The sequence below is a fragment of the Schistocerca serialis genome, chromosome 2 (assembly GCF_023864345.2).
Source record: "Schistocerca serialis cubense isolate TAMUIC-IGC-003099 chromosome 2, iqSchSeri2.2, whole genome shotgun sequence".
NCBI classification, from domain to species: Eukaryota; Metazoa; Arthropoda; class Insecta; order Orthoptera; family Acrididae; genus Schistocerca; species Schistocerca serialis.
This window is the reverse complement of record NC_064639.1, coordinates 655,191,453-655,263,541: the sequence shown is the minus strand read 5'-3', so window position 1 is coordinate 655,263,541 and position 72,089 is coordinate 655,191,453. Positions and strand designations below refer to the sequence as shown.

Below are 72,089 nucleotides of genomic sequence, written 5' to 3'. Positions count from 1 at the left end.
CACCCCGCTTCCCAAGAAATCCTTAATCCAGCCACAGGTTTTGTTTACCACCCCGTATCATCGTACTTTCATTAATAAACGTTGCTTTGCTATTGAGCTAAATACTCTGCGGAATCAATTAAAGTCGGTCGTGGTGGCTGAGCGGTTCTAGGCGCTTCAGTCTGGAACCGCACGACTGTTACGGTCGCAGGTTCGAATCCTGCCTCACGCATGGACGTGTGTGATGTCCTTAGGTTTGTTAGGTTTAGGTAGTTCTAAGTTCTAGAGGACTGATGACCTGAGATGTTGAGTCCCGTAGTGCTCAGATGCATTTGAACCATTTTTGAATCAATAAATACGTGACTAGCTCGTTTCATTGCTTTTAGGATGACATGTGGAAAAAGCGTGAGTTATGTTCCGAATGATGGATTGTTTCGGGACTCATGATGGACGTCACATAATTTTTGTTCGAGGGATCAGAGGTATCTGATGATTAAAAGAGAGCCGCAGATTATATAGTGGCTGCTTGTCTTGCTTTACCGTTCTGGAGATGAACTGATGTGTTTGCCGTGTCTCATTGACTCAGCTCCCAGTGCCCAGAAAAATAAAGTACACGAGATGGCTCGGCGTACCCGCAGCTCACACAAAGACGGAGTGACGCAGTGGGCAGCGCTGAAGGCCAGCCCCGGCTATAATGGGCGCGTGCGGCGGAATGCCCGCAGCTGGGGAAACGTGGTCTGCAGCCGGCCAGGGGCCACGGCCAGGCCTTGACACGCAGGCCTCGGCCGCGCTGCCGCCGCCGCCGCCCCCGCCGCTGCCCCGCCCTAGTGGTCCGCTGCGCCACAGCCGCAGGCGACGCTGGCGCCCAATCCGCTGTCAGACACAGCGGGACGGTCGGCGTCAGCTTAAAACACTGTTTAATTAAGTGCTGACCTAATACCGTTATGTTACGCTGAATGACCTCAAAGTTTATTCGAGAGTGATGGGATTGTGACGTAAAAAAACTAAATTAAATATACACATAGAGTGCAGGCTGTCACAGCAGGTGTTTGCGATACAGCCGATATTTGTACGGGGTGACTGTAATTAGAGTGCAGCTAATCACAGTGCTACAGTGTGGGTTGTAATTATGGTTGTGCGAAATTAACTAAATTAAATACACTAAATTAAATATACACATAGAGTGCAGGATGTCACAGCAGGTGTTTGCGATACAGACGATATTTGCACCGGGTGACTGTAATTAAAGTGCAGCTAATCACAGTGCTCAAAAAACAAAAAAGTGGTTCTGAGCACTATGGGACTCAACTTCTGAGGTCATTAGTCCCCTAGAACTTAGAACTAGTTAAACCTAACTAACCTAAGGACATCACACACATCCATCCCCGAGGCAGGATTCGAACCTGCGACCGTAGCGGTCTCGCGGTTCCAGACTGCAGCGCCTAGAGCCGCACGGCTACTGCGGCCGGCCACAGTGCTCCAGTGTGGGCTGTAATTATGGTTGTGCGGAACTAATTTTGATTTGGGGGTGACTACACACTTCAATAAGAACAACAAACAACAGTATTAGCGTTGCCACAACTTAACAAATAGCCTCTAGCCCCCTAATGTTACATCAATGCCCGTTCCCAACTGGCCATGGTCGATTGGCTAATGGATATGAGTGCCTTCAATAACTACTTACACAACATCAGACTAAGAGCAGCCGACCAGTTGCAAAGGATAAAGTAATCTTTACCTAGGTTTCAATAGATATAAATCTATCTTCTTCAGAAGACGGCAGTATTATAACAACATGAAGTGATATGTCCTTATCGTTTAGGCAAACATCTGCATAGTTACATTAATTATATAAAATATAGCCCTGATTTATATCTATTGAAACCTAGGTAAAGATTACTTTATCCTTTGCAACTGGTCGGCTGCTCTTAGTCTGATTTACGTGGAACCGTTGCTGTAGCGCAGCTATGTTTAAACTACTTACACAACATTACTGATTTACGTAATTTATTAATAATAGTTCACTAGGAAACAAGTCTTAAAACACTTCATAGAAAGGCAAGTTAAATAACTGTTAATCACGTAATAAATTCTCAACCAATAACAGTAGCAAACAACATCATTTCCAAATAAAAACTTACATACTCGTAGTGGTAGGAACGTACCTTACAAACTTCAAAATTTACTTTCATTTAACACAGTTATAAAAACATATGCAAAACTCACAGTTAGCATATCTGTCAAATTCCATTCAAATCTGTGCAATGAGTAACAGAAAATTATGTTCACAAATAAGAAATATAATAACTTTATGACAACGCCCATCCGGCATTGGCCACACTTTTACAAAATCGTAAATTTCGTTGAAAAGTGACAGTTACTGCTCAATCTCCACACAGTTAAGTAATCTAACATCCCAGAAGTCACTGAAGGTTAATACACGTACCGTATTCAAATGGTTCTGAGCACTATGGGACTTAACATCTGAGGTCATCAGTCCCCTAGAACTTAGAACTACTTAAACCTAACCAACCTAAGGACATCACACACATCCATGCCCGAGGCAGGGTTCTAACCTGCGACCGTAGCAGTCGTGCGATTCCACACCAAAGCACCTAGAACCGCTTGGCCACACCGGCCGGCACGTACCGTATTCCACTGCTTTCTTCTTCAATATCATGACATCCGTACTGTGGGCCAAAATGTTACAGCACAGCGTGTTCAGGATGGGCCCAAGCTGGCTTGTTTATCTGCCGTGGCAAAACACTCACAAACGACATCGGCCACAGCTCGCCGTAAATTCCGTCCATACAATTGCAGAGCCCACGGCTTATCGTTCCACAGCAGCGTTGAATTCCCAAGCGTCTCGGTTTCACCACCAGTTCATTTCGACAGAGTGCCAGAATTATTAATTCACACTTCGGACCATCCGGACCCCAACACTCTGCCGTTCTGTCCTCCTCGCTCGGTACGCTCCAACCCTCCTCTCCTTGTGGCCAGAAGGGCACTCGGCGCCAACTCGGCGCCCCAGTTTCTCTGGGGAGGCCAATATCAACCATAACACTCGCAGCCGGAACACAATCGTGCCGAAAATCGCCAAACTTCATAGATATTCTAATGCATTAAAATGAAAAAAAATTAGTTCCAGTTTTTGCCGCGAGGTGCAAATCTGGCGCTGTGACTGCAAGAAATACGCACAGAAATGTTTCGTATGCAATGGATGAGGAATGGTATATGGGCAGAATGGGTCAAACAAGTGAGAATGGCATAATGGTGATTTTATTATTAACTGCTGCTTAGACAATTTGTTCAAAATAAGCAGAGGATACATGGACAAGATGCTATACAGCTCCAGATTTATAACTGGAGACCACAATTGGACTTTTTTTTTATTTTTTTTTTACAAGCTTAAATTGGTTCGACATTAATGCATTAAAGTATTTACCAAGTTTCGCTGTCATACGATATTTATAGCCCACACTGGACCCCCGTGACTAGCTGCACTGTAGTTGTAACCATCCAGTGTTATACGCATTAGGCATAGTTCTCTGCCTAACGTTTCCTCTTCCAATGCTGCAGACATCATGAGAGGCTCTGACGACTCAGAAAGCTGTTAAAAATTCAAACGAGCTCAGCAAGCCGAACAGTTCACGTGTGTCCATGCAACAGGTTTCTGATGTCATCAGACTGAAAATCATAGAGACGTGCCAATGTACGCTATGGGGCTTGTTGTGGGAAAGACTTGGCACTGTTTGTTTTACTTGGCACTATGGCTCGCAACTTGTATAATTTCAGTCCTCTTCTTTTCCTGTTGAAATTGTTTTGGCATAACGGATAAATTAGCTGTAGCTGATCATGCACTAGGACCGGGAAACCACCAAATTCGTTTCTCTGACACCGTGTCTTTAGACTTATCTAATAATTACTACGCTATAGTCTATAGAGAGGCCATAGAAATATAAGAGGCGAGAAAAAGTTTCTGTTTGATGACGTTGCTACAGTGTATACACTGAAGTGACAAAAGTCATGGGATAGCGATATTCACGTATGCAGATGCCAGTAATATCGCTTACACAAGGTATAAGAGAGCGGTGCATTGAAGCAGCTATCATTTGTCCTCAGGTGATTCATGTGTAAAGGTTTCCAACGTGTTTATGGCCGCAAAACGAGAATTAACAGGCTTTGAATGCGGAGTGGTAGTTGGGGCTAGACACATGGGACATTCGTTCTCGGAAATAGTTAAACTAAAAAACTCCTCCCAAACAGGCCATAAAGGCCCAACGGTATCGACCGACCGCCGTGTCATCTTCAGCCCATAGGTGTCAATGGACGCGGATGTGGAGGGGCATGCGGTCAGCGCACCGCTCTCCCGGCCGTATGTCATTTTCCGAGACCGGAGCCGCTACTTCTCACTCAAGTAGCTCCTCAGTTTGCCTCACTAGGGCTGAGTGCACTATGCTTGCCAACAGCGCTCGGCAGACCAGATGATCACCCAGCCCGACAGCGCGTAAGCCCGGTGATCTCACGGGAACTGATGTTACCACTGCGGGAAGGCCGTTGGCTGAAAATAGTTAGGGAATTCGGTATTCCAAGATCCATATTGCCAAGAGTGTGCCGAGAATACCAAATTTCAAAAGTTACCTCTCACCGTGGAGAACGCAGTGGCAGACGACCTTCACTTAACGACCAAGAGTAGCAGCATTTGCGCATAGTTGTCAGTGCTAACAGAAGAGCACAACTGCGTGAAATGGCTGCGCAATACAACGTGGGACGTACGACGAACGTATGCGTTAGGACAGTGCGGAGAAATTTTGTGTTAATGAGATATGGCAGCAGACGACCGAAGCGAGGGCCTTGGCTAACACCACGACATCGCCTGCAACATGTCTCCGGGATCGTGACCATATCAGTTAGACCGTAGACGACTGGAAAATCGCGGCCCGGTCAGATGAGCACCAATTTCAGTTGGTAGGAGCTGATAGTAAGGTTCGAGTGTGGCGCTGACCTAACGAGGCTATGGACCCAAGTTGTCAATAAGGTACTGTCCAAGCTGGTCGTGGCTCCATCATGGTGTGAGCTGTGTTTACATGGAAAGAAACCGTTGATTAACTGTAAATGGCTATGTTTGGCTTCTTGGAGCCCATTTGCAATCATTCATGGACTTCATCTTGCCAAACAAAGTTGGAATTTTTATGGATGACAATGCGCCATGTCACCGGTCCACAAATGTTTTCGTGATTGGTCTGAAGAACATTCTGCGTAATTCATATCTACGATTTGGCTGCCTAGATCCCCCAACATCATGCCCATCGAACATCTGTGGGCCATAATCGTAACGTTCAGTTCGTGCACAAAATCCTGCGCTGGCAACACTTTTCGCAATTATAGATGTCTATACAGCAACATGGCTCAATTTTTTGTGCGGGGGACTTCCAACGATATGTTGATTCCATGCCACACTGAGTCGCTGCACTCTGCTGTCAAATGGAGGTCCGATACGTTATCAGGAGGTGTCCTGTGAATTTTGTCACCTCAGCACACCCGACATGAAGGCAAAGGATTAGTGTGGCAATCGTGTGTTTCGACGAGTGTCGGTAAATGCGGAAACGGGAACTATGGTGACATTGTTACCAAATGCGTCGAAACAGGACCAACGTGCTGTTATTCTCTCCTTGGCTGCCGAAGGACAAACACAGTTAGATATCCATTGGAGAATGAAGAATGTGTATTGGCAGCATGACTGTCTAAAACGACCATTGAGGAATGGTGTACAAAGTTCCAATATGGTTGCAATTCTACACACGACGTCCGTCAATCCAGGACGTAAAGCTGAAGTTACGCCATCTCAAGTGGGAGACACTTAAGCTACCGCCCTATAGTCTTGATCTCTCCCCATGAGATTATCACACCTTCAATCCCTTAAACACGGTCTTTCAAGGGCGATGATTCCTGTCGGTCGAGGATGTGCAGCAGGAAGTTATGGACTTCTTCAAGCAGCAGCTGTGTTACAAAAACAGGTGTCCGCCCCGATAGCTGAGCGTCCCGGGCGGGGCACACATTTTCATCTGTCCCCGCTGACGTATGTCAACGCCTGTAGGCGGGTATGGGTGTTCATTTCATTGTAATTTCAATCTAACGAGTTGCATGGTCGCCGATGGTATCTGTTCTTTCGGACATACAAATTCCATCTTAGTATATATAATGTTTTCTTGAGTTCCACGAGATATTTAATGCAGACGCAGTGCTCCTCCTGAAATTCGCAAACTCCACGACACGACAAAAAAAAAAAAAAGTGATCTGCGTGACGGATTGCCGCCCTACGGGCCCGAGTTCGATTCCCGGCTGGGTCGGAGATTTTCTCCGCTCAGTGACTGAGTGTTATGTTGTCTTCATTATCATTTCATCTTCATCCGGCATGCAGGTCGCCCAATGTGGCATCGAATCTAATAAGACCTGCACCAAGGCGGCCGGACCTGCCCCGCAAGGGGCCTCCTGGCCAATGACGCCAAACGCTCATTTCGTTTTACCAAACAGGTATCTTTAACCTGGTGCATCGGTGGTATGATTGACTCGTTGCTCTCAGCGATTTTCCCTGCTTGCGATACCGATTCTGGGCTGTACACCCTTCGAATAGAAACTTTCTCATCGCACTTTATACAAAAGCACAAAAAGAATCTCAAAAGAAATGAGGGAGCACTGAAATTAGACAAGTTGTAGGCTTTAGTTCTAAATAAAACAGCGCTAACTCTTCCCCACAACAAGTTCTGTGGTCTTATACAGCAGTCTGCTAATGTTACAAACCGACCGTTGCGTGGATATATGTGAACAAATCGGCTTCCTGAGCCTGTTTGTGTGTGTCTGTGTGTAACAGCTTTCTAGTCGTTAAAGCCGATGATGATGTCATCAGCGGTGGAAGACAAAGGTTAGGCAGCGAACTGTGGCTTGCACTATGGCCTTATGGCCATAATACAAATATCACCAACATGAAATTTACTGTCCAAATGGTTCAAATGGCTCTGAGCACTATGGAACCTAACTTCTGAAGTCATCAGTCCCCTAGAACTTAGAACTACTTAAACCTAACTAACCTAAGGACATCACACACACCCATGCCCGAGGCAGGATTCGAACCTGCGACGGTAGCGGTCGCGCGGTTCCAGGCTGTAGCGCCTAGAACCGCTCGGCCACCCCGGCCGGCATTTACTGTCCAACCCAGAACCAATAAAGCTGTATTTATATACTAGCCCTGTAGCTTTACTCAAGTAATGTGATGAATTATAGACTCATATCGCTGACACTAATTTGCGGTAAGATTTTGGAACATATGCTGTGTCCAAATAGTATGAAGTACCTCGAAGAGAATGATATGTTGACACATAGTCAGCACAGATTCAGGAAATATCATTCTTGTGAAACACAACTGGCCCTTTATTCACACGAAACAACGAGTGCTATCGACAGAGGATCTGAAGTAGATTCCATATTTCTAGATTTCCAGAGGGATTTTGGCACCAGTTCTCACAAGCTGTCTTAGTTGTGAGATTGGATTCATGGTCTCTTGGCAAAAAGAGCCGTACCTAGGGATTACAGTTATGAACAAACTAAATTGGAGAAACCATAAAGAAAATGTTTTGGTGAAGGCGGACCAAGACTGTGTTTTATTGGCAGAACATCGAAAAAGTTCAAAGAAGGTTATCTCCTTTCGTATTATGGCGAAACTGGGGAGAGGGTGTCACGGAGATACGTGAACCGGAATGAAGATCATTAAAACAAAGGCGTTTCTTGGCGCTATGAGAGCTTTTCACAAAATTTCAGTCACAAACGTTGCCCTCCAAATCGAAAATTTTTGTTCACTACCATCTATGTAGGGAGAATTGACCACTGTAACAAAAGAAAAGAAATGAGAGCTCGCACGGAAATATTTAGTTGTTCTTTTTTCCCCATTTACTATTCGAGAGTGGAAATGTAGAAAAATAGCCTCTAAGCCCTCTGCAAACCACTAAAGTGTGGACTGCAGAGTAATGATGTAGATTTATATACACTCAAGCAAAAAGAAAAGCAGTGTCCAAGAATTAAATAAACATCATTCTCTGACATTAAATATAGTTACAACCAACACCTAGAAATGCACTGGCTCAGTCAGCCCCTGCAACTCACACAATATTGTCAACAATGTAAACCAACCAACTCCAAACATGTGCACACCAGCTATCAGACGTGAATACTATGTCTGCTTGCTTTTGTATCAATCAGAACAAAGTAGTGACAGGTTCACGCAAATTCCACATAATGGTAGATTGCAAATCTGCCCATTTCAGAGTTTTATTTATCAGGTGAGAAATCAGAATCTGTGGAACATGGCAAAGGTGTTGATTAAATGGAAGCATATGTGACTACTATTTTACATACCAACAGAAATATCGTTAGGAGGGATACGGCGCAAGCCCTACATTTCTATCTCATTACCATGTGGCACTTCATGACCAAAATATCGATCTGAGACAATATTACAAGTTTCATATTTAATTTTAAAAAATAAAAAATAAAGATCTTTTCAACTGAAACACCTGACTTTATTCAGCCATTTGTTCCAAATATTTCCACTGTGGTTGCATCTAATTTCGTTGCAGGATTGCGAGACAGTGTGGCGATGATAACGCTCTGTTCTGGTATTTGACGATTTTGCAGTGCAAACAAAGACGCCAGATCTGTTATACATTTTCATGAATATCTGTTCCAAGGACTGATTCGGTTACCATATTGTTGCGACTATCATCAGCAGTAGAATCATACAGGGTTGCTAGACCACTTTGGCTGAAAATGCACAAGTAGCTAAAATAAGCAGAAATTTTCTCGAAAAAGATCTAAAATTCATCAAAAGAATAAGAGAACATGACTTTTATTAAAAAGTCAAATTTTATAAGAAAACAAAGTGAAAGACACACACATGGAGGAATGGACGTTTTTCAAAAATTTCGACCATTTTCTCGGTTTTTAACCTTTTCATCACTTTTTCAATCAACCCTTACTATTTTTTGACATTTCTCTGTTAATTTCAAATCTTCACATTGTCATTTTCCTACAAATGTATGTCATAGATTCCAAAATATGTCCCAAGATTTTCAAGATAAACAGTAAAAATTTAAATATAAAATCTACTTATAAAAGTTTTGAATCATCTCCTCATTTTGACCTCTTTTTTTTCCTGAATATGTGGATAAGAAAATACAAAACTCAGTCAAATAAATAATGATTTTATCATTTCGCTCACTCATTTATTCCCTTAAAACTGTACCATTTAATAATCCAGGATAAAAATTAAAGAATATAAACAAAAACTTCAAAGTCTTAAACTTAAAATGGGATATGATGAAATTCATTTTGTTTATCCTGTTTCTTTATGCCTTTATAACTTAGTTGAATATTCCTATTTTCAAAATAATTACATTTTGAACCACTAATTAGTTTATAAATTTTGTTTGGCAACATAATTTTAAACTCATTATTGAGTTCCATATAATTTTTTTCTACATATTTAGTTTTCAAATACTCACATCCAGTAATATCATATAAAACATTTACTTCTAGTTCACTGAGTTTTTAAACAAATTAGAACTGGTTGCCATTTGAGCATCATGGGTAGGGACACCATTTATACAGAAAAAAGTTTTATCAGGGTGAAAAATCAATTTATTCATTATGGTACTGAAGTAGACCAGAACACATCTGCTGAAAATATGTTTTGCAATTAAAATTTGTAATTATAAATGGAAAACTCAAAAATACAGCAACAAAAAAGTTGTAATGATTTATACTGTTCAGAGCTAGCAAGAAGATATGTGATAATTAGAAATTATGTTCTTTATTCTTTGAAGATGAAGAAGAAAAGATTCTAGAATATAGCGATTACGAAGAGGATGAAAAGTAATTGTTTAATTAGTGGTATCTGTAACAGATAATACTCCTGTAGTAATGTATCCATTTTGTTTCCCTAAACACGTCTTTCATCTTCATGAGGACTCTATGCTTTCTTATCTACTTCAGCTGAATAAATTTTATCTTTATGGCACTGTATCAGAAATATAGTTCTGTATGATTCAATATTATTAAACGAACAATATTTTGAATCTTGTAAACTTATCTAATTTTTTACAATATTTTTCTTAACTCTTGTAGATTTTTTTCTCTTCCTTGTTACCAAAAGTACAGGAATAGATTTTTGCTCTAATACAAAAACATCTTATTTTCTTACAATTCACTCATCTTCCACTTTAACTAATACTTTTTTATTCATTTGAGGCACATTGTAAATGATGGATGTTGGATAATCATCATTATCAAACTTATCCAGAATGTCTTTTATATCCCCATAAAAATCTTCTGTTTGTATATTCAGATGTAACTGCTGGTATCTAGTTTACAAAGTTCAATTTTTCCTCCATATCTTGGTTTCATAACTCTGTAATGGAACTTATAGATAAATTCCTTAGATAAATCAAGTATATTCATTCAAATGTAAATTGGTTTATTAAGCGTAATTTTTGTCTTATTCATATGAGAAGCAGAAAAATTTCCATTAAATATTGCCCTCCCCTTGAAGTTTGGCTTTGACAAAAGCATTTCACACTTTTCTTCATTTGAAACTAATTTTACAACCACTTTGTTTCTCAAGTTTTCCAAATACTGAATTATTCAACAATTTGTAGAAATTTTTTTCGAAACGAATATTTGTCTAGACATTTGTTTTTGTATTGAAATCTATATATTTTTCAACCAATCAGATTGATTAAATTCTAAAACTTGGTATATTCTTCCATCGTCATTCCTAGAGATAAATATTCTTTAAGATTTCTATAATGATAAAACTTTTTTTCATCCAGTATAGTGAATAGCTTGCTTTCTTTACTTCCTGGTACAATTTCATATTCAGAAGCAAATGGTTAATCTTTATACAAATCATGTTAATCCTCAGGATATTGTAGATCAACATCAAAGAGATATCCAACTTCAGAATTCTCTGATATCTCACTTTCTGTTAGAACCAGAACAATCTGGATCACACCATTAAAATGTTACATGTGGAAAACATTGATTCATAGTATGACAATATAAATTAATTTTACTAAGTATGCCAAATACTTCAGATACTTAGCTTTATCGAAATTTTTCATATATTTGTTACATCCGTTTATATATCTTTTACAACATTGTGATATTCCTCCCCTTATTTCTTGTCCATTGTAAGAATTATATTATAATCATGTAATACTTCAAGTGTTTGTCCAGTTCTTTTAGCATTGCATTACAAGATAAACCATGTGCCGTAAAATAGCAAGATGAATCTAAACTATAGGCTTTTATAGATGTTTCTCTAAAATTTTCAGAAATGTCAAACAACAACAAAACATCAGTTTTAAGACATAAATCATGATACTCTCCATAGTTTTGTGGTACATTTTTTGTGTCCTATGTTTTCTAAACTAGTTTAGCATGTTTATAATCTTCATCACTTACATCACTTTCATTCAATGTATTATTAAACTCTTCCTATGGAGGAAGTTGCTCTTCTTCAAATTTATTCCAATTATCCATATAATCATAAGAACAAAATCCTTTTCTAATTACTAAATTTACTCAATCTACTGGAAAAATTTTTCTAATTTTTGTCATTTGATCCTTTCTTAAATTTGATGAAAGTTTGTCATGACTTAATACTATAAATTTCAATTTGTCAATAAATATCATTTTTAAGTTTTCTCTTTTTATAACAAGTTCATTATTTAGTATTAAATCTATTTTTTTCATCATACTGAGTTCTTTTACAAACAAATTAGTAAAATATCCTGATAAATTATGTAAATACATTGGTACAAAATTTAGATGTTTTAGTTGTAATTACCGTTATTACATATTGGCTCTATATATATTCGACTTAATGGATCATGACACTGTACTTTTTTGGTCACCTTTGAATAATGGCTTCCAATTAAAAAACATATTTCAGAATTATTGTATCTAGACTGTTCTTCAGGTATTAGTGGCTTCATTTCTTCAATTGAAGAATAAATTGTTACAATTTCTTCTACATTCTTTCCATACATTCGGTATATTTGTATAGCAATTTGGTCGTCTATACAAGATCTTTATAATGACAATTAATATATTTAACGTAATAATAAAAACCACTTAGTCAATTTTTGACATTTCATGGTATAAAATACTTTATTCACATTTAATTCAATTACATATATCTATTCATCACTAAGTTTATATCTATCTTTTGACATTTTGTTTTCTAAATAACTGCTAATATTTTCATTTATTAATACTGGATATTGTTCAAATAATTTGAATATGTATATATATATATATATATATATATATATATATATATATATATAAAATTCATGCAGATTTAGAAAATTTGCTGTCATCTAATGGAGTGGAGGCCAGATGAACATGTGGTTCCTAAAGAGGGGAAGCAGCCTTTTCAGTAATTGCAGGGGCAACAGTCTGGATGCTTGACTCATACGGCCTTCTAACATAAACCAAATCGGCCTTCCTGTGCTGTTACTGTGAACAACTGAAAGCAGGGGGAATCTATGGCCATAATTTTTCCCGAGGGCATGCAACTTTACTGTTTGGATAAATGATGATGGCGTCCTCTTGGGTAAAATATCCCAGAGGTAAAATAGTCCCCCACTCGGATCTCCAGGTGGGGACTACTCAGGAGGATGTTGTTATCAGGAGAAAGAAAACTGGCATTCTACAGATCGGAGCGTGGAATGTCAGATCCCTTAATTGGGCAGGTAGATTAGGAAATTTAAAAAGGGAAATGGATAGGTTAAAGTTAGATATAGTGGGAATTAGCGAAGTTCGGTGGCAGGAGGAACAAGACTTTTGGCCAGATGAATACAGGGTTATAAATACAAAATCAAATAGGGGTAAAGCAGGAATTGGTTTAATAATGAATAAAAAAATAGGAGTTCGGGTAAGCTACTACAAACAACATAGTAAATGCATTTTTGTGACCAAGATAGACATGAAGCCCATGCCTACTACAGTAGTACAAGTCTATATGCCAACTAGCTCTACAGATCACGAAGAAATTGAAGAAACGTGTGATGAGATAAAAGAAATTATTCAGATAGTGAAGGGAGACGAAAATTTGATAGTCATGGGTGACTGGAATTCGATAGTGGGAAAGGAAGAGATGGAAATGTAATAGGTGAATATGGATTGGGGGTAAGAAATGAAAGAGGAAGCCGCCTGGTAGAATTTTGCACAGAGCACAACTTAATCATAGCTAACACTTCGTTCAAAAATCATAAAAGTAGGTTGTATACATGAAAGAAGCCTGGAGATACTGACAGGTTTAGATTATATAATGGTAACACAGAGATTTAGGAATGAGGTTTTAAATTGTAAGACATTTCCAGGGGCAGATGTGGACTCTGACCACGATCTATTGGTTATGAGCTGTAAATTTAAGAAGATGGGACCTGGATAAACTGACTAAAACACAGGTTGTACACAGTTTTAGGGAGTGCATAAGGGAACAATTGACAAGAATGGGAGAAATAAATACAGTAGAAGAAGAATGGGTAGCTTTGAGGGATGAAGTAGTGAAGGCAGCAGAGGATCAAGTGGGTAAAAAAACGAGGGCTAGTAGAAATCCTTGGGTGACAGAAGAAATATTGAATTTAATTGATGAAAGGAGAAAATATAAAAATGCAGTAAATGAAACTGGTAAAAAGGAATACAAACGTCGACAGGAAGAGCAAAATGGCTAAGCAGGCATGGCTAGAGGACAAATGTAAGGATGTAGAGGTTTATCTCACTAGGGGTAAGACAGATACTGCCTACAGGAAAATTAAAGGGACCTTTGGAGAAAAGAGAAACACTTGTATGAATATCAAGAACTCAGATGGAAACCCAGTTCTAAGCAAAGAAGGGAAAGCAGAAAAGTGGATGGAGTATATAGAGGGTTTATACAAGGGCGATGTACTTGAGGACAATAGTATGGAAATGGAAGAGGATGTAGATGAAGACGAAATGGGAGATAAGATACTGCGTGAAGAGTTTGACAGAACACTGAAAGACCTGAGTCGAAACAAGGCTCTGGGAGTAGACAACATTCCATTAGAACTACTGACAGCCTTGGGAGAGCCAGTCCTGACAAAACTCTACCATTTGGTGAGAAATTTGTATGAGACATACCATCAGACTTCGAGAAGAATATAATAATTCCAATCCCAAAGACAGCAGGTGTTCACAAATGTGCTAATTACCAAACTTTCAGTTTAATAAGTCATGGCTGCAAAAGGAAAGCATTTCTGAAGAAGAGAAATTTGTTAACATCGAGTACAGATTTAAGTGTCAGGAAGTCGTTTCTGATAGTATTTGTATGGAGTGTAGCCATGTATGGAAGTGAAACATGGACGATAAATAGTTTGGATAAGAAGGAGAACAGAAGCTTTCGAAATGTGGTGCTACAGAAGAACGCTGAAGATTAGATGGGTAGATCACATAACTAATGAGGAGGTATTGAATAGAATTGGGAAGAAGAGGAGTTTGTGGCACAACTTGACAGGAAGAAGGGATCGAAACTTCCTGGCAGATTAAAACTGTGTGCCCGACCGAGACTCGAACTCGGGACCTTTGCCTTTCGCGGGCAAGTGCTCTACCAACTGAGCTACCGAAGCACGACTCACGCCCGGTACCCTCAGCTTTACTTCTGCCAGTTCAAGAAGGGATCGGTTGGTAGGACATGTTCTGAGGCATTAGGGGATCACCAATTTAGTATTGGAGGTCAGCGTGGAGAGTAAAAATCGTAGAGGGAGACCAAGAGATGAATACACTAAGCAGATTCGAAAGGGTGTAGGCTGCAGTACGTACTGGGAGATGAAGCAGCTTGCACAGGATAGAGTAGTGTGGAGACCTACATCAAACCAGTCTCAGGACTGAAGACCACAACAAAAACAATGTATAGATGACAGTTTAAAAATTTGAAAGCAAACTTTCTAAATCTGCATAAATAACAAATGGAGTTACCTAATTATGTTGACATTTTCGAAATATACATATGAGTCGTTCTCTGGTAATGCCACTTTTAGTGATTTGTTAAATGAACAATTTGGCATGTGATTATTTAATTCTTCTTTATTATTAAAATGCAATACACAAATATCACAAATAAATTTCGATTCCTTATGTTTTATTATTTGGGATCAATCAAAGTCGAGATAAATCATTTTTACAAGAGTACTGTGATTTTCTCCTTCTGTAAAATATAATAAATTTTTTCGTAATTTTCCTTTTTACATCTTGTAACGTTTAGTGGATGTACTTGATATTTCTCATTAAATGAATAACCAGTAATAAATATGCTAATTTTGGATCCAATTTTTGGAATATTACTAATCACTACAGGAAATTCAAAATTTTTGTGTGTTTTCAGTATGAAGACCAACATTTCTATATTTTGTAACCATAATCACATTATCATTTGTAGCATATAATGTTGGTTTTATGGCCCCCAAGAAACATTTTTTTATATTATTGTTCACATTAATACAAGTGGTCTCATATTTTATATTTTCTGGCAATTTGGTAAAAGGTGAGCTTCTTGGAGCACAGCTACCAACTCCTAACTGCAAGCCAGTAATTCCGCTTATTGTCCAACAAGATATAAAGACTTCAAATTCAGACATTTGTTACATGATTCCCCTTCCTTCTTTAAAATTTTTTAATCAAATCTCTTTCATTCATTGTTTTATAATTTTTTGTCTGAAACTCAAATGCCATAATTTTCTGATCTCTTTACCTCTGGTACTCACAAAGCAGCCGCAAAATTAAATTTAAATCCACAGCGACTTTTTAGATAATTTTTTACCATTTTCATAAATTTTAGCTTCAACTTAGCCAAGAAAAGAAATTTGATTTATTGTCTGTAGTCCATCAACAAATGTTTTATTAACTAGATAATCTTTAACTGTATTTCTTTTTTGTTTCACAAATATATTTATTAAGAGATAAAGGACATAATGCATTCAATTGTTTATTTTCAAGATATTGCTAAATTCATCTTTGTTTACAGTTTTAGCCCAGGGTAATTGCTTCCAAATATTTGTCTTAATATTATGATGTTTTGTTAGAAAGCATATAAATCATGTTTTCTTGATTTATAATATCCCCTTAAAGCCTTTCCTTAATAATAATAACGAAGTTGAGCGATTATGAACTGACTCCATTTTGTAGCCATTTATAAGAAAAAGGTTGTTAACATAGAAAAACATGAAATTAATTGCGATTAGATTGATATTTAACATTTTATCATGTATTTTTTTATGCATTCTAGAATACATTTCTTACCTTAGTCACAATGCTGATAAGAATTCTTCGTTTTTAAAAAGAGATTAGAATTCAAAGACTGAAAAAATATTTTTTTCTTCAAAAGAAGTCTCATCTTTAAAAGGTCTTCACTCCTAGCGCCAAAAAAATCTTTTACAAGGAAATTTATGACACTTGGATAGAAAAGAATATAAACATTAGATCACAAATACTAAATAAATTGCCTTTTTTAACAAAAAAGACTATCGAATTTAGCCCAACAATTCAAAAATATTTGACTGAAAAAAGACTTCATTATTTCTCATAGAAATTATTTTAATTAAATTATTTCTAGCAATATGAAATCATTTTCTTCTTTTAATTATTTAAAAAATTAATTTTCATATGTGCAAAAATTATATACCAAAAATATCTAGTTAATCAAGACAGCATGTTTAAAAATTATTGGAAAAGGAGAAAACAAAGTTAAATTATAGACTGAAGAAGAAATAAGTACTAAAAATATTTCTATACATGAAGAAAATACATTGGATATCAATTGCTTACTCAAAATAAAAGTTATTACATTCATTTAGGCTCTTCATTTAGGGGTATTTGGAGGCTGTTTTGTGAGGAGAAAACTACATTGACTAAGAATGATATTTTATGTTTTATTAAATATGGTATTTCATAGGCCATGAAGGTTGACTTTGAAAACATTAAACAGAACAAGACGAATTAAAACACTTGTTCCTCAAAATTCATTTATGAAAGTAAGGATTTGTTATCTGTTTGAAATTTCAAATAACTTGTAATGGGAAATACTGCAGAAATTAGAGCTTATTATCCTATTATTGAAGAATTTCACTTAGATTATCTTAAATACATAAAAGATTTAAAAGTGGTGAAATACACAAATTAACAAACGACTTTCGAAATAAATTATACCTTCAAGAGGAACCAATAAATACAATTAACCATTAATAAACAACTAAACATTTATTCAGGCAATAAAATTAAAACAAGCTTATGAACTTTAGTACAATAGAATATAAAATAAAATTTATTAATAAATCATAAAATTAATTGCAGTCACCTAGATTTTGAACACAAGATTTCTTGTTTTTCCATATATTCTAGAATACATACTTCACATTTATTCATAAATATGTATTTACAATATGGATCCTTTTAAACCATTTTTTGAAAATAAATATATTTTTTGTGGTGTTGTCACCCTCAGCTTGTTCTTCTTTAGTTTTCATCAATAATAAAACTTTAGCCTGTTTTTCATTTAGAATTCGTTTTAAGTGTCCTTTGTAATAATATTTAGAAACATGTATTCCACTTGCATACAGACTTCAATTACTATTTCCAGTTTTTCATGGTATTCATTTGAACATTGTTACAAATTCTCCTTTAACCATCGTCATTTATCGAGTTCATATGGTTTATTCCTTTTGAATTTAATGCAGTGTGAACACTGATCTAGCACTTATCTAATCACCTCAATTTATTTAGAAAAAAATTAATAAAAAAATATTAATAAAGCATTTAAAAATTCTCAGTTTCCAAGGGGCGAATATCCAAGATGCACTAAAATTCTCAACCTCATTCAATATTTATCAACAAAGTAGACTTATCTAAAGAAAAAATTCTAATAAAAACTTTATTTTAAATGGAGTCATTCATAGAGATCAACAACTATACTGACATGTGATGATAAAAAAGGGTTTCTGATTATTGATGAAAAAATAACCCTTGGTTTTAAGCTAGAGATGTTGAAAAAAATTTTCTAATTTGTAAGTACTACAACAACACCTTAGAGAAAAAGTTATAAGGAATTCAAAAGTCATTATTCAGTACTCCTACATACTCACACAAATTTTATGAATGAACCAGGCTTACATTCATAAATTGAAAAAAAAAAGCAAACAGAAAAATTTCAGTATAGGATTTATGAAGAACATTTACCATCAGTTCATGATCATGGAAAAGATAAGTTCAGAAAAGATGTAATACAATTCTATGAAGATCAAACAGAAGATGTGAAAAATATAAATGAAATTCAAGTAAATCATTTAACTGTTGTGAATGAAACTAAGGATAAATATATATAAAAATCAGATAAATATTTTGACAGAGCAATAGAAAGTTCAAGTCATAAAAATAATATAACAAATGTTGTAGTTCAAAGAACTAAACAAAATTTAAGGTCAGCCTTTATTCTTCTATGCTTGTTGATGATAGATATGAATGCAATTATTACATCATTAGAGCACAAGAAAGAAATTAACACAGAACGGAAGACAGCAACCCATGTTGTGAATAAATATAAAGTCTCAGCTGTAATTCCAACTCAACAAATTTATACAAAAGAATGAAAGATAATTTGAATATCGCTTCTTATCACAACTACTTCAGTAGTTTCGATGGTTAGATACAAGAACAATTATTAATGACACAGTAAATCCTCATCATATTGACTTTTTAAAAGGATGTAGTCTGAAGACTGCATCAGCTGTTGTAAATAACCTTACTTTATTTATTCAACTATAATGTGAATTACCAAATCTTAACCATTTAACATAAACTTCATCACCTTTTTTTCTCACCAAAATATGTGTCCAGATATTTTCTTTTTTGTAGTTGTTCGTCATAAAATTTCCTTTGACTTCTATCACTTTGTGTTTAGTTGGATCAGAAAAAATAATATCTTCAATTTCTAAATTATCTGTTAATCAGCCTCCAGTATATCCTTTTTACAAATTTCCTTTTAATTTTCTGAATCTGCTTTAACAACTAAGTTATATTTGGGCTTGGCATCATCAAAATTTTTTGCATATATAGTTTGAACAGGTCCTCCACACTTTCTTTTGATATCACCTCCATTTTTACTGTCGAATTTTTGTTTTAGTACATTCAACGACCAACTTTTGAAAGTAGTTCAGCCCACTTGTAATTTCCTCGAAGAGCAAACCTCTTACACATTTTTTTAAATTTTTCTCTTAGGTCTTTCTACAACAGATGCCTTTAACTTTGTAAAAGTTTAGTAATGGTTAATATCATATTTTTTCATACCTTAATGAAAACCTTTGTTTTAAAAAATCCCTTACCATTATCTGTTTCTACATTTCTTGGGGTTCTCATTTAAAAATTTTTTTTCAAAATCTTCTAAACTTCTACTGTCTCTTTTATTTTTGACTGAAATACCCCAAGAAAATATCTAAACATCGTTAATTACAATTAAAAATTTCCTTTAAAAATTTAACTTCGTTTGGTTGCAACTTTGATGTTTCTAAAAAATGTGCAAACTTGTTAAATCCTTAACTTTACAATTAACTTCTATAACTAAACAAAGTGGTTCATGTGTGTTAATCACTCTCCTAATAATTCTGTTCATGAAATGGTCCTTGTGCATTCTTAGTTTTCGTAAGAAACTGATCCTGAAATGAAAATTTCTTACCTCAGAATGTAATTGCTGCTATCTGTGTATCAGTTCCAAATTTCTAACTACAGTTGCTGGGACCCTGCTCCAGGCAACAAATAAATAACTTTTTAACCATCATTGAGTTAGACACACTTTAAATAAAACTGACTTGGATCCGTTAAGTGGACAATTCTCTTAGGTTAAATATTTCTTTAACAAACTGTATTTAAACTATCTGATATATTAGTAATTGTATCAAATAGATGTTACACTGATAATTAATACTGACAAAAGGCAACATTGAGATCGAACCCTTACCCTCAAAAATGGAAGACAAATCATCAATAAACATGAAAAATACCTTACAGTGAATATTACTCAATTCTTTAATGAAAAAGCTAAAGTTCCCTGGTAGGAATGGCTCATTCAACAATCAACTAGAAACTACACATGACCGCAGTGCCACTAAATAAAATAATTACATATATTCATCTTCATACCCTTTTTTAGAATCCATACATCTCATTTCATCCTAAGTCACTAATCAAATCTTTCAACTCTGTTTCACAAGATTCAGCCACAAATCATTTTACTACAGATACAATTTTATGTCTACACTGTCACGAGTCCTCTGCGTGGTATCTTTTTTACTACAGCTCTAACTATAGAGCACCTGCACACTTAGCTGCCAAGCAGCGATGACAAAACAAATGCGTCTTCCAGCACTGCAATTACTTTGACCAAAGGATGTGCACTAACAATAATTAATTCAAAATTGTCGCCTATTGTTTGACAGCTGCGTGTACACACAAATTGCAAAAATGCAAATAAAAAATTCCCAAAGGCCTTATCAGCTTCACAGATGATAAGTATTTATGTCCAGTATTTATTTTTGAAATTCGTTTTAAGTTGGCAGAATCCATCTCTACTAAATCTGCTTGGCCAAAAACGTCTATATTAAGAGAAACAGCATATCTTCTTTTGAAAATTATTTGAAGTATTACTTTATGTAATTCATTAATAATGTATTTACAAATACAATTTTTACGAATTTACTCTTTTTAGTTTCACTTACTGCTCTAAGTCCTTCAATCCTCTACCTTCCATTTTTTGTTATCGTTCTTTGAGGATACGAGTTTTTTATTTTTTTCATTTAAAGCTCCTGGTATTATTGTACATTTGCATAGATAATATTTCACCACATAAAATTATTTTTAAGTCTATTGCTACAGATTTCATTGCATCTTTTAATCTCAAAGCCAGAAAATTGGATTTACTAACTATTTTTATGTTTGGATGGCAGGACTTATCAGAAAAAATTAACAGACACATAACGAATATAAAAATCATTGAATGAAAGGTTTTATCTACATTTCTGCCAACAACAATGGCTTCATTAAGGATAAAAACATAATCAAATTAATCTATTTTTGGTTCATGTCCAGTGTAAATGTAAATTCAAGTACTTGTTTATCACGAAACCTATCCATCTAATTTGTGAATCTGATTAATATATGGAGCTAAAGCTGCCTTTGTGTGATAATCCAAACATTTTCTCTATCTCCATAACCCTGCTTCTCCACTACCATATTGTATCTTTTTTCTTCTTCCAATTCTTTGTCACCTATTCTCTTGTTTATTACTGGATTAGCTACAGCTGCTGCTCTTCCAGCCATAGACCCTGCAGCAGCCATAAATGGTAATGCAGCAATTAATAATGGAAGAAACTCTCCTCATATTTTGTTAGTCCATTACTTTCCTTTGTTTTCATGAGATATTCAGTAATTTTCTCACAACAGGTTTACTTAATGTTATGAGTCAGCTTCTGCCAGTTTTCTTGTCTGTCTTTCTTTCTTGAACATTAGTTGAAAAATTATCAACATTATTTAGTTGTTCATCAGTGAGTTTAATTTCAGTTGATTTAGTCTCAGTCTTGCCACTAGTTAGGAAAGTGTAATCAATGCTGAAACTAAACATTTATACAGATGAAAATTTAATAAAGAATTATATAATCCCCAACCATTATCATCATGATGAGGAAGAAGCCTCCTTTTGCAAGTGCAAGTAATAATTTCATTATTAATTTGTAGTTGCAGCCCATTTGTCTCCCAATGAAGCATCATAACTGTGCATTCTTTCCTTTGTTGCTAGATTAAGTTGGTTATCTACTTCTTGTTCTTTCTCTAAATATTTATGATCTCCATAGGCAATACCATGTTGTTTACATGCTTCATATAATGGCATTATTTCTTGATCTCCCCTAGCTGATCTTTCATCTAGTTTGGTTAACAGTTTACAATATCTATAGACTGGTACATCCAGCTCTGCCATTAGTAAAATACTTAAGGAGCAATTTCCTAAGCCTTTACAATATTTTTTAAAATATTTTTCACTCATCCAAAATGTGTGAGGATGAGTGTTGAGAAATCTAACCAAGTACGAAATTCCTTTACAGTTGTTGATAATGAAATCACTAAATTTATTGGTTAACATTTGCGTTTTTATACTTTTTATTACTTTTCATTTTCAGCCAATTATTCACTATGAGTGACTGCTGACCAGTTATTAAGGCTTAAACATCATTCATCCAAACATATTTAATGGTTTGTTCTGTACATTTTTTACTAATCCATCAATTATTTCCTCATTATTTGAAAAATCTGCTGATCTGCTGCTAATTTTGGAAAATAAACTTCAACAATGTCTTTTATCAAATTATAATATTTAATTCCTCTACTTGATTTTATTTTATTATATTATTTTCAATATATGATGCACCTGATTCAATTGATATATTAACATAGTTTGATAAATCGATATAGTCATATTTTGAATTTATATTATCTATAATAACAATTTTTATTGTTAAAAGATTCATCAACTAATCTGTAGCTTTATGTTCTCTTATACCAATAATTAATTTATCTCCATTAAATTTTACTGTCAAATTATCAATATATTTAAACAGACCAACAGGTGTTAATCTAACAACTTAATAGTCACTATTTGTAATATATTTTGACAGTCTTTATCCATATTTATTTCTTAAATGTTTTTATGTTTATCGTTTAATTTTTGACAATATCATTGGTATATCTCCAAATTCCTCCAAATGGGGAATGGTATGATGATTAGTATTAAGATAAATGTCTTAGTAGACATCTTTGTTTCCTTAACATCCTCACCTAAACTTTCAATTAGATTTGTTACTTGTTTAATACACTGATAACATGCTGATCTAATTTATTACTTTTTTCTTACTCTATTCTTGGTTGTTTCTATCATGTTTTAAATGCTTCTTTTAGTTCTTCCTTTTAGTAAATCATCTAGCTCTTTTTAACAACTTCTATATCTTATTTTGCAAACATTTAATAAAGCTAAAACATTAATAAGTTGTTTTTAAAAAGTTTGTGGTTTTGTTTAACATGTGTAATATTTATGTCTATTATGTTGTTAAAACCTTCCTTCAGAATGTTTCCTAAACATATCCCTTGTGAAAAATCTGAAAATATCCCTATTCTAACATATAGCACACATTTCTTTAAAATCTTCAAACTTTAAATTTTAAATTATATAATGTTGTTGAAAATATTTAAAAAAATTAGGCTATCTCTGACTAATTGTTTAGGTATTTTTGATTATGTCTGTGCTAAAAAAAACATATTCCATTATGTCTACCTCCAGTGAAATATTCTTTATCTATGTCATGATTTTCAAAAGTGAAATCATCAAATAAAACAACTGAATTATCTTCACATTCATCTAGCATTATGATACCTTCATTATTTTCAATAACAGTAGCAATACTCTCACTGTTTTTATCTTCCATTTTTTTACACATTTTTATAAATTACTGATATTTTTGTTGCTTCAAATTATTTTAAATACTGATATAAAAGATTAACTTTATCCCATTTAGCCTCCTGGAAATAACATATAATTACTATCAGTAGTGCTGTTTTTCCACATCCATTCGGTCCTACTATTGCACATCAGATAGAATTTGGTAAAACTTCACCTGTTTATTTTCTGATTTCCTGTCAGGAATTCTTACTTTTAGTTCCCAATCTGTTTTCATGTAATAAACAAAATTTTAATTAGTAGTAGTAAATTTATTGATAAGTCACCTGCCCACAAAAAAGATTAACTGTGCCTATAAGAGATAGTTAAAAAAGGTTGCAAGAGTTGATTTTTATACAACAGTTTTAAGTCCCAATATTACATCAAAAAATAATAAAGTATATTGTGATGGGGAAAGTATAGACATTCCTGTTGGCTTGGATAAATTTATTCATATAAAAAACTTAATACATCCATCAAAGTGAATGAATATGTAAATCAAGTTATTATTCTGAGCAATGTTAAATTAGAGTAGAACATAAAAGATAGTATTGTAAGTATGTTAGGATTTAATAATCAAACTATTCCTGCTAATTAAAAAAACTGTAGTTAACGATATTCCTAAAATTATTCCATTCAAGTCAGTTAATATTAATTTTAATTTAGCTGATGGAATGCTTTTAAAAATGGTGATTATTTTCATAGAGAGAGAAATATTAGTGATTCATTTAAGCCTAAAGTTGAATTTGGTGCCTCAGTAATTTATGAACCAAATTGTCCATTATTTACATCAGTTCATAGTAAAATTCAGGATTTAGATATAAATATCCGATGAAAATGATAATTTGTTTAGCTTCAGTGGTACAACGGTAACAATTGTTTTATAAATTCAATACTTTAATAAAATGTTATTCTTAACAAATGAACAAGATTGAGTGATATCAATTTTACTCATTCTATGAGAATGAGATATCTACAGGTAACCTAAACATTCTGAAGAAGGGTACTGAAATTAATTTAAATATTAGTGATGGCTGGCTGCATCCAAATCATTCTCAGTTGTACATGAATGTTAGAATATAATGGAAAACTTAATGAAACATTAATTTATAACAATGCAGCAAACCATTTGATTTTGTTACCATAAACAAAAGAAATAGTATTTTATCTAGAATTGAACATACATTTATTTCTTCATCAGATTTATTAAATATAACTTCATATTTTCCTCAAAAAATTTGAATGGAAGGATTGCCCTTAATAATGGTAAAATAATTTTGATGGTAAAATAATTAGCAAGAAAAATTAAGTATTACATTGAGATGAGCTTTTTGAACCTTTCTTTAAAGATTATGAAGAAGTGATGTTGGAAGGTGATGCAACTGTAATTTTCACTTGAGGTTCAATAGTAAGTTTTTCTATATTTAGATGGGCCAATTATGTTGCTTTGGGGTCGAAATGAAACATAATTTACCAAAGGAAGGTGAAATCGTAGTTGAGAATATGGAAATTTGGATGTCATTTCTTAAATATAAGCCTGAATGTGAACCTGTATTGGAGCAGGGTAAGACCTAAAAACCCTAAAATACCAATATCTTTCTGTGAATTGGAAACTATAGAAATAGCAGAGTTGTTTGGTAAAAAAATTGTGCTAGAGCAACAACTCAGTTGAATATATTATGCGTTATTTTTTTTTCCTTTTTACACTAATCAAGAAAATTGTCAGTTGATTGATTCTTCATTCTATCATACAACTAGTTGAACTTTAGAATATTTATTTTAAAAATGGAAGAAACGAATTATTTCCATAAGAAATGGTAATTTATATCCATCAAGTAACCTTTTTAAAGCTGATGATACTTTTTGTGATTTTAAACAAGTTTCACAACTGAAAGGAGGTGTTCATGTTAATCCATATAATTTAATAACCAACTATCTTATATACATGATTTACATGACAAGCAGGAAAAATGTTATTGCCACTCAAGAAAAACGTTTGTTGCACAAAATTCCAGATTACATACTTGCTTGCATAATTGTGAAAAACCTCATGTACCACTATCAGCACAGATTATTAACTGAAACATTTTAGTATTAATTTCTGTATATACCTTTCCTTGTAGAATATGCTAGCTTTATGAATTTTTAAAATGTATCCATTTTTGTCTGATCTACTTCAGTTATAAGCTGCAGAACACAGCACCTACATAACTCCTGCCTTGGTGAGCCTTGGCAGCAGACTGAGATAAACAGGAAAGACTGTCAAAATATATGTGGCTGCAGTGTGCTCTCTACATAACAAGCTACGAAATGTGGTTCACTTTGCTTCTTTATATCCATCACTTTTCCACAGTTGAACACAAGGAGGAAGTAGTTGAGCACTTCATTCACAGATGGCATTGTGGGAAGCTGCATTTGAATTAATGTAGGAATGTACTTCATTGTATATGCAAAATAATAGTTTAAATGTTATTTTGGCTGTTCACTTTCACATCTGCATCCTGTTTATGATCTGTATCTCTTAAAAAGAACGTAATAATGTGAAGAAAATTAAGTATTTACATCCAAGATAAACTGATGAAGATGCAGCAATTTTAATAAGCATTCCTGGTTGTAATGTAGTATACATACAATATTTGAGGCTGTTTTCTTCATCAGCCTTATACAAATATGCTGACTGAATGATTTTGGCCAATATCTCATGGATTCATATATTGCATCATAGGTGTGGGGAGAGCTAGTCATTTGGCAAAGTATTTTCTATTCTTGGTTCTACATCACTCACCACTGTTACCTGTGTGGGTCTGAAATCTGTCCTAAAGGAGGGGTAGTATGTTTCAGCTGGAATAAATGGAGCACTTCTGTTAATTCAGAAGTTAGTCTCTGCAATGCATTGATGTGCAGAAGGTCAGAGGTTGGAAGCTTGGTCTATAGGTGATCATTGAGTGGAAGGTATTCCATAGGAAACCTTTTACATTTTTGAATAATTTCTTTTGACCTTACTAAAATTTTTTTCAGTATAAATGGAAACTCTAGTTAAAAACATCAACAATTGTAATTCATTTAAAATCATTAGTGAACTAGAAATAAATGTTTTACACAAAATTAGTGGTTGTCATTATTTGAAAACATTTGTAAGGGTCTTACTAACGATTTGAAAATTATTTTGCCAGATAGATATTATAAATTAATTAGTGGCTACAATTTTAATTATTTTGAAAATCAGGCTATTAAACCATATTATAAAGGAATAAATAAATGGGATTAATATAATGAATTTCATGACATCGAGTTTTTAGCTTAAATCTTCCAGATTTTTGTTTGAATTTTTTAATATTTTTTTCGTGCATTACTAAATGGTAAAACTTTTGAGGGGTGACGTGACTAGAGGTGGATTAAATTACTTGTTTTACTGAGTTTTTCCATTATCTTATTCACACATAGAAGAAAAAAGTGAAAATAAAGAGTTGAAACTTTTATAAGGAGACTTTCGGGTTGAAATGAGTGAAAGAAATGAATAAAATTACTTGTTTTACTGAGTTTTTCCATTTTGTTTTTCACATATATAGAAGGAAAAAGAATAATACAAATAGGTGATACTGGTAGTTCATGAAAACTAGACACCTTTGAAAGGTGAAGAGTTCTGGTGGACCTAATGTGTCTGATGCAAAGTATCGAAATAGTCCACAAAGCATTTCACCATGTCCTCGCAAGACACTTAGTAAAATAAGCAGGGAATGCTTCATGCCAAAGATTATGATGTGGAAGATGTTGTATAAGTGACTATGTTTTAAATCATATAAACTGGTATTAGTACAGGCCCTTACATCAGCAGACAAAATGAAAAGTTGTCATTTTTGTGAAGAAGTGCACTTAAAAATGGAGGACACGGTTTTATACACTTTGGTTAAGCCACTTTTCATGTAACTATCAAGTTGAACACACGCAGTGACCATATCTGGGGAAGCAAGAAACCAGATACACTGATCAAGCATCAGTGTGACTCTCCAAACATGAACGTTTTCTGTGTGTTGTCACATGAGAATGAGACAAAAAAAACAAAAAAAACGTTCAAATGGCTCTGAGCACTATGGGACTTAACATCTGAGGTCATCAGTCCCCCAAAACTTAGAACTACTTAAACCTAACTAACCTAAGGACATCGCACACATCCCTGCCTGAGGCAGGATTCGAACCTGCGACCGTAGCGGTCGCGCAGTTCCAGACTGTAGCACCTAGAATGCGACAGCCTGTTTTTATTCAAATAACAAATGATGCTGGTAACTAATTTAAAGACATGTTGGAAACCTGATTGTTACCCCAGCTGAACACTACTTTTTCTAGTGGACAGCACTTTGTCTCATCTTCACAGGAATGTATGAGAGCTTTTTAATTGTGTTTTCACTAACACTGGATTGGATGTGCTGCAACAGCAGACAACAACCTTCTTCCTGAACAACTCGATTCGCTAGATTTAACACCCTGAGACTTCTTTCTTTGCGATTTGTGGAAGACGGAGTTCATGTACTGCTATGGCCTGTGCCCCTTGAGGAAGTGTGTGTCCAGATGAAGCATGCACTACAGACCATCACAGAGAACATGTTACACCAAATATGGGAAGAATTTGATTACAGTGTAGATGTATATCATGTGACCAAGGATGCACATGTTTAAGGATTGTGATTAACGCATCAAAAATTTTGACTGATGTCGCTGCTTAAACTGTAAGGTTGGCTCATATAAAGTAATAGATCGACTTTTTATAAATTTTTAAAGCTGTACCATTTATTTATGAACACAATGTACATGTAAAAGGGCCCTAAATTTGCCGTATGTTAAATAAACAACCTCTAAAATAGTGAATTAGCAATCCAATGACTATTAAATGAAAAAACAATCACAATTACTTCAGTTTATTCCATCAAAGTTATTACTAAAACAATTAACAAACAATGGTAATGTCATTACAACAAAACCTTGGCACATTAGACAAAAAGGTCAGGGGAGAAGAGTCTATTAATCGTCAGAGTTGAAGACTGTTCGCTGAATCAAAATGGTATTCTTCAAGGTGAAGCATGAAGTAAACAAAATACTATAAAATGACTTTAATATACCTACACACACCGCTCGCAGCTGCAGCTGAACCTCATCATAGTAATTGTAAGTGGAGGTTGGAATGGCTGCAGAATTAGTCATCGAGGGCACCAGTGACCCTCTCCCACGGCAAGGTGCAAATCAGCCCGAAATTTCTCTGACTCCCTCGACACACCAGCTCTCATGGTGTAGCGTGCCAGTGGAGAGAATGTCTGGCCATGGAGGCCTCCGAAAGTCAAGCCTCTAGAAGAAGTGAAATAATTTCTGATTTCTGATCGAATGTGTACCAGAAGGAAACCTCAAATTGCTACATTTTGCGTCTCTTATTCTATTCAGATTGTCTGGGCTACGGATTTTCCGAGCACTGCCGGTAAAGCTGCTTCTTAGAACACACTAGGTCCCTTCCTTGGGCTATTCTACCAGTTAACACACACAAAAATTTATCTCACTCTCTTTCCTTCTCTCTCTGTGATCAATAGGCGGGTTCTCATTGACACAGTTGAGCTTCTCTGTCTAACCTCTAGTTTATGTTAGCCAGTACCTGCGAGTCTTCTTTGTGTAAACATTTGATTTTTGCAAATTCAAATGTCTCACGCTTACAAAGGCAGAAAACTGTGAATTCCCATTGGATTTTCGAGATGTTTATATGCGGCATCTGATAGTTTTCAGAGAAAAATTCAGCTTTATACTTTTGTGTACAATGACTGTTCAGAGATGTTACTAAACCTGCCCAAAGATGTAAACAACCATGCATGAGCAGCGCCTGTTAGACGGAGGGGGTCCCACAGCCGATCAGTTCCAGTCATTTCACCAGGAGGGAAGTACACGATCCATGTTGTCTGTAGTTCAACCATGCCTAGACGGTCAATACCGCGGTTCGATCGCGTCCGCATTGTTACTTTGTGACAGGAAGGACTCTCAACAAGGAAAGTGTCCAGGCATCACGGAGTGAACCAAAGCGATGTTGTTCGGACAAGGAGGAGATACAGAGAGACAGTGACTGTCGATGACACGCCTCGCTCAGGCCGCCCAAGGGCTACTGCTGCAGTGGATGATCGCTTCTTACGGATTATGGCTAGGAGGAACCATGACAACAACGCCACCATGTTGAATAATGCTTTTCGTGCAGCCACAGGACGTCGTGTTACGACTCAAACTGTGAGCAATAGGCTGCATGATGCGCAACTTCAGTCCCGACGTCCATGGCGAGGTCCATCTTTGCAACCACGACACCATGCAGCGCGGTACTGATGGGCCCGACAACATGCCGAATGGACCGCTCATGATTGGCATCACGTTCTCTTTACCGATGAGTGTAGTATATGCCTTCAACCAGACAATGGTCGGAGACGTGTTTGGAGGCAATCCCGTCAGGCTGAACGTCTTAGACACATTGTCCAGCGAGTGTAGCAAGGTGGAGGTTCCCTGCTGTTCTGGGGTGGCATTATGTGGGGCCGACATACGCCGCTGGTGGTCATGGAAGGCGCCGTAAGGCTGTACAATACGTGAATAACATCCTCCGACCGATAGTGCAGTCATATCGGCAGCATATTGACGAGGCATTCGTCTTCATGGACGACAATTTTCATGAGTAATAAAAAGGGCGTAAATGATGTTTATGTCAAGGTCTATTCCAATTATCTGTACAGGTTCCAGAACTCTCGGAACTGAGGTGATGCAAAACTTTTTTTGATGTGTGTATATCGTTATCTGCAGCGTCGATCAAATATTCCAATAAAGTGGATCTTTGATTATGACCTTAAATATGTTACGAGACTGTTTCGAAAAAAAAAAATCAATCAGGTAACACTTGTTGTACGGAAACTGCAGTTCTAAAGTGTGTACAGTTCGAACACACAGCACGGAGACATATACGACAGAGTATATTAGTATGTACTGTGTCTTTCTATGTGGCACTCGTGGAACAGTTTCATTTCAGTGGTTGATACACACAGTTTAAGGCTTATTCACGTGAAATTACAGTCATTGTACCCCGTCAAATCTGACATCATGCACGTACCATGCTGCATCAGAGGCTCGCCCGTAATCTGTTGAGATATGGGACACAGCAAGGGATAGGATTCGACTGGTTAAAAGAATGGATATAAGCAATATATAGGTCTCTAATGCCTTGATAACTGAATGGGAACCATTTTCCAAAGCAAAATGACACTCAACAATGTGGTTCACGTTGCACACAACTCGTGCAATTTTTGGACTTAAAATTAAAAGGCAACTTACAGTATGTGGCGTATTTAGGGATGAAGACAAGAAAGTAACCTGTCATCCAAAATACAGAATTACATATGCGAATTTTTCAAGATTCCAATATATAAAGCTTACGACAATATTTTGGTGTAAAACATTACGTTAAACAAAAGGTGTACAATATGAATCCTACAAAAGTGTCACCTAAGACATAACTCAGTGTACAGTTTCTAACAGATTTTTACACCGAAGGCTAAAATATGAATATGTTGTAGAGTATAAAATTATTTTAAAATAAATTTGTTTGTTGTTATATTCTGTTATGTGACGTTATTATGTGAAAATGTTAATGGTAAACATTTTGGAAAAAAATAAGTGTCCCTTGCACGTGCGAAAATTGTCATACTTCATCAAGGAATGTGAAATGAAATGTCGTGTGACGAGGGCCTCCCGTCGGGTAGACCGTTCGTTTTTCGATTTGACGCCACTTCGGCGACTTGCGCGTCGATGGAGATGAAATGATGATGAGTAGGACAACACAACACCCAGTCCCTGAGCGAAGAAAATCTCCGACCCAGCCAGGAATCGAACCCGGGCCCTTTGGATTGACAGTCTGTCGCGCTGACCACTCAGCTACCGGCGGCGGACATCAAGGAATGAAAGAACCGTTCACAGTTTACTCAACAGTATCACTGTCTGTGCAGTTCAGACTGATATGGGTGAGATACCAATTTAAGTGTTTTTTCCGTCTCCTCACACAAAAAAGCCAATCCACCAGTAATGCTTTCATGTCAACAAGCATCTTCTCTTTCTTCACGGGTCCTACTTCTCGTTTATTCGCTTTAATAGTGGAAACAGGCTCTCTTGTAGTAAAGATATACAAAGATACATTGAAACATTTACGTCCAGGTTAACGTATTCTTAATATCTGAATGTGATGAGAATTATTACTAAATAAAATTAAGAAAACAGAATAACAAACAGAGAAAATATATTTACAGGATGGCAATTGAACTATATGAAAAAAAACTTAAGTTAATTACAAGCAATGGCACGCACACGCTTTATTCAACACGTAAACGTCACTATAGAGATCCGGATTTAGGTTATAACATGTTAGATATGACTGCCATCACTGGCGATGATGCGGCGCAGACGAATAGCGAAATTCTGCATGTCCCGCTGAAGTGTCGGAACATCGATGCTGTCTATGACCTCCTGCATGGCTGTTTTCAGCTCAGCAATGGTTTCGTGGTTACTGCTGTAAACCTTGTCTTTAATATAGCCCCGCAAAAAAGAGTCGCTTGTGTTCAGAGCAGGAGAATATTGCGGTCAATCGAAGCCCATCCCAGTGGTCTCTGGGTACCCCGAGCCAGAATGCGGTTGCAAAGTGCTGCTCCAGGACATCAAACACTCTCCTGCTTCAGTGGGGTCGAGCTCCATCTTGCATGAACCACATCTTGTCGAAGTCAAGGTCACTTTGGATAACAGGGATGAAACCATCTTACTAAACTTTCACGTACCGTTCGGTAGTCACCGTGCCACCAAGGAATATCGCACCGATTATTCCGTGACTGGACATCTGCCTACCACACAGTCACCCGTCGAGGGTGAAGGGACTTCTCGATCGCGAAATGCGGATTCAAACACCCCCAAATGCACCACTTTTGATAATTGACGAACCCATCCAAATAAAACTGGGCTTCGTCGCTTAACCAAACTATATTCACATACTGATTACCATCGTTCTCCTCTACCAAATGTGCAGTTTGACGTCCTAACGCAAACCGTTCAGAAGTTACCGATTTTATTTCATATAGTTTAACAGTTGTTACTTTGCATGTAGGGTCCTTCGAAAAATACGCTGCCTAGAGCTACACCCTGTATTATTGGTAATAATCATAAAGTAGTATTTGTGAGTTAGCACGCAGCTGCATATACCGGAATTTTTGTCGGTAATATACGTACGTACATCAGCTCTAAAGGCTGCGTGACTTTCGTGCGGCGTCAGGTGGATCCGTCAACGATATACAAATTTTATATATTTTAACTTCGTTGGTTTAGACAGATCTCGTTCAAAAGAACGTGTATTTTGCACCTTAATAAATAAGTAAATGTCGTGTGGCACAACGCACAACAGCCGGGTGCAAATCTTTCAATCAGTCGTCCTGTCGGCGACTTGCTTGTCCAGGACACCAGCGGCATCCTGATTTCACCCAACGGTCACCCATTCAAGTACTAGCAAGGCCCAATGCTGCTTAACTTGAATGATCGAGCGGGAACCGGTGTTATCAACATCGCAAGGCCATTAGCATCTTAATACCGTACGTGCAACATCTGGAATAAGCTTCTATTACAGCTTTGAATAAGTGAAGGCAACGGTATTTCGTTTATTTGCGACAAGTGTTATAGCCCATTTCGCGCGAATTGTTTTGTTGTAGAAAAAGAAGGAATAGTCAGGGTTATTTTTTAGCTTATGCTATGCCACTTGATAGTATTCCAGAGTCACTCTTTCGATAAATTTTGCTGCGGCGTTGCCAGATGCTTTCCTACTGCGCCATCGTAGAAGTGTGACAAAAAAATCACCGAATTGTAAGCTATTAAACATAGCAAATAGTGATGTAACATACACTGAAATATTTTTACAGATGAAATTTGTGTTTTACTTTTTGAATGGGCATACACAGATGGCGGCAGCATCGCGTACATAAGGTTTAAAAGGGCAGTGCAATGGCGGACATGTCATTTTTACTCAGGTGATACATGTGGAAAGGTTTCCGACGCGATTATGGTTCAAATGGCTCTGAGCACTATGGGACTCAACTGCTGAGGTCATTAGTCCCCTAGAACTTAGAACTAGTTAAACCTAACTAACCTAAGGACATCAAAAACATCCATGCCCGAAGCAGGATTCGAACCTGCAGTTCCAGACTGCAGCGCCTTTAACCGCACGGCCACTTCGGCCGCCCGCGATTATGGCCGCACGACGGGAATGACGTAACAGACTTTGAATGCGGAGTGGTAGTTGGAGCTAGATGCATGGGATATTCCATTTCGGAAATCATTAGGAAATTCAACACCCCGAGAGCGACAGAGTCAAGACTGTACCGATAACAACAAGTTTCAAGCATTAACTCTCACTACGGGCAACGCAGTGGCCGACGGCCTTCACTTAACGACCGAGAGCAACGGCATTTGCGTAGAGCCCACAGATAAGCAACACTGTGTGAAATAACGGCATAAATCAGCATTGAATATACGGTGAATGTATCCATGTAGGAAAGTGTGGCGAAATTCGGCGTTAATGAGCTATGGCAGCAGAAGATCGAAGTGAGTGTCTTTGCTAATTACACAACATCGCCTGCAGTGCTTCTCCTGGGCTCGTGACCTTGTCGATTGGATCCTAGAGGAAACCGTAGCCTGGTCAGATGAATCCCGATTCCGGTTGGTAAGAGCTAATGGCAGGGTTCGAGTGTGGCGCAGACCCCACGAAGCATGGACCCAGGTTGTCAATAAGGCACTGTGCAAGCTGGTGGTGGCTCCATAATGGTGATGGTGTAGCCTGTGTTTACATGGAATGGACTGGGTCCCCTGCGCAAACTGAACCGATCATTGACTGAAAAATGGTTATGTTCGGCTACTTGGAGACCATTTGCAAACATTCGTGGGCTTCATGTTCCCAAACAAGGAAGGAATATTTGTGGATCACAATGCGCCATGCCAACGAGCCACAGTTGTTCGCGACTGGTTTGAAGAACCTTCTGGACACTCTGAGGCAATGATTCGTCCACGCAGATAGCCAGACATGAATCCCCCGGAACATTTATGGGCTGTAATTGCGGGGTCAGTTCGTGCACAAAATCGCAATCGCAATTTGCTTTAGAGGCATTGCGGCTCAGTATTTCTGAAGGGCACTTCCAACGACTTGTTGAGTCCATGCCACGTCGAGTTGCTACACTACGCCGGGCAAAAGGAGGTCCGACACGATACTAGGAGGTATTCCATGAGTAGTGTCACGATGGTGTAAGGAAAATTGTTTGAAGATCTATATGCTGCAGAAGTAATCACTCAGGTTGTCGTACATTCCCACACTGACGAATGTATCAAGAATTTCTCTTATAAATATATGTCCATGCTCTTACTTATCCTTACTATATTAACTCTTTATTATACGTAACTCAGTCTTAACAAACACATATAGCGCATCTTTCTAGTATAATAACTGGAATTAGACATATTTAGTATTAAAATACGAAAAGCAACTTTTCTTTCTTTGACGGATTTCGATTTGTATCCCTCCATTGCTGTTATGATAAATAAATTTATAAAAGCAGTGCAAGTATAATATTAGAGTTTCAGTCTTAACACGTAAACAAACAGCAGTATGTACATGTGATGTTTAAAGCTTTCCCGGCGTACTGATTGTTCCATAAAAACACGGCAGAACTGCCGGATATCAGTAACGTCCTGCCACGATATTTCGGTTCAAATGGTTCAAATGGCTCTGAGCACTATGGGACTTAACTTCTGAGGTCATCAGTCCACTAGAAATTAGATCTAAGTAAACCTAACTACCTAAGGACATCACACACATCGATGCCCGAGGCAGGATTCGAACCTGCGACCGTAGCGGTCGCGCGGTTCCACACTATGGCGCCTAGAACCGCTCGGCCACTCCGGCCGGCCGATATTTCGGCGCAGAGTCTTCTGGCCATCTTCAGGTGAGTACCACTGTAGTAGTACTACTGCAGTGGTACTCACTTGAAGATAGCCAGAAGACTGTGCCGAAATAACGTGACAGGACGTTACTGATATCCGGCAGTTCTCCCGTGTTTTTATGGAACAAGCAGTACATACACTTGTTAAATCCATGTGATTATTTCCCTTTGATGTTGGCCACGTGTGCAATGCGCTAAGCTTACTAGGTAGATATTCCGGCCCACGTAAATAATGACATTACTAGTTGGTGTAGATGTGGATACCTGCACTAATACTGACTTTGCAGATAGAGGCCTGAGTCACCGATCCATTTGCGGATATTTCCAGTAATAATTAGTCCGTGGTTAAATGTTGAAGTACAGAGTTACTATCAAGGTTTCAGTATAGCCTTTGCATCACAAGCAATCGATAATAATGTTTATTATTTTATAAGTCATTGTTATTATTATCCGTTCGGGACGGAGTGTAGCTACACTGGCTTGAATGAAAAATTTCTTGGACACGCTACAAGGTGCGTCTGAGAAGTCTCGTAAATGGTCTCAGAAAATTAAGGGAAACAAGAGTTACAAACAAAATATCCTTACTGGCCTTCTGACTAATTGCCATTAGCTACAACACACTTGTGGCCGGCCGCGGTGGTCTCGCGGTTCTAGGCGCGCAGTCCGGAACCGCGCGACTGCTACGGTCGCAGGTTCGAATCCTGCCTCGGGCATGGATGTGTGTGATGTCCTTAGGTTAGTTCGGTTTAAGTAGTTCTAAGTTCTAGGGGACTGATGACCACAGCTGTTAAGTCCCATAGTGCTCAGAGCCATACAACACACTTGTGACATTGGTTGTGAAACTCTTAGGAACTGCAAGCAAACGTTTCCCCGTGGAGAATCGCTCGAAGCATGGCCGTCACGCGTTGTTTGATATCAGCGTCGTTACAGGACAGAAATTCATTACGGCTGAAGCTCTTCCTGTCGAAAAAGGCGACGAGCATCGTCTTACTCTTAGATTCTTCAGATGACTTTTTTTGCGAGGCAGGGAAGACGATGAACACCATGCCATAGACTGTCATTTTGTCTATGGATCGTTTCGGTAGCACCACATCTAGTCTCCTGTAATGATGCGCATATCCAACAAATCATGTTCACAGCGCTTCAAGCGATTCCACAAGAAGCGCTTGTTGACAATTACCAACCGCCTCACAACCGATATCAAAATCGTGTTGTAGCTAATGATGATCCCTTTCAAAGCCAGTAAAGGTGTTTTCTCAGTAACTCTGGCTTGTTTTATTTTCTCAGAACATTCACCGAACATTCAGACGTAACTTGTAGAAGCATTCGCAAGCTCTAAAAATGGCGGCATCGAAGTTTTCTGATTTTTCTGTACAATTACACGCACGGAACGTATTCGCCGTATCAGTAACTGCCTCATGTCTCAACCACTATCGCTTCCTTTACATGAACAGTGGTCAGCTATGCAGTTACCGAAGGCTACCACAGACTTGAATGCTCCCCTGGGGCAATCCATCTGATGGAATCCTCGCTTCACGCTTGTGTTTCACAAATGACGTAAGTAATGTTTGGTACAGTTTCACTGGTGCTATCAATGTTCGCTTGAAAATATTTAAGGTACGCAATGCAATGCTTATATCATTATAGAACGTTAACGCGGTTAAATGTTGTGGTCAATTAACGTCCATTCGATAAACGAACTAAACACTTAAAACTACCCAAGATGTAGCTATAACTTGTGACACAACTTCATTTGACTCCACAAAGTCCGATTCCAGCACGCTAAAATTCACATTTCTACAAATGGTCACTTTTACGACATATAGCGCATTCCAAGAACTGGCAAGCTTCAGTGGAGTGCTAAGTGTGTTGCTCGTTGTACAAGGTACTTTTTATCTAGATTTGGTTTTAGTTTTAACAAAGCCTATGTGTTCACCATAACGACGACGTGGCATAACGGAACACGACTTATAACCAACAAGTTTTTGAATATTGAAGACAACAGTTTCAACTGTTGAAACCGGTCGTCAGTAATAAATATTAATTAATGCGATCTTGGATATATATAAAAAGTTTTTCGAGTTAAATACACAAGGTTCTCAGTTTCAAACCGCTATAGGAAGAGAACCACTTCTCAGAACAAGAACAAATTTGATCAGCAAATTATTGATGCAGGGGGAATGGAACAAAAAAAGTTTAACGAAAATTTTACCAACAGATGGCGCTGTATGCGTCTTAACGCAAATGGGGTCTGTTACAAGTGATATATGAATCGCATTGCGACGGCTATGGTTTCAGTAACACATAATGTCATCGTGCTGCTCAGTGTGCATGACTGCACGAGTTCGGGTCAACAGCTGTGGCACTGTTAGCTATGTAATCCCATCCACCAAGACAAGGTCGTACCACATCGGATGGGAAAAATTGATCTTTTAATTGTCCTGAGACAAAAAAAAAAAAAACGCAATACCTCCGCTCCTCCCCTTGCTCCTAGCACCCAGTGCATGGGCCACAGAGTGCTATCGGAACTTTAGGCTGCGTTCACACTGCCGGCCGGGCCGAGCCGGGCTGACGCGTACTGGCTCGGCTCGTGCCTAGCCAGCTTAGGCCGACGAGTACTGCATTCACATTAAGCGCCGCGCCGAGCCGGGACGGCGAAATGGGGGAAAATCCACTTCTCCGATTTTCATGTTTTAAAAATTCTTAGCGGTATATAAGACTTCGCCACATCATTTTATGAACTTATTTTTTCCTTAAAAGCGTTACTTACGTTGTGAAAAAAGAAAAAGTCTACTTTTCGTTTCGCGTGATTTCTTAGTTTCGTAACGCTTCCCAACCGATTTTGAAGAAAGTATGTGGCTAAAGAATCTGATTTTTGAACACGTGGTAGTGCAACATCTTAGCTTCGTATTGAATCATTTATCTTTCCATATTTCTTAACAGTCATTGTGAAGTGATGCTATTTGTCAACGTTGTGCACTTGATTTACAAATCTTGTAGTGAAAAAGTTATGTAGCGGGTAGCTTACTGTTAGATCCGTTTTAGACCATGCATTGTTGGGAATGAAATGTAGCTAAAAGTACCAAAAAGTTTTTGAAATGATAATGATACTGATATCTGTCTCTGGTCTCAAGTAATGCGAGCTATTCAGTGGCGTCAGTGCCGCGTCCGCAAGCCACGGAGTTCGCGCGGTTACAGCTTGGTTTAGTGTAGTCATATAATGCAGCACAGAAAAAATCTAATTACTAGTGATCAGCGCAGACCTAGTGCCGGTCCCTCTTATTATTTTAATGGTCTCATTCTCTAGATAAATCCAAATGTATAAGAATTTTTCCCTCGGCTACTGGACAATTCATCTGCTACGCTTTTATAATTGGCCACACGTTGCATCACAAAAGACAAACAATTATTTGTCATCAACATCCGACAATTAGTATGATGTACATTTCGTATTTCGAACTAAAAGATAACTGAAGCGCAATTCTGTAGTCTCGTTGTCTACTTTGACAGAAAAAATAATGGAGAGTTAATGAAACTACTGTAGATCGGCACAGATGTGCGTTTCATTGTTCTTCATTGTTTTTTTTTCTTCTTTCGTGGGCTGCGCTGCACTGTCAAGGTAATCCCCACTCTTTGGCTAAATGGCTGGCGGGAGGCCAAATAAATAAATTTAAAAAGATCTCCACCCTTCGACAGCTGACAAGCAAGTCAGTAGAAAACGCAGCTGCAGTCAACAGTTGCTCGCCTTTAGCTAGTCTGTGCTGTCGTGTAGAACAATGTCTTCACTCTTTTATTGGTATTGTTTTGACTCTGCAGTAACTCGTCGAGTTTTGAAGTACAGAAGAACTAGGAGGTTATGGATTCATCCTATGAATAGCGACAGACATTTAGGAGAGTTTTTTTCTTTATATGAAGAACTTAAAAACTATCCTGAAAAATTTTATTCAAATTACAGAATGAATCATAATACATTTCAGTATGTGCTGCAGAACATTCAAGACAAAATTTCTAAACAGAACACAAATTTTCGCAGAAGTATAACAGCAGAAGAAAAATTGTGTATAACGATAAGGTAAGACTCGTTAGTAGACACTTTTTGGTTTGCAGTAGAACTTTGTACAGCATTCGCTACCTCCAGTTAATTGTAGTCATGCTTTTGTATTTTAAATTTCACAAACGCTAACCTCTGAGGGGAAGAGATGGCTCTGAGCACTATGGGACTCAACTGCTGAGGTCATTAGTCCCCTAGAACTTAGAACTAGTTAAACCTAACTAACCTAAGGACATCACAAACATCCATGCCCGAGGCAGGATTCGAACCTGCGACCGTAGCGGTCTTGCGGTTCCAGACTGCAGCGCCTTTAACCGCACGGCCACTTCGGCTGGCAGGGGAAGAGAGTTTATGGGACTCCTGAGAATCATTAGGAAGTAATTAGCTTCGTCATTTTGGGTAATGTCTTGCTGTGCCTTCAACGAAGAATCGCAGAAATACTCCTTCAGAATTTTCCAACTTTTTTCTTCTTTTTTCTTCATGATGCAGCGCTTGGCAGTGGTGATGGTTCATCATGTGGTGCCACTGATGACCTCACAGAATTCTTTTCATTACCTTGTAAGATAGACAGATTGATAGGCGAAAAGTTTTGAAATAATGCCCTTTGACTCAGTGGTTTTATCTCCACTGATAAGGAACTGCCACAGCATGACTTTACAATGCATTATCATCTGGTAGGGACACATTTCCGTCCCTCAGTGACACTCATATCTGTCTCCGTTTACAAGTAAATGCGAACTATTCAGTGGCGGCAATGCCGCGATTGCTGGCAAGCTATTGTTGTAAATGCATGTAAATACGGTAGATTAAATAAATGAAATAAAAGTAATTTCGCATGTATCATCATAATAAACGTAATTTTTCCTCACTGATTGTGAAATGTGAGGTAACATCTTAAAATAAAAGACGTGTGCAGTCACACTTGTGAAGAAAGCAGAAGGGAGACGTGTGATGTGTGTACTGCAGAAGCTGTAGTGCTGCTCCACAGGCTGGCGCCTACGGCCGGCTCGCGCCGGCAATATTAAACACTCGGAATGTCGTCGGCTCGGCTCCGGGAGGCTCACGCCGTGTCGGCGCGGCCCGGCCGCCAGTGTGAACACCGCAATTCGGAACCATGTGTTTGATATCGAAGCGGGCGGCGGCCCGGCCAGGCTCGGCTCGGCCCGGCCGGCAGTGTGAACGCAGCCTTAACACTCCCATCACTACACAGGACATCATCCTCACACTCCGCACTAAACGCAACACTGCAACCTACTGCCACCTCAGACACTGTCCTCCCTCCTTCCTTGCAGTCCTTGCCGCCCTCTACAACGTAATCCTTGCCACCAGCTTCTACCCCGTCCTGTGGAAAACCTCCCGTATCCTGAAGTTCCAAATCTAACAAGCCCCCGACTGTTGCCTTTTCCTATCGCCCTATTATGTCTTACCTCGGTGAACCCATCCTTACCTGGCGCATCGATCACCTCCACCAACACCCAATGTGGCTTTCGACCTTCCTTCTCTGCCGATGACCAACTCCTACGCCTCACCTATCTCCTCTCCCTCCAGTTTAACTCCCGTCGCTCCGCCATTTTTGTATCCCTAGACCTCGAAAAGGCCTATGACCGCGTATGGCTTCCCCGTCTCCTGTTTAAACTCCTGTGCCTCGGGGCCACATTCGGAATGCACTGCGCAGCGCGTGTCTTCAATTCAGCTACGTTCGTAATTAGAGCACTGAACTCAATACCTTTCAGATAACACCACAGCCAGTCACACGGATTAAGATCAGGTGATGTGGACGGCAAGGCTGTAGGGAAATGACGGCTGGTAATTCGAGCATTTCCGAAATGCCTCTGCAGCAGTCACTTCATTAGCTGTGCAATCTGCAGAGGAGCGCCATCTCGCATAAAAATTAGCCTACTCACACATTCACGCTGTTGAAGGATTGGAATGACGTTGGTGCGCAAAATACTCTCGTAGCTTTTACCGTGGACGACACAGGTAACAAGACCTACATTAAACGATGCTGTCAAGTCACACCACATAGACATCTTTGCAGACTGAAGTGGTACCGGTTGACATTCATGCAGATTTTCCGTTGCCCATATGCTGCAATTCTGGTTATTTACATGTCGCTGGAGAAGGGCAAGAAATTCCAGAGCGAACCTTAAACTCACTGGTAGGCTAGCAGGAAGCAAACTCCAGAACATGGGTGATTTTGCGTGGACAGAAATGCAGGATGTTTCGTAGGATTTTATAAATCGTGCTCGCAGACATGTATAACTTTCGGGTAATTCCATGTGCACTACAAGTTTGGACACCACCGTTCGACCTCTCCTGCACAGGTGTGGCCACGTCTTCCACCCAACGCTGGATCAACTGCTTCCCCCCCTCCCCCCTTTTCTACATCGTACTTCGAAAGGCCCTATCTTTTCCAATTTTGTAATCATTTTCTCCAGAGAGCAGAAGGGCACTATTTATACACAGTATTATAGTACTGTATACTTGTTGCATTATGCAGTTTGGTGCCATTATGGTAACGTTTTTTATAGTCTGTACCGTCATTTTATTTTAAGACACAGAATTAAAACCAAAGCTTTCAGTAGGTCTTCCCCCTCATGCCTTTTCACATACACCCTTCGTTGTCCGGAACTTCCGCAGGGCTGCTGACGCTAGATTACCGTTCTTGTAAAATTGCTTTACTAGCAGTATGTGATCCCTCACTGGGGCAGTCGTGTTGGACGTCTTGGATACTAACTGAGAAACAGTCGTGTGCCGTGCGTCGTCTGTTGGTATGCGCATTCTGACGCTTACAACGCTATCTATCGGTCGAAGTTTATTTATGGACATCCTGTGGATCACTGCTCCCATAATGAGTGGGAACCGGTAGTCGAGCGTAACAAAGAGAAACTCTTTCCATTAACTACTAACAATTTTAGCGACTACTCGCATGAGGGGGTGGAAGGGGGGGGGGGACGACAGCTAAATAGCTAGACTGAAACTCTGTTAGTGTGTTCAGTCGTTACAGGTGCAACTCACGTTAAATCCCTCCGCAAGATTCCCAATAAATGCTATGAAGTGCAAATGCAGAATAAGGTTTTCTCTCGTGACTCGCTAAAACACTGAAGTTGTAAATTTGAAATTTTCACTTCCTCTTGGTCATTTCGGGACAGGGGTTGCCTGTTTCAAGCTAATGTATTTACACTTCTCCTCTGGAGCAAAATAAAATTACGTCTGAATAATTTCATCCTTCGCTTTCGTACTAATTACTTCACAAGCACATGATGCAAGAAAAGAGTGTCTAAATTTATGTAAAATTTACTTTTATTCTCTTTCTTGTTAGCTCCTAATATTTGCAATAATTATTATATTCATGGATAACGAACTCTGAAGGGTACTATTTACGCACAATAGTACTGTACACTTGCATTAGGCAGTTTACTACCATTCTCGTATAGTTTATATAGTCAGTATCGTCACTCTATTTTGCGCCATTTTATTTTAAGATATCGAATTAAAGATTTAGTAGATCTGGAATGCGCCGGCGTCTAGCAGTAACATTTTAACTCAGAAAGATATTACGCAGATTACCTGCGATACCACGTAGTCGATTATGGCGCCTGTTTGGTGTCAGTCAACTGCAAAACAGGTTTTTAAAAGCCGCCAAAAATTTATGTCGAAAAATGTATCAGTCAATCGCAAAGCACCTAACTGGCGAGTATTAAAAACCGCCAAAACTTTATACCGAAAAATAACTATAATTGTAATTGCTGATATCCCAAAACTAACGTTTAGCCACTTTCTACGTCTGCCAATTGCACGTTGAATAAACTGTTGGTCGCGATATATCGATACAGTTCTTACTCGCTAGTCGAAGCTCATGTGGATATACTTTGATTGTGTAGACGATTGCTTGTTGTGGATCTGAAATATCGACAGTGAATTACAAACACGCCGTCTGGTACTAGTTTGCTATGGAACTGTGGATTATTTTTCGGATTTTGTTTTAATTTCAGTACATTGTTACCTACAATGCGCGCAGTTTCAGCAGTTATAAAACCTTGTGTTAAGTGTTCGTATGCGTTGCTGTCATACTTGTGTTGTATCCTCAGCGCAAATAGCAGGAAAGTACAGAGGCACCACAGAAAAACCTATAGAGCCACATTTCAATCTGAAACCGTAAGTGCTTTAGGCATGATAATGTATTTTCGTAATTCAGCTTAGTCCTGAGGTACATGTGCTTAAGTTGTTTTATTTTGCAGTATTAACGATTCATTTACTCTTAACCCTCGTAGTACCAAGGGGGAAGGGGAGGGGGGGATACTTTATGCTCAACTTTTGAAACTATTGTAATTAGTAAGTTTCCTCGTATTTCAAAATTTAGAGAAATGTTGTTTAATGAATTCTTCTACCTGATTCCATGTATGTTTTAAATTTTTCAGTGAAAAGTAACTCAAATTTAAGTCTCGCTAGTAAATGTAATTTTCCCAGATGTAGGATAGGGCCTTAGTTACTAATCAGTATCCCTAAAAAGTATGTTGAAAGTAAAAGTCAACAACACTGAACGAAATTTGTATTTTTTGGTGGCGGTCATAAAATCGATAGTGCACGTTATTGAAAGTGCGTTTTTATTGCTAAGAGTGTGCTAAACAGGTATCATCAGGTTCTGGACCCTGATTACTCATCATTGCCTCTTTAATAAGTTTGCTGTTAATATATTTCAAATTTGTAATGCGCGTTATGGAAAATGACTTTGTGATATTGCTAGGGTTAATATTTGCTGAGGCTGCATTTTTTGCAATTTAGTTTTGTGAACGACGAAGTATTTCATTGTTCAGTGGTGTGCACTAAAATAATTATTTAACAATATTCGTTTAACTTTTCCGTGCTTGCAGTGAAAGTTGAGTATTTACACGTATTAACGCAAAAGCAATGAGAATAGTGTTCAGCGGATCTTAAAACAACGAACAGTAAACGATCTTCGGAAAGGTGGCATGAGAGTAAAATGCACTGTAATTAAATAGAAACATAGTTATTTTAAATTTGAACACACAAAGAAAAATATTTCACAGAGTTTGAAAGAAACTGATACAGATTGTGAAAATGATTTTCACCACGTGTCCGGTGTCGACCCAATGGTTGCTGCCCGTTTCCCCACAGATGTATTGGAAAAATGTGTGCAACAGTTGTCTAGCGAACTGCGTAAACAAAGAACGGTTCAACAAAATACATTTCTTGTTTTGGTGATTTGGAAATTTCTTGCGAGCAAGATCACTTAGTATTTTTTTTTTTTTTTTTCATAAAGACATATTTCCACAGAATATTGCTATGATTCTCTCTCTGTCTCACACACACACACACACACACACACACACACCATATATAAAATATCCATTGCACGCACTGTGTCCCTGGCAGCGGAACGTAAACAAATAAGAAGTGCAGTTGTAGTCCACATCACACGAAGACAGATCGCTCCCTGCAAACGTGTGCAACTTAATCCCCCATATAACTGTTTTGCTCATTACCGAAATATATTTTGTAGGCACGTCGCGATGTAATGAATTAGATCTTAATGGAAACTGCAATTTCGTACATAAAGGCATCAAAATACATATGCAAGAGCAGAGATATTGCTCGCCTCTGTGCTGCTATAAGGTGGCGTCACATAAAAAAATTATGCGCTACCGTATATTTAGTCTGGCCTTGTAGACGTCAACCGCCAGTAGTCGGCAGACTTCACGGCAGTCTGCTGGCTACGCGGAAGTTCATGACTGCCAACCGTTGCGACCAAACAACTGCCGTTGTCGAACATCTACAGTTGCATGTATTTTTCGTGAACCGAACTTAAACATTAATAATTACTATCACCTTATTGATCTCTCAATGTATAAAGAAATCCCAAGTTCAATTATATAGAACATTGAAGTGTTCTTCCGCCTCGTAAACTTGTGGCCGAGCGAGGTTGGCGCAGTGGTTAGCACACTGGACTCTCATTCGGGAGGATGACGGTTCAAATCCGCGTCCGGCCATCTACATTTATGTTTTCCATGATTTCCCTAAATCGCATCAGGCAAATGCGGGGATGTTCCTTTGAAAGGTGGGTCCGATGACCTCGGTGTTTGGTCCATTACCGCAAATCAACCAACCAATGTCTGGTTGGTATAGCTGCAAGTGTGAGTAAGATTTTGAGCTGAAGCTTCTGTGCCAGACACGTTGTGACGCAGCAAGACTGCACGACACAGTATTATGAGTGTACATTTCCTAGCCAGTGTCGCACAAAATATCGTTCTTAAGCTGTACTGATGCGTCTTAATTCAGAGTCGGGCGTTGATGATGCCGAACTTTTTATATGACAATACAAAACGGAAGAAATAAAAGCGGATGCGCGGCGAATTCGCTTCGACGTCTGAGTTTTATGATAAACGGTTCGCTCTTCTTAGAAATGTTCAATACTGCATGAGATCCATTTTAGAACCATAAAGTTCTGTTCTTGTTCAAGAATGTGGCTTACACACTAGAGAACTGTTCGTTCTCGGGTTTCGTGTCTACTTTAGTGGATACGTAAACGGAAATTTACCGTATTATCGTCCATTCTTATAAATATTCGCAGGCTGATTCTTGTTGGCGGATGTGCCATACAGGCGAAGGCAAGCTTAAACAGCTAGCTACAACGTGATATCGGTAATTTGTTAAATGTTTGTGATGCTGAAAGGTATTAGTACACTGTCAGCGAACTATAGTGCTCTCTTTGCTTGTAGTTGTTTACGTTTACCACTGGTGCGATGTGCATTCCTCGTTGCTCTGACTGTTACGAACAGGTCCACTGTATAGTCTGGATAGATGTGGAGAGTTGGTGAAAGAAAAATGCTTGCAGTTTTAACTTCATATCAAGGACGTTGTTACATGGAACGCTGATGATGGAACTCTCCCGGTATTCGATTGAAATGAGTGAGGAAAATCATGGGAAATGTATGACAGGATTGCAAGGGGGGGGGGGGAGAGAGAGAGAGAGAGAGAGAGAGAGAGAGAGAGAGAGAGAGAGAGAGAGAGAGAGAGAGAGATTGTTTACGAATACTAATTCAGTTTCGCGGCCGAACGAACTCCATCACGAACGCTAAATAATGTAAAAGCACATTATACGTAGTCATCGTATACTGTTGAGGGTTATTATGGATTGTAAAGGTTGGAATTTGCAAATGACTATCAGTGAAGCGATATTACAATAAACGGTAGTGTTATATTAAGGACTTTACGAACTTGGAATGATGTAGAAACTTGTTAACATAACTCACAGAATCAGTAGATGTCATTTTGGTGCAAACAACTTCGAGTTTCACGTAATTGTCAAGTATCACTTTGGTTCGATGTGATTAATGTTTGAGATGCGAGAAACATCCCACCACTAATCAATGTTTGCCCTTACTCGTTGTAGCACATCGGTCGTAGGTTGTGCAGCGGCAGCGTAGATTCGATTTTTCAGGTCGGCTAAATTGTTTGGTAGGCGAGGAACACACAAGCGGTATTCCGTGAAACTCCAGTAGTATCAAGTGGTGTCATCAGCTCGCGGACGACCTTGTCGCAGTGAACAGCCCGTCTTTAATAAAGTTCTTGTGCCAAGAGTGAATTGTAGGCCTGCTTGGAGGTTCTATAGAAACACACAGCGAGCTCGCTCAGCATCACTGAAAGCATAGAGGTAAAGAAAGAAGAGAGACTTTACCATGGAGGTAAGAAAATAAAGATGTGGCACTACAGACTTATGCTGTACGTTGTTTTGAAGCCAGAGTGGGAGGATCCTGGCGCCATTTTAAGTAGCCCAAAACATTAGCAGACTAGTGTTTAAGATTGCTTCTTGTTCATTATTTATGTCGTGTGCGCGCAACAACTGCTGTAAATACTAAAAGTTACAGTACGTACACGAATGACGTAATGTGAGGAAGGCAATTTTGAACGTTTTTCTGTTCCTGAATGCGTATTTGCTCTAGTAATACGACACATGTGATCCCGTTAATGTAACTTGTTTTTTGTTTGTATATTTCGAAAACCCAAGGAAAGAAGTAGGTGACGTGAAAACCATGCTTTCGGAATCCCATTGATTCCACCCTTGCTGTGTTTCCATCAATAGCAAACAACTATTTTAATGTTCACATTTGCAGAAAAAAAAAAAACGCTTCCCGACTTGTTCTTTGCTAGTCCATAGACGTGTACGATGGGAAAGGAAGCAAGACATGCTATCGTATCTTGTATACGCCAACAAAGTGAACGATTATTGAAATGTCAAGGAAACAGAACTGCATAGAGGTGTAACTGCATGCCGAATAGAGTTGTTGTCTTATTAGATTGTCAGTGCATTAGTGTAGTTTACACATCTCACTTTGCAATCTTACCTATGATGCCTCAGTCAGTGTGACCAGTAATAGCAATTTACAGTATTAGAAGACGATATAATTTTTAAACGTGTTCCAGCAACGAGCAGTACTACAAACATTAAGGGAATGGTCTCAAATTTTAGACCACATAAAATTGATATTTTGCTTTAACATGTTTGTAAGTCATTATTTTAGTAATGATAGCCTAACGGGTGTAACATAGAGGCCTACCTTTCCTACAGTAACCTATTTTCTCCCTGTTCCGGAATATTTCCCACCAGTAACTGTCATTATCAGGAATAACCAGATTTATCACAGTTGGAACATATGTCCACTTTCATCTGCTTCAGCTTACATTTGAATTTAACTTAGAGGTTTTCAAAGTAAGCAAGACTAGACCATGCTTTGTCACATGCGTACAGTTATTTAGTTAGTTTCGTGCTCCATATATTATTTTCACGATAACTCGTAATGATGTGGAGCAAGACATTTTATATTATCCTTTTTTTAAATATGCCCCCAAGCTGATCATTTAATACCTCTTTATTTTTTTTAATTAAAGGCAGACAGTTGTTAGTAATTCCTACCCATCTCCATTTACACATTAGAGCCGGCCGCTGTGAGCGAGCGATTCTAGGCGCTTCAGTCTGGAACCGCGCTGCTGCTACGGTCGCAGGTTCGACTCCTGCCTTGGGCTTGGATGTGTGTGATGTCCTTAGGGTAGTTATATTTAAGTAGTTCTAAGTGTATGGGACTGATGACCTCAGATGTTAAGTCCCATAAGCTTAGAGCCATTTTTTTTCACATTAGAATAAGTCTCCTTCGGAACAGGAGGAGTTGTCATAGAGAAACGTTTTCAATTTAGCTTCAAATTTTACTTCAAATTTTACTTCGTTGCCTTTCAGACATTTTACATCAGTGGGTAAGTGACAAAACTTTTGGTTGCAGCATTGTGAACCTCTGTTTGTGCTTCTGACAATCGTAATGTGGCGTAATGAATGTCTTTTTCTTCTGGTGTTGTAATTCTCGATGTTATTGTCCCTGGTGAAATGTAGTGGATTTACTACAAAATTCATGAGGGGAAAACTATACTGTGAAGCCGATAGATTGCTACTCACACACCGAGCAGCAGGCTGGCACGATGAAAACATCATTCCCATGTTTTCGGCCAGTCTCCTTCAGAAAGGAAGCAAAGTATACGCTCCCATTGATACCGTCATACTAAACTCACACATATGGCAGCTGTATCCAGCTGTTCTAGCCAGAATCATTTTTAAAGTGAGAGGAAATGTGAACAGTGAATAATTATCGGCGGGAGGAATTCAAGGCATGACATGTGCACGAACAATTAGCGCGGTGCGATTACGTAGTCGTGTGTTGTGCGGCGGCGAGACCGTTGATACAGTGAGGCTCGGATGTCGGAGCGTTTGCGGTTTGGAAGGCGATGAAAAATACAGGAAAGAAGAAAAGTAAATTGCGCAACAATAATTCATGTATACAAAAGGAGACTTAGCTTGAACCACTCCACTTATGAATGAAACGGGATTCTTTTAAACTTTAGATCACGATCGGATCGATTAGTACACCCCAACTAACCCAAGATGGAATTTTTGTTAAAACAACGACGTCTTCACACAATAAAAGCACCAGGTGCTATTTAGGATACGACCACAAAAGCCGCTACATATCCCCAACGGTCGAAACTGGGCACAGAGTGACGTCACAAGAAGTATCGTCGCTGTGAATCATGTGAGTACAAGTGCGGTGAACGTAATATTTTAGGCTACATAATATGGCGGATGTCGGCTTCAAGTTTGTGATGTAATGAAGAGTTCTTATTTTTTCACCTCCGTGATGGCGAAATGGGTATTGATGCACTACGTGAATCAAATTTGAAGTTGTTTTCCACAGAATGACACTTCGGTTTGATAGGGTGATCCTAGTGTGCAGTTGCAGTATCTAATAAAAAGTTTAAGAAAAAGAAAGTATCGTGTATTCTGCAGTACAATTATATATTCTGTGTAATGAGATACTAAAGCAACTACATTTGTCGAGGGAGTGGAACGATTACTAACCACACAGTGGGTCTTGGAAAGACGTCTTCACCGCTTGTTTTTGTTCAGGATGAAACTTTTCACAGAACTGTCGTAGAAATATCTAAATTTTAGAGCCAAAACGGTCTGCGAAGCGCATTTCCGCTTATTTTGCTTGGTAAACATTACGTATTGCGGAATGCAACTCCCGTTAGCATGTTGAACGTTTTTGTTCTCCAAACATTAAGCTGCTAACTTTAACAGGTTTTATGTCCCTATACTCTTTTGGCCAACTCTCGAATACCGTTACTGAAGTTCATCGATCCATAGAAAAGGTACAAATTGTTGTTCCAGTAAAAAATTAGACAATCTTTACGTAGTATAGCAGCAAATCGAAAATTGTTTTAACGTCTTTAACCATTTATGAAATTATTACTGGTGTTGACGGTACATGAAACAACCAGTGCTGAGTTCCATTAATGATCTGTGCCAGCATTCGCAAGTACTTCAGATGTGGGTGGCCGGAGTTGTTTGAACGCCGCTGAACCCGAATCTCAGTTCGAACGATACTGGTGTCAGACATAAGAGCTTACCACCGACTAACCAGAACTGTGTGTTTAATTATTCACACACAATGCACTACTTCCTAGCACATAAATGACGCAGCCAGCAGTCTTGAGGTGTGCTGTTTCGCGACGCCACGTCTTGCGATCGTTGACCCAACTGCAGGTGGACATACTTTGCCATCTGCCTGTACGCACCACCTGCTGCTCTCAGTCCACGCAGCCTGTCTGGCAAGCAGAAGAGCATCGCCACCTGCTTCCTGCTGTTAAAAGGCGACTTTCCCACAGATGGACTGCTGATCCGAGTCATCTTTTGACAGTTATAGCTATAGATGGGGTCCCAAGTATCATGCGCTCTCTTTGTCCGTCTGAACACAAATTTCTAAAATTTGTTGACTGATTTACTTCAAATTTTTTACACGATACTCTACTGAGCCTTCGGGCGTATGTAGAACACATATTCTTGATATGGATTATGATTATCACCAAAATACTCTTCCCCGTTTCCCAACAGTACAAAACAAGCAGCCCTCCTCTGAATCGTTCCGATGTCGGATCCCAAACACTCAAGCAGTACTCAAGACCTTCAAAATAGCCATTGCATGTCACTTTAGTGCCAAATCCATCAGGGAGGTTTCAACCCTTGGAAAGCTGCCTAGGTCGACTGTTGGTGATATGTTTGTGATGTGGAAACGAGAAGGAAAAACCACTGCTAAACCAAGTCCAGGCAGATCTTATGTACTAATTGACAGGAACCGTCCGAGCATTGTGGAAGGTGATTGCATCGCATATCAACGTAAGGAATCACTCGTTATTTCCAAAGTACTACCACCAGTCCAGCTAGTACATTAGCTGTGCTTAGGGAGTTAAAAGTAATAGTATACAACGGTTGAGCAGCTCCTTGGAAGACACACATATGTAGCCAGTGCTAGTCGACGCTTGAAATGGTGTAAAGTGCGACGACTCTGCACAATGGATGGTTGGAAACGACTGATACGGAGTGAAGAATCACGCTTTACGCTGTAACAATTCGATGGAGGAATTTGGGTTTGATAGATGCCTGGGGATGGCATCTGCCAACAGTCAAAGGCGGAGGAGGTGATGTTTCGGCAATGGCATGTTTTTTTGTAGCTACTGTGTGATCCTCTTAGTGCGCTTAAGAAAACGCTAAATACGAAAGCGTATGAACACTGCCAGCATTGTGACTGCTTGCAGTCGTGGAACAGTTTGGAGACGATGATTGATTGTATCAGCATGACAGTGCACCCTGCCATAAAACAGCATCGGTGAGGCAATATTTCGTGGACGGTAACGTTCCTGAAACGGACTGGCCTGCCCATAGCCCCGACGAACACCTTTGGGATGAGTTAGAACAAAGACTTCGCTCCAGATTCCAGCGTCCATCATCACTAGCTTCTATGGTTACGGCTGTTGAGGAAGAATGGGCTGCCATTTCTCTAGAGGCATTCTGACATCTCATGAAAGTATCTCCAACAGAGTTCAAGCCGTCCTAAAGGTGAAAGGTGGGCAAACCCCGTATTAATGTTCACTAATAAGTGTCCGAATACTTGTGATCAGATAGTGTATATCAGCTGTAGTCTACATTTTGTACACACGAAAAAAATGTAATGACTTCATTGCTCTTATTAAGGGGCTGGCGGAACCTGTTAACAGTGGCTTTAAATCTGGCGACGTGTATTTTAATTTCTGAAGTTTTAATTCGAGACTCAGCGTTATATAAATAAAATCAGCAGTAGGTAGACACTTCACATGATCCAGAGCTCCATGTTGGTAGTGCAAGAATTAGTAATTCTCGGACATTCTAGAAATCATCCAGACCACAAAAAAAAGAAAATTAGAGTTTAATGCCCCATCGACGACGGGATCATGAGGAAAGGACAGGATGTGGAGGTAAATCGGGCGTGCCCTTATCAAAGGAACCAACCCGGCATTTGCGTTAATCGATTTAAGGATATCAGGGAAAACCTCGATGTAGGCGGCCAGACGGGGATCTGGACTGTCGTTCTCCCGAATGCGGGTCGCAGTGTGCTAACTACTGCGCCACTTCGCTCGGTAAAACATCATCGTCAACAACAACAACATCGTCATTATCACCACCTTCAAGGGATTAGGTGTCACAGTCAAGTGTTCCAGTTACTGTCACCCATCCACCTCTTACGAGGTGTACCTAAATCTCTCTTTCCAGTCGGTCGATATTTATTTATTTATTTGTGCAATCTGTTTTCTGTCATTCTATCTGCATGATCCCTTCATGTCATTCTGTTCTCTTCTATCCTGTCATTGACTGGAAAGATTTTTAAATCTGAAATTATTGTTTTATTCCTTATTTTAGCTACATTGTTACAGCCCCTTACATCCTCATCAAAGAAGACCAAGTAAATGTTCCAGAATTCGAACCAAGAACAGCTGCCAACATGAATAACTTAGAAGTAGATATACTCGGTGTAACAAAGGTGCTTAAATCGCTGAACAAAGGCAAGGCCTCCAGTCTTGATTGTACACCGGTCAGCTTCTTCTCAGAGTATACTGGTACAATAGCTTCATATTTAGCAAGAACGATATTTTCTGAATCCGTGTTAGCCGTTTGTCAATAAACCGTTTTCTTCTGGATAATTGATAATGTTCGAATACTGTATATGTTCGAGAATCGTACTGCAAATTGGCTTTTCGACAATTTAGCAGATTACTCCTATTTCCTTTCTTGGATATTGGTGTGACCTGTGTAACTTTCCAGTGTGCAGGCATGGAACTTTCAACGAGCGAACCAAGAAAGGAAATAAGAGTAATCCGCTGAATTGTCGCTAACGTCAATTTGCAGTAGGGTTCTGGAACATACACAGTGTTCGAACATTACCAGTTATCCCAAATAAAAGGATTTATTGACAAACAGCACGGACCCAGAAAATAGCGTTCTTGTGAAACACAGCTAGCTCTTCATTCTCACGAACTAGTGAGAACTATTGACAAGGGATGTCAAATTGATTCCATTTTTTTAGGTTCCCAGAAGGCTTTTGACACTTACTCACAAGCTAATTCTATTCAAATTCCGTTCCTATGCCCTATCATTTGAGTTGTGCAATTGGATTCGTGCATTCCTGTTAAAAACTATTTTGTGTTCCCCACGGGAGTGTTATAGGCCATCTCCTGTTTCTGATCTACATAAACGATTTAGGAAAGACAATCTGAGTAGCACTCGTAAATTGTTTGCAGATGGTGTAGTCATTTACAGTCTTATAAAGTCATCAGATGATCAAAACAAATTGCGAAACGATTTAGACAAGATATTGTATGGTGTGAAAAGTGGCAACTGACTTTACACAATGAAAAGTGTGAAGTCATTCATATGAGTACCAAAAGGAATCCGCTAAATTTCGGTTGCACGATAAATCGCCCAAATCTGAAGAATGTAAATTCAACTACCTACTTAGGGATCACAATTACGAATAACTTAAGTTGTAGCGATCACATAGATAACGTTGTCGGTAAAGCAAACCAAAGACTACGATTTATTGGCAGAACACTGAGAAAATGCAACATCTTTACTAAAGAGACTGCCTACACTACGCTTGCACTTCCTTTTCTAGAGTATTGCTGTGTGGTGTAGGATGCGCATCAGATAGGATCAACGGATGACATCGACAATGATCAAAGAAGGGCAGCTTGTTTTGTACTGTTGGGAAACGGGGAAGAGAGCGCCGCAAATACGATAAGTGTATTTTGGTGATAATCATTAAAACAAAGGCGTTTGTCGTTGCGGCAGGATCTTCTCGTGCAGCTTGCCTTATTTGCAGAAATTGTTTTTGGTTCATCCATGTACTGCTCTTTGTAAATTATCTTGTTTCCTGTATAATTATCTGGTCATCAGCATGCAATAGTACTCCATTTCACAACTAGGTCATCAATGTATAGATTAAATCAAGTGGATGATAGACTACATCTTTGTCAAGCAACTTGGTTAATAAAAATTTTGTTTCACATTTTCTAACCTGAACTGATAATTATGTTCATGTTTACACATAAACTGTTTGTAGTATAACAAGTTTGGTCATGCGACCATAAGATATTTCAGAGAACTATTTATTTCTAGTAAAGGAAATATAATATGGCCGCCGAGTAAGTGACGCCAGAAACTATTTCCAGAAAGTTAAGTGATTTGGACAGGAATATAATTTAGTTTAACACCGACAACAAATTATATACATGCATTAGTGTATCGTTTAGTCTTACCGTTAAAGGTTTCTCTTTTCTTTGCGTATTTTTTCAGAAAACATGAAAAGATCGTAACTTTGCGATGTCGCGTTTAGGCTTAAATTTTGTAAACGTGTTTGTTTCTTGTTTCACGGTAATTTGTCTAGTTTCTCGGTAACAAATAAGTAAACTACCGTAAATAGCGTATAACTAATTTGTTTTAATACAGATTTCAGAAAAACAGCCTAACTTTATATCAGAAACTTGCTTATATACATTTGTTTATAGGCCTAATTCACGTAACGTTTTTGGAGAATCAAATTTAAAGTATCTCGTTTAATTGTCCTTTTTTTCATTCCATCGAGTGAAATAGCATCTCTCAGAAAACCAGCGGAAATTTAAATCAGAAAGTTGCTTATATACATTTGTGAATAGGCTTAATTCCTGTAACGTCTTTTTTGATTTTCGGTAATTCAATTGATTTATTCTAGCTAAAGTATTATTTTTTCCATGAGTGAGAAGTGCCTGACTTGCCGTAGAATTGTTAGTTCCGGGGTTTGGTGTGATGGATACAATAGGGCGGGACTGCAGTGGTGTGGGTGTCGGGAAAGTGGATCAGGCTCATCAGTGGTTATGTAGGATTTGCAGCAGAGATAGGAAGGTAGTGGGTCAGGTGGGGAAAATTGGTGCCCTTCAGGCTGAGCTAGATCAGGCTAGGGAAGATCTGGACAGGTTAAGGAAGGAGAAGGGCAAAGAGAGGTGGGAAGTGGCAACAGGTAACAGAAGGAACAGGCCTAGAACTAAGTCTGACAGTTTCGTGGTGAATGTCAAAAATAAGTTTGACCTGTTGCTTCAGTTAGAAACTGATGAGCCTCAAGCAGAGGTAGGTGTAGACAGGACACAACAAACTTTCAATAGGAAATTGAAAAAGAATGTAGGAAAGTCATCGAAAAGGAAGAAAGTTTTGTTGTGTTAGGCAGTTCTCATGCCAGAGGTGTAGGCCAACTTCTGCAGGAGGAATTAGGACCAGAATACCAGGTCACAAATTTTTTCAAACCAAGTGCTAGTCTGGATCAGGTGACAGAGGATTTAGGTTCACTCTGTAAAGGATTTACCAGGGAAGGCACCATGGTTATTGTGGGAGGGCCAGGGAACAGTATCGACAGAGATCCTGGGTACAGTATAGAGTGTGACCTGGTAAAGATTGCGTCGGCATCGAGACACACCAATGTTGAATTTGTATCTGTCCTGAGACGCTAAGAGGACGGGAAGGCCGCGATCATCAGTTCATTCGATTCTGCATGATCATTTGCAAGTAAAGAAACTTTGTTGTCTGTAGGTGCCGCATAGTTTTATGGAAGAGGACACAACGTATGACTTGGTGCCGGAACATATTAATGAATTTTTCTAAGGGATAATGTCAATATGTTAATAACATCGTGACAGGTGACGAGACTTGGCTGTACTATTCTGACGTGCCGACTAGACTCCAAACAAAGTCTGGGTCTCTGAGGATGACGACACGCCCATGGCTGTCAGAAAATCCCGATCAGTAAAGAAGAAAATGATAGCTGTTCTTTACAAATCGAGTGGAATTGTGGAGCATGTTGTTTTGGACACACACAAGACTTTCACAGCTAAGTGGTACACTGAGCAGTGCCTGCTCAAAGTCATCCAATCATTGAAGAACATGCGACCGAAGTCAAGAATGGACGCTTGGCTCCTCCATCACGACAACTTTCCAGCTCTCCGCGCCAAAGCATGCACCGTATATTTGCGGCGAAAGGACTGAAACTTCTTGTGCGCCGTCCTTAGAGTCCAGATGTTGCTCCATGTGACTTTGCACTGTTCCCACATGTGAAAATACAGCTGAAAGGTGTGCGGTTTTCAAGTGATGATCATTCGTTATGTGATCTACCCATCTAATCTTCAGCAGTCTTCTGTAGCACCACATTTCGAAAGCTTCTATTCTTTTCCTGTCCAAACTATTTATCGTCCATGTTTCACTTCCATACATGGCTACACTCCATGCAAATACTTTCAGAAACGACTTCCTGACACTTAAGTCTATACTCGATGTTCACAAATTTCTCTTCTTCAGAAACGCTTTCCTTGGCATTGCCAGTCTACATTTTATATCTTCTCTACTTTGACCATCATCAGTTATTTTACTCCCTAAATAGCAAAACTCCATTACTACTTTAAGTGTCTCATTTCCTAATCTAATTCCCTCAGCATCACCTGACTTAATTCGACTACATTCCATTATCCTCGTTTTGCTTTTGTTGATATTCATCTTATATCCTCCTCTCAAGACACTGTCCATTCCGTACAACTGCTCTTCAAAGTCCTTTGCTGTCTCTGATAGAATTATAATGTCATCGGCGAACCTCAAAGTTTTTATTCCTTCTCCATGGATTTTAATACCTATTCCGAATTTTTCTTTTGTTTCCTTTACTGCTTGCTCAATATACAGATTGAATAACATCGGGGACAGGCTACAACCCTGTCTCACTCCTTCCCAACCACTGCTTCCCTTTCATGTCCCTCGACTCTTATAACTGCCGTCTGGTTTCTGTACAAATTGTAAATAGCCTTTCGCTCCATGTATTTTACACCTGCCACCTTTAGAATTTGAATGAGAGTATTCCAATCAACATTGTCAAAAGTTTTCTCTGAGTCTACAAATGCTATAAACGTAGGTTTGCCGTTCCTTAATCTTTCTTCTAAGATAAGTCGTAAGGTTAGTATTGCCTCACGTGTTCCAATATTTCTACGGAATCCAAACTGATCTTCCCCGAGGTCGGCTTCTACCAGTTTTTCCATTCGTCTGTAAAGAATTCGCGTTAGTATTTTGCAGCTGTGACTTATTAAACTGATATTTCGGTAATTTTCACATCTGTCAACACCTGCTTTCTTTGGGATTGGAATTATTATATTCTTTTTGAAGTCTGAGGGTATTTCGCCTGTCTACACTGGAGGTATGAATTAAAAAACTCTTTCAGTCACAACTTTTCGTGTTTATTAAGTGCACGATGCATTTCGGACCCTGTGGGTCCATCATCAGGTGTAATTTGCCTTAATACAAGCTTTATTTCTTCTCCTGAATGGGGTGAAATGCAAATTCCTGTCACGAAAAGGTGTGATATTAGATTATGAATTTCGTAAGCCAACGCAGAAAATGCTTGCGAAATAGTGGGAAAGATAAACAGTGTATACTTATTACATAATCCAAGAAAATCGTTTTTAATGTTTTAGGTCCAGCAAACATTCTTTTGTTCATCGTTTTCGTACATGTCACTTCGTTCAAGAGGCACCGATGCCGTCTACTCTTCTGTTTCAAGATGGCGGAAATCGTTACCGGGTTCCTCTGGTAGCTCAGTTGGTAGAGCGGTGGACTGTAGAGGTTCTATAAGCAGAAATCCATAGGTCGCTGGTTCGAATCCGGCCCGGAGGAAATATTTTTATAGCCATAGGTCGGAAGGACTATTGACGCGCAGTGTATAATTCAATGCAACTCAGTAACAAATCGATTCCTGATTCAAATTATTGCTATTAACAAGCACTTCTCATGTTTAGTGTCTTATTCATGAGTTATTAATTCGGCAAATTGTATATAGAACTCCATTTTCTTCCTTAGTATGTCCTTAGTAGTTTCCCATAAATATTATACTAAAATTCAGTAGCCCTAAGAGTAACTGAAAACAGATGTCACAGGTGATTTATAGTGCTAGTCTGACTTTCCTATTGTAGAAGCAAGTAGAAATATCGTTAAGTAGTACAGCGGGGTACTTGGCTTTGAGCAGTGTCAGGCTAGTCGCAATAAATTCGCATAGACACGTTTTTTTGGTGGGGGGCGGCGGCGGCGAAGGAATCGTAAGACTTTCTCATTTGAATACCTATCTTCTCAGTCATCGAGCTCAGCGAAATTACCTACACTTAACACTTGTGCAATTTTCACGTTATCATCATGTCACCCTGTAAAGCAGTTTCTGTTTGAAGGGATCGGTAATGTGATTTCTTTTAGTATCAGGAAGAAATAAGGATAAAATCTCACATCACGCAAAAAAGCGCTGCAAAAGAATGAAATACAAAAAATTTTTGTTAATATGTACACAAAATATTAGTTTTAGTTGTGTAAAAATAAACGACCCTGCCAGGATTCGAACCTGGAATCTTCTGATCCGTAGTCAGACGCGTTATCCATTGCGCCACAGGGCCAGTTGCGTATGTTGGGAATCATGACAGCTATTATATCAATTGTAGTTTTCTTAATTTTACAAGTTCATAGTTATTTATCATGAAAGTCTCAACCATTAGTATTCCTGTGTGGTTCTGCAGACTAAGACTAGGATTCTAAATAAGTCACTGAACGCATACCAGAAGACATTGTTATCTCATGATAACGTTACAACTACTTCTTGATTTATTTTTGGAGAGTGTCCGTCTTGAACAAAACACAATTTTTCTTCTGATTTCTGCGACATGTTTTGCTGAAGTTTCTGCATCATCTGTTGATTTTTTTACTATCTTTCTATGAAACAAGGAAAATGCTCTTTACTGGTTGTACATATACAGATTTAAGTTTTTGAGACAGTATTTACATATTTGAAAAACAGATAATTTTGTATATATACATTGTTACCAAATGCTGTGGATTTCCTGAATTTTTATGTTGTTCAATGGAGTTGTTTTGTTTCACAGTTTGTCATTTGCTGTCATATGGAACTTAATGTAGAAAAACCATTTACTTCGAAATTTTACGTCTGGGCATGTTATAGTTGAGTCTACCATTAACTAATAGTATGTCTATGTGTAATAGTGCATGTGTGTGTGTGTGTGTGTGTGTGTGTGTGTGTTTGTGTGTGTTAATAAAAAAAAACACTGATGATGCTGAAACTTCAGCGAAAATTGTCTGGGAAATAAAAAGGAAAATTGTGTTTTGCTCAAGGTGGACCCTCTCCAGAGACAAATCTTTTTTGGAAGCAAACACGGACAAAAGAGCTTCAAACTCAAGATGAGTGTTTCATTCTTCGTGTTTGTGCTAGTTGCGTAAGTTCTTTTTTTTCTACTTACGTTTAAATCGAACGCCTTCAAGAGAAAATTAATTTTGTTATGAGGATGTTTCGTGTTACCCGATAACAAATTTCTGTGTTCAACACTATAATACCGGTATTCGTTTGCAAACAAAACACCTTTTTCTTGCTATAATAGGGTACAACATTTCCAAACACAAACAAAACAACGGAAAATATTCCTCTGTAAACAAAACCCATTCTTTTTGCAGCAGATAGAAAGCGATTTATTTGAAAAGGTATTTTTAATAATTGTTAAGAATTAATTTTTATGTGGCAGCGTATGACTGCACCCTGTTACGTTATTACCGTTGACTAATGTCAGTTTTGAGCATATTATCTGTCTTGTGCTACCCAATAGCGAAAAGCTTTCGGAACGAACAGAAAAACTCTATTTACCATAGGCTGAATACAGAGACAGCTGCGAGCGATCAAGTAGTGCGGAATGTGTTTATATCCGGCACACTGCATCTGCTCATGGAGTGAGTTATAGGGTTCCTTATTCATTATAGACTTAGTTTTGAAACATTAGGACTACTAAACTATTCAGTAATGTTCTTGGTTAGGCTGAGCAGATTTCAGAGAGAAAAAACTGGGACACTTGTGCTAATACTTAATACTTAACTGAATTAGGCCTACTATAGTTACACTTACCTTTCTTGTCAGTAACTGTGATATTTTTGAAATTGATCATAGGCTTATGATGATGAGGTAACACCTGAGAATCCCATAGCAAGAATGTGTTTGCATTTTGTTAATTGGAATAGGTTTAAGTGCAGTACACACAAATGAAATTCTTTTCTTTGAAAATAAAAAAGTGATACATACTTTTTATTATAATAACCGGCATACATTTTCTGCAGCATTCAGTCAGTTACTAATTTAAATAGGTAAAATTTGTTTATCATAAAAGCTATGCAATGTTACTACTCAGCAATCAGATACAGATTATAAATTTAATCCTAAACTTTATCTTTGCTATATTTATCAGAAGAATGAATTGATTCTAGCTGTTCCCTGTTAGAAGTAAGATAATTATAGTTCTGTGCAAGATTTGAATTGAGTTTTCACAATTATAGCTGTCATTGCATCAAAACTAAGATTACATTTTTCATCATGCCAGTACATATCAATGAAACTGAGCACCCTTCCTACTGCAGGATATGTGCCCGGCATACACAACACAAAACTAACAATTTTCGCTACATTTTCCACTGTAACATTTACAAAATTCACATTTTTTAAATATCACAGTCCAGCTTTCGTCAAGAAGCACTTTCTTCATTACCCAGTCTTTGATATTCTGTTCATTATGTTCCAACTCCTCAAATAATGAATTCTCATTTAAAGCAGACAGAGGAATATCTCATTGAGACAAAAACCTAAGAGGAGTCCAGTGCAGTAGACTGTCGCAACGGATCCAAGATAGATCCTGAATGTCTGAATAGTGACCTGAGGTCCATTTTTTATGTAATTCACACAGTCGTCAAAAAATGTATCGAATAATTTGAAGAACTCTTTTTCTGTAATAAATCCTTCTGTACTGCTGTTTTTATAAAACTCTTAAACTTTCTAAAAATTAACTTTTGTGTAAGATTGTCAGTCAGATTAAAAGTTTCAGTGAAGGAGATATATTCACTCTCAATTTGTTTAATGGTGGTAACAAAAATTCTGATTTACTAAAAATCTTAATCAAATGGCGAAGGGCTGTTAGAGAAGAAATTAAGCTAAATTTTAGAATAATTGTTAATGAACAAAAGGTATGACACAAGCCCTTCAAAAACGTATCCAGAACCCTATTCTGCGCAGAAAGAAGAGACAGCTATGGTGTTTTGGTGTTGTTTAGCAAGGACTTGTATTCCACATCAGTAAACTCACAGAATTCTTTTAAACACGCTGTCTCTGACTGCATATGTTTCAAAATATTTGTAAATTTTGGACGAAGTCACAATATTTGTATCTGCATTGTATACAAATCACTTTGTCCATTATACCATATTCTGCCCAAATTTTCCCAATAAATTTAATTTGTGTATCACCTGTTTCGTTTGGTACATCGCTAATATCCAGTATTTTGATGTTTACGCCGAAACCAGGGATGTTATGTCGAACCATTAATGAAATCATTTCCATTGCTTTGTGATTTGATGGGCTTTTTGTAATGCATTAACTATTACTGTAAAAGCATGGGTGGCAAACACATTAACAACAACTGCTTCACTTTTAGTTCTAACACAACAGTATTTAGGCCTGTCGAAAAGCTTATGGATCAAAGTAGTACTACAGACATTTGTTCGAAAGCTGTATGTGGTTGTGACAGACGCCATGATACGCAAACATAGCTTCTTTAGCAGCCAGTTTTAAATCCGGTATTCCTGGAGTGTTTCTGGTAAAAAACGAATTCATCTTCTTGCTACTTGTAGACGCCAGTGACACTTCCTTGTGCTTCTTTTGAAGACGATCTTTATGTCGCCCCTCCCGTTGTTACCTACTGATAAAAACCGATCTGCATACCGTACACTCAGTTCTATCATTTATGTAATTTTCTTTCTTTCTTCCTATCTATCGATCTCTTGTGCCTTTATCCCGCAGTTGCGCATGGTCGACGTGGTTAGGTACGGATTTGGCAATGTTAAGGTATGGGCCGGATGGCCTTCGTGTCGCCACCCCGTACGCCCCAGGACGAAATGAGTGTACCCCAGCTGTCTGCGTCTAGTGTAATCCAGAGAATAGTGCAAACGTGTTCAGATGTCTACGAGTCGTGTAACTAAGGCGGGACGTGGGGACCAGCCCAGGATTCACCTAGGGGGATGTGGAAAACCGCCTAAAAACCACGTCCTGGCTGGCCGGCACATCGGCCCGCGTCGTTAATCCGCCGGGCGGATTCGATCCGGGGCCGGCGCGCCAATCAGAGTCCAGGAAGCAGCGCATTAGCGCTCTCGGCTAACCTGGCAGGTCATATATATCATTTCCTTTAAGAAATGGAAATTTTTTCTGTAACGTTTCATTAAGTAAACACTTCCGCCTGGACATTTTTATCAGGTACCACACCCTGTGAGTCTAACATTATTTTTATCAGATTTTTTTTTAAGTCTAATATTCACACACATGCGCTGATTAGTAGCAATAGTAGGTAGTAACTTTGCCCGCACAGTTGATCATCCGCCGACTTTCTCTACTAAGTCAGAACTGTAAGCTGTTTCAAAAACCAATAGATTTGAAACTTCGTCACAAAGTGAGTGAAATCTCTAACAAAGCGCCGCTCACTCATTTGTCAGCTGACTGTCAGAGCAAACGTGTGCATACCGCTAAACAAGATTCAATAAACACTGCTAACACACGCTGCGTCGATCACATTCTTCACAAAATGATCTTCCATATGGCTGCAGTCCCATTAGGAGAATTGGTTTAAGTGATGCTCCTTTATATCTCATTTGGATTTTGTTTTATTTATCCCAAGGTCCAAGTGGAATCTCGGCAAGCTAGAGGCAGAGGATGGTGCCTGGATTTCCTTTCAGCATAATGTATCTTATTCTTTCTTTAGGTATAAGACGAGTTAAACCAAATGCGATATATATTGTTGTGAAAACATATTTCTATAACGTCTTACTTCTAGGAAATATGTTTTTCACAAATAATTGTATGAGAACTATTATTGCAAGCATTTGGTTTCTCGATTGGGACTCATGCGTGCGGCCAAATTGATTGTCAAAACCGATCGACCTCCTTTAATATGAAAGTGTAATATTGACGACGACGGCAGACAGTCTTTGAGCTTGTATTTTTAGAATAGGGTACAAAGAGTTTTAACCGCGAATGGGTTATTACGCTACATATCTATTCGGCAATGCCACGCAAAGTGTAGTAATTAAACACTGACCAGCACTGTTGTTTCAGAGAACTCCTTGCACACTTTCGCAGCGTTTATTCACAGTGTAATGTGTGTCAAACCACGTTTCATGTGAATTAACCACCATCCACTTTGAATCTGATGCCAAATTTTTACGTAAAAAATTAACATAGTATGCCTCTTTTGAAACTGAACCGTCTCGTTTACACAAATAACTCGTTTGTTCTGGCATCGAATCCCAAAGACAAAATAATTTTTCTCAGCGTTTCCTTACAAGTCCAGTTTAATGCAATAGAAACTGTTAAGTTTCCGCAAAGCTTTTATTTATTTGCATGTTCCGCACCATTTGCGTCAGCACTGTCATTACTTTCTCTTCACCGTCGCCAATAAATTTATTGACGTTAACAGCAGGTAACCACAAAAGGATTTTCCCCCACCACATTCCATACTTGCACTGCTATGTAACAAAGCGCGCCGCTTTGAACTGGAACGCGCAACTCCACCTAGACACGTGACCGATTTTTTTTTATTGGCTTTCGGGACGTGCCCATACATCCATCTCATGTGGAGAATGTCAATTATGACGACACGAACGGAAGGACAACACAACATTCAATCCCCGAGCGAAGAAAATCTCTGACCTGGCCGGGAATCGGACTGGGCACCTTTGGTTAGCAGTCCGCCGCGCTTCAAGCACAGCTACCGAAACACGTGACCAGTTTAGCTCCCGCTATCGCAGAGTTCAGGGTTCGCTTTGTCGAGTAAAAAGTGTTTCACGTAGACAGTAGTGAGAGAACCTGTGGTAGTGCTACACTATTTGACTGATCTGACGTACGGTGCAATTTCCAGGACAAAAAATGTGTGTAACAGGGAATAATTCCCAGAATAAGAATGGAATTGTTTCCTTTCTAGGCGAGTGATTATGTCTGAACCAGTAAGGAAAATGTTTGCTTAAAGCAGTTTTGCCGTAAAATACGAATTAAAGCTTTTGTATCAAGAAAAAAATTAATTCGCAATTAACGGTGATGGGTGGAGATATTCACCGTTTTAAACTGTCACCGTCGTGATGGAGCAGCAGTAGGCCAGCTGTGGAACACCGGCAGCAGGCTGCGCGGCGTTGTAACAAGTAGTTTCCCACACTCTGCCTCGCCACCTGCCACCCCTATGCAGTGACTTAACGGCCTGTGTTCGTTTTTGCTAAAGGAAGTGGTGACCGGTACTGGCGTTTCCCACGGTGTGGTGTTGAATAAAGGGTGGAAGTGCTGCGCGAGAACTGCAAGTCACGAGTCTGAAGAGTCCTCCCCCCCTCTGGTGTTATTTCAAAGATGTTGGATTGAGTACGATTTAACATCGACCTTTTGCGCTTAGTTGCCGTCGTCGTCGCTACTGTTGTGACTGTGCCAAGTGCATTCATAGCTGTAACGTACGCTTAATGTTGAATTTGCTGTTAGTTAACCAAGGGCCAGTCAAAATATCCAAACCTTTCATGAGTCATATAATAATATCTCTGTATACTTCTTAAAATTCCTCTCTTGTGCAGATACAAATACGTGATGGAAATGTACTTCATAAAAGAAATACATTGTGCAACAGCGAATTGAAATGTTGCTTATAACATACAAATATTTCTGTCACTATTCGTAAGTATTTCAGTTTCTTTGTGTGAGACTTCAAAATTTGTTCCCTACTGGTCCCTCAGTAACGACCTTGGATTCTTTGTTATTGTCACTACACGCTAACTGACGACTAGTGTTTGATGCAACCGAGTGCTTTACTGAAATGTACAAACCACAAGTTTTTTTTAATCTTCTATGTATTGTTCTACACTGATGATGAAATACCTCAAAGAAGGGTTGTATTTACATTTGGCATATGACAATTGTTTGCTTTTCAACTTTTAGTTGTAGAGGACACAGAAGCCAGGCTGAAAACTCTAGTCATAAACTAAACGAGATCGGGAACGTACTATAGTCCACTTAAATTTTTAAAAAAACCTAGTTACCTCATTAATAGGAAAATACCGACATGGATTAAAAATATGTATTTTTAATGAACTTGTCTAACAATTTTTTCAATGTAACTATTTAGTCTGCTGTATTAGTTAGAATTCTAAATGTTTCCAAGCTTCGTGTCGATCATTTAAACACAATCTGAAAGGGAAAAAGAACTACAGAAACTCCACTAAAAGAGACAAAGTGACAGCTACACCAGTACTTCTTTATAGATACGAAACAAGGGTAGTGACGAAAAAGGTTGGAAGCCATATAGAGGCGGCAGAGTTTAATTTACGATCAAAAGATATACTGTTACAAGATAGGTGAACAAGTAAGAGAAGAGTTCAGAATTTTTGACATCGTAGTTGACGCCATTTCCCGGTAAACAGTACTTTCGTTTTCATAATAATGGAGAACACCACCTGGATCGCCCCATGTGATGGCACCCGATCCTCCCATTGGCGGGGTTGTGGCAGAAAGTTGGCGTCTCCCACCCAGCAATACTGTGGTTGCGTCCCTAGCTCAGCATAATAACGTGGGAGCTGACTACACATACTACAGAGTAGTTTACATAACTGCTCGTGCCACTGCCTGAGGCTAAGTTAAAATGATGGAAGCAGAACACAATAAACAAATTTTACCCCTACCATGTACAGCATAAATGAAGAAGGAAAGAGATTGATGTATTTCTGCAAGAGAAATAGTTAAGTGATAGATCCATCATGGTTTCAGAAGCAGAGAGACAAAGTTACATGGTCAGCAGCAATCTGGCATAAAAATTTTTGGTGGACTACATGCTGTATGATTGGGAAACGAAAAGGACTTTAACGGATATAAAATCACTACCATCTGAGACAGTGGGTAGTGATCACTGGCTGCTGGTGATGAGCACGATAATAGTGAAGGAATGGAAGACGACAGAGAACCACTAAAGGGGAATTAGAGTATGTTAGAGTGTGGAAACTGAAAGAAAAGGAAGCCAAGGAAGAACACCAGGAGATGACCTTTCTCAATATATAAAAGACATTTGATAGCGTCTGTAGATCAAGGGTCTGGGAAGCATTAGAAAAGAAGTGGAAAAAGAGACAAGAAACAGAGAAGAGGAGATGTATGGTGGAAGTCTGAGTTGTGTGAAAGTGGGAAATGAAAGGACAGTTTGGTTCCAGCCAACAAGTGATGTGAAACAGGACAGTGCATTGTCACCTCTCCTCTTCATTGCAGTCTTGGGTGATATAACGACCAAGGTTGCAGAAAAAGAGGAGGAGGATATTAGCGTTCAACGTCCCTTCGACAACGAGGTCATTAGAGACTGAACACAAGCTCGTACTAGGGAAGGATAGAGAAGGAAATGGCTGTGCTCTTTTGAAGGAACCATCCTGGCATTTGCCTTAAGCGATTTAGGGAAATCACAGGAACTAAAAAATGGTGGTTGGATGCGAGTTTGAACCATCGTCCTCCCAAATGCGAATCCAATGAGCTAACCGCTATGCTACACCCCCCCCCCCCCCCCCTCGGTATGAATTGATGAGCTGGGAAAATAGGGAGGAGGAGATTCAAGAACAGCTGAATGCTTGGGAAGAAATTAAGAGACGGTATGGAATGAAATTTAATGTAAACAAATGTCAGATCATGGTTATAATTAGAAAGTGGGAAAAGTATTGGAGATGAACAACTAAAGGAGGTGGAAAGTGTCAAAGTACTTGGGGAAAATTGAAGAAATGAGGAAGAGATCAGTGAGCTTGGGAGACCAGCAGAATCATCCCTGCGAAGTGTTAGGGGCCTGTTTTGGACCGAAGACGTCCCACAGAAAAGCAAAGAAGTTATATATGGAAGTTACAACATCCCTGTTACCGGCCTGTGCATCTGAAGCATGGATAATAAAGACATGTGAAATGAATTTCTTCAGAGGTAGGATAGGAGTAACAAGGAGAGATAGTATGAGGAATGAAAGGGTAAGGGAAATAGTAAAAGAGTTACCCTTGCAGAACTGGATAGAAACATAAAGGATAACATGGTGTGGGCACTTACAAAAAGTCGAAAATAAGAGGATTCCCAAGAACGTAACATGAAATGGAGAAGCGAGGGAAACGACCATGAGGAAGACAAAGGGCTAGATGACTGTTGAAAAATGTGGCGAGGACTGGACCGATATGCCTGTTGCTGGAAACTCATGACGACGACGGCCGCTGTCGATCTGGGTAGCAGACCACCATCAGATCTGCCGCTGCTAGTGGTAAACTAATGCAGCACTGTATCAGAAGACGATCAGGTAGTCAGAGTGAAACAGGTCATCATTAATTTTAAAAAAAAGGAATCCAGGCAGTATTTTTCATTCAGTTTTCACATCAGTATCAAAATAAAAGATGGTTAAAGGAAGTGGAAGAAACATGGAAATGTGGGAACTAGCAGAATAATTAAATTAGTTCACAAGCCTGTGGGTCCAAGGAATACTGGAAGACCTAGAGAAATCTGGGACTGGTGTGAACCAGAATGCGTCATACCCCTAAATTTCTTTAAATAGAACAGGAAGAATGAGACTCACGGATTTCTTCTAGCCAAATAAACAAAAATGATGTTACAGCCAACTTTTTGGCGTTTAATTTCGTCTTCGTCTCAACAGCAGGTAACGAAATTTTGCATCAAACAGACCATATGATCCGGTGTCAAGGATGCATATAACTAGGTTGGCAGGTGCTGCGGAAGAATCAGTCGAGATGTAGATGATTTCTGGATAGCTGATATGTTGCACGCTGTGTGCTTAACTGCATAGTCATCAAAACTCATAAATAGTCTAGGGGCAGTATGTGCCGTTTTAAACTCGAACTTAGTAAAATACGCCATATATGTTGTGAAGACAAGTCAGAGAGCAAAGACAAGAATTTTGTGTAAAAAGTTCGTCAAAGAAATGTGACTGGTTCACCCAACTTGAAATCTCCCGCTCCTTCTTCTTCTTCTCTAAATTTTAAAATTTAGACTTTATCTCCTCACCTCTTAAGTTTAAAAATACAGCATGCAAAGAAAACGAAAATAAGGTCATAAAACAATATGCAAACATTCGATCTCGTATGCTGATGATATGCAGTTGTCTTCAATAACTTCAATACCAAATATAATCGCCCGACCTGTCCCGAAATCTCAATAAATTTTGATAAGATATTAAGGCATGCATAGGCACAGAAATTAGCGCCCAGACACAAGTTGATCTGCACTGTTAGTTACATATTATAGGGAAACCATAATACAAACTTGTTTTTGTACGGCTTTCTTTTCCAGAGTTCATTTGAAGCGGCCCTCTGGGTTAGAGGAGCTTGTAGAAATCAGATATTTGGTGGTAAAGTACATTTCATTGAAATTTTGTATGAGACAGTAGATATTTCAGACCATTAACGCCACGAAATTCGAAACCCTTCGCTTACCTAATTTGTGTGCGTGAGGAAAACTATTGTAATAGGAATCCTGGACGTGTTGTTATGTCACGCACATCATCTTCTGCTTCTGCGGCCAGCTTCACATATCGCCAGTCACGTGTTGGGTTGCAGTTCGATTAATCAGCACTTTGTAGTCGAGTAGGTATGATACAGCATAGGTATTTCATGATCTCATGAGGAAGGGTGACTTTTTGAATTTCTAGTACATACATTCAGCGTCTTGGGAGTACATTATATGTATAAAATGCTCACTACCAATTTTTGGATTTAACGGTCTGCTGGAGCGCTCAGTATCATCGGTACATCTCTAAAGAAAGAAGCAGTTGACTACTCCTAAGCCACATTTATCATAGTCTGACTGCAACAGCAAACATTGATTAAGCTTATATGCACGTATGGGAAGGAGGATTTCAAATCTCCCGATAGAGAATACAAGCAGAAATCGATCTACTTTCTGAGCAATTCTGTGACTGGTATTTAACTGTAAAATACCTCGCTGGACGTTCGGAACACAAGTAATTTCCTTTATTGTCGACCATTTTAAATAGCTGTGCTGGACACACAGCTTAGCCTTTGATAGCTAGCAGTGATGTATTCAACCCATCAAGTAACATGATATTGAATATTTTGCGACAGTTGCAGGAGACAAATAACCAAAGCGAAATAGAGGAAAAAAAATGAAGGGCTCGTCCGGGATTTGAACCCGGGACCTCTCGCACCCTAAGCGAGAATCATACCCCTAGACCAACGAGCCAGTTGGTATACATTATTTTGTATATGTAGAAGAGTACGTGTCAGGCATAAAATTAATGAATGCCTCAAATTGTAATATTAATATGTGACTTTGTGCTTTTAATGGGTTACTAATTCTACTGAACGATAGTGTTCACTGTGAATACGTTTTTTTCCAGTGTCCATCGACGAGGCTTTATCGAATTGCAGATATTGTACATCCATCGGAAAGGTCTGTTAATCTTACAATCTTCTTTTGAGCGTTGCTTAAATTGCGAAAACTGAGCCTTTGTTTAAAACGTATAGCACTGGCGCGACATAGCACGCCCGTAATATGGCCTGCTGTTACGTGTTATTTGTTTCTGCTATCGCAGAATACACGTCCCCGGCAGAAAACGCATGAAATGATGTTCACACTGTTCTCTTCTTTGAAAGTCTGATGTTCTTCACGTAATACTTGTCTGTGTAGGTAAAGTATGTGTCAGTCGGACTACAACCAACGAATTACCACTCGTGGCGAAAAATACGGAAAAAACATTTACTGTACGATATAATTTATTACGCGTAGTTTTTTTTCTCCCATCTCTCATCAGACGACTTACAGCAGCAAGTTCTTGCTGAAAGAAAGCTGGAATACGTACTCATTGAATTTCAGCAAATGAGTCTACCATCATCGCAGAAAATTCACTTTATAAGCACTGTTTATGTTTGTGAAACGGGTATTCTAAGCAATTGTTGGTTATAAAAATCGCCGCTTCTTTTTGTTGTTGCAGTTCTTGCTTAGGTTAGTAAAATAGAATGATTATGTTTAAGTAAATGTTAAAATATTTTTACACTTTTGTGGTTTCCGTAATCTGTACAATCAGCCAGTCGCAGTGTGTACCAGAACGACCTGTAATTTATGAGCCTGATTTTACGGTAGTGTTACAGACGCACATCCTTTTTAGAACAACTGATTCTTATTTCTGTTACCCAATGTGTAAATGTAATTTATTAAAAACATGTGCCCGTCGGTAGATGTTTCATAATAGTATGTTCTGTCGTAGTTGAGCTCTAAATGTCACGTTCGCTTCAACTAGAACATTGCAAGTTATCATCGTCATATAAACTGCAGCTAAAATTTAACTATTCATTTTAGTCTTCACTGAAAGATTTTAGTGTTAGTAGAGCAGGTATACGGTCACATATGTAATACAGGGGGCCGTGGCAGGTGTTTTTAAGTTGCAGAGAAATATTTTTCCGCTGCATTGCGTGTACCTCCCTCAACCTGCTGTGCAAAGTATGCAGTGATGCAGAAGTATTTTTTTCGTATTGCACTGAGTAGAGAGTGATCAGACCACAAGATATATTGCTGACACACCTGCACATCATGACGTCACCACTCGTTACTCCCAGATGTTCAGGTAAGAGGAACTACAGTGATTCACTTCGTTGCATTCATTTAAAACATTCATTGAAGGAAGACTGCCTTTGAATATCGTGTCATTTAATTAATTTCTAATTTAATCTGTCTCTCTTCCATTGACGACGCCTTGACAAAGTGTACTAACGAGTTTCTTATACAGTGTTACCGACAAACAAAACAGATTTTATTATTTGGTCGTTTCTTTGATTCCATCGCTCAGTATCACTTTTATGAAAAGCAAACTTGTATACTGGAAGCGTAAGCCTTCGATGAATGCGTCTCAATTTTTTTTTCGTTGGAACCTCCTTGAAACATACATAAGTCATTGAAGAATGAAAGACGTTTTGTAATATTGAAAAAAACTCGTATCATGCATGTTTGATGCTTATATTTATAAAAGTAAAGTAATTTAGCACTGTCAGTTGTAATCTAAATATTAGTTTCATTTACACCATTTCTTTCCTCCGAAGACTATACTACCCATTCCTTTTATGCAGATGCTCTGGCTATTACTGCACAAGGAAAGTGTTTTGAGTGGAAGGGAAACTGGAAAACAATGTCTGTATATTAACCAATAGAATTCCCTGAAACCAAACCTCTTGACAACACAAGTTAGATCTGAAACCTTCGCGCAAATCAGGCGAACAGGGAACTGAACTTCACATGATACGGAACTAATATGGAACTCGCAAACCAACATATCTGGGTATTCTGCTGGACAGATCACTGACATACAAATGTCACTGGGAGAAAACATGCTAAAAAGTTGCCGCTGTGAACATCATCTTGAGGGAACTAGC

The 72,089-nt window shown here is 38.5% G+C and overlaps 3 non-coding genes across 3 annotated transcripts; 1 reads left to right on the top strand and 2 right to left on the bottom strand.

Annotated features, from left to right (window-relative positions):
* The first annotated feature begins 58,172 nt into the window (after window positions 1–58,172).
* Window positions 58,173–58,262, top strand: Trnay-gua (transfer RNA tyrosine (anticodon GUA)). The gene is given in 2 exon segments: window positions 58,173–58,209; window positions 58,227–58,262. It is a non-coding gene; the product is annotated as a tRNA-Tyr (tRNA).
* Window positions 58,263–58,953: 691 nt separating this feature from the next.
* Window positions 58,954–59,026, bottom strand: Trnar-acg (transfer RNA arginine (anticodon ACG)). Its single transcript has one exon. It is a non-coding gene; the product is annotated as a tRNA-Arg (tRNA).
* Window positions 59,027–69,834: 10,808 nt separating this feature from the next.
* Window positions 69,835–69,906, bottom strand: Trnap-agg (transfer RNA proline (anticodon AGG)). Its single transcript has one exon. It is a non-coding gene; the product is annotated as a tRNA-Pro (tRNA).
* Between the last annotated feature and the right edge of the window lie 2,183 nt (window positions 69,907–72,089).